This window comes from Molossus molossus, unplaced genomic scaffold (assembly GCF_014108415.1).
Source record: "Molossus molossus isolate mMolMol1 unplaced genomic scaffold, mMolMol1.p scaffold_m16_p_4, whole genome shotgun sequence".
In the NCBI taxonomy this organism is placed as follows: Eukaryota; Metazoa; Chordata; class Mammalia; order Chiroptera; family Molossidae; genus Molossus; species Molossus molossus.
In genome coordinates this window covers 39,131,035-39,203,123 of record NW_023425377.1, presented here as the reverse complement: position 1 = coordinate 39,203,123, position 72,089 = coordinate 39,131,035, and the positions used below count along the sequence as shown (strand labels likewise).

Here is a 72,089-nt window from a genome sequence, read left to right as displayed (position 1 = left end):
GACACAACAAGTGGTTGCCTCCCGCACGACCCCAATCAGGGCCGGGGATGAATTGCAACCAAGGTATATGCCCTTGATTGGAATTGAACCCGTGACTCATTGGTCCGTTGGCCAATGCTCTAACCGCCGAGCCAAACCATCCAGGACTTGCTTTTTTCTTTAAATAATTTTTTCTTTATTGATTTTAGAGAGAGCGGAAGGAAGAGGGAGAGAGAGATAGAAACATCAATGAGAGAGAACATCTATTGGCCACTTCCTGCGTGCCCCCCACTGGGGATTGGGCCCACAACCTGGGTATGTGCCCTGACTGGGAATTGAACCGGCGACCTCTTGGTTCATGGGTCAATGCTCAACAAGTGAGCTACACCGGCCAGGCTCTTTTGCTTTTTTTTTTTTATCCTCACCCGAGGACATTTTTCGATATTTTGTTCAGATAGAATGGGAGGGAGAGAGAGAGAGAGAGAAACATCGACGTGAAAGCGACACATCGAGTGGTTGCCACCCACACGACCCAACCAGGGCCGGGGACAAACTGCAACCAAGGTACGTGCCCTTAGCGGGAACCGAACCCAGGTCTCTCCGGACCGCAGGCCGACTCTCTAACCGCTGAGCCAAACCGGCCAGGGCTTTTGCTTTTTTAATGTATGTAATGCTTAATGTTTTAACTTTTGGCTGAGAGGTAGAGGCTAGAGGAGTTGACTGGTTTTAGACCCAAGGCAAGAAAGCATGACGTACTCAGTAGAGTGGAAAGAGCAGTGTTTTTCTATTGACACCCTTGTAGAGACAGTTGCCTAGTAGTTAAGCTGGAGAAGCAGCTAGAAGGGTCACAGTGAAATTTATCCTCATTGGCAGCGAGGAGGTCGCCTGGCAAGCTGTCCTAGGATCAGAGGAAGGGGTGAGAGTCCACGTTTTCTCCTCTGGCCCGTCTCTGGGAGTCTATGATTTTGGAGTTCTTTGTTCTTTTTCATGGCTTCTAGAAAGCCACAAATAAAATTGGGCTCTTATAAAGTTATTTCCCCCAAATTGCGTCTTGTTTTCCTAGTTCCCCAGATGGATATTGCATACTGTCTTGCTTTAGAGTAAGGATATTTATTTTTGCGAACTGTTTAGACGTGATCTTAAGCAACACTTCATTTATTTACACATTTGCATGTTTTTGCCCCTTCTGGATGAAAAATCAAGTGTTTGCCTGAGAGCAGAACATCTCACAGGAGGCGGTTCCTGGGGTGGCGGGGTCTGCACGGGCTGGACATATGTGAGCTTTCAGCTCATCTGTCCTCTCTGTGCTTCTTTTTCACGTGTGATCATCAGACATGGTGGCTCTGGGGTGCAAAGCTCCGTCTGCCTGCTTCCTCTGTGCTCACGTTCAGCAGGAACCCATGGGCTCAGACTGGGAGTCACCGGCCAGGCTTAGAAGAAGGTCTGGTAATGCAGGCAGATCAAGCCTGTGTCAGGTGGAGAGTTGTGGGAGGAAGACAGTGTTCAAGATCATGCTAACACTGCACTGTGTGCATGAAGGGCACCAATGGGGGATTTAAGGGTGAGAAGGCTGATGAGGGTTGCTAGGCAACCTTTCGACTGGGTCTGGAGGTAACATAATCTCTGGAGCAGCCTGGTGGGAGGGCCTTCTAAGGACAAGCTGAACTTCAGAAATGGCATCTTCTGCGCCTGCACCCACCTGGGCTGCCTCTGCATGGGGGCAGGACAGGAAAGCAGAGCCATGCTGTATAAGCCGCCTGGGTAACTGATGCATCCATGGCTTCTTTATTTGTTATGCTCTCTTTTTCTTATGTATTTATTTGTACCCCACCTTGTACAAAAGAGGATCTGAGGTAGTGTCAGAAATGCAGATGCTACAACAGCATAGACAGTAAAGGAAGAAACGGGGGCAAAGGGAAAAGAGAGGTAAGAAAACAGGGGTGTGGCCAGTTATTCAGCAAGTATTTATTGAGCTTCAACCATGTGCCTGGATCTGTGGATAGAGCAGTGAACCAAACAGCCGTGGTTCCTGTTTCCCTGGAGCTTACAGTCTAATAGGAGATGTATAAAAAGAAAGAAAAAAAAATGGCCACCGGTTAATTGCTTTTATTGGATGTAGGCTGCAAATGAGCCTCTAAGCCTCCTAGTGGCTAAAGCAAGAGGGGAACACAATTATAAGGGGCTGGGTGTTTTCTCAGTGTTTTGTGGATAATTATTACTAGAGCAACAGTAATGAGTTTTATTATTGTGTCCTATGTGCCGACCATGGCACAGGGCCCTTCCACCCCTGTGCTGGTACCCCCTCTGGCCACTCCCCCACCCACTTCACTGCCAGCCTCCTTGCTGGGTTCAGAGAGTTAGACAGATGTCCTGATTGGTTGCCCACAAGTGAAGGGTTTGAGCACCTTGGGCCCAGTAAGGTCCAGAGCCCTTCCCAGCACCCTCCCAATCCATGTCTTAGGCCAGACTGTCACCTCCCCTTAGATTGCCATTTATGTCCATTGTTATCACTGTCCTCTGTCCTTACCTACTTAGGGCCTTCCGTAGTTTTTAATGTGGTCTTTACTGACAGCATCTTATTTGATTCTCTCAGCTACACTTGTGAGTTCGCCAAGATTTTAGCCATTTTACAACAAAAGGAAACAGAGGCACAGGAGGGCTAAGCAATTTGTCTGACATCCCACAGCTTCATGACTCCATTTCAATCCCTATCTTTGGCTTCCTTGGATTTGGTAGTCCTCATCATGCTTTCTGTAGCAGGAGCCCAGCTTGCTAATAGACCTTGTAGGAGCCTAATTCTTCAGCCCTGGCATCTCTGTGAGAAGCAGGCAGAACTTTATTACCCCCTTCTATCAGCAGGTCAGGGTCATCCCTTCATTCCATGGAAGTGCGGGGTTGACAAACACTGGCATCTGGGAATCTATCCTCCCAAAGCAGCCCTTTTGTTTGTCTATTCATTCATTCCTTCTTTCCTTCATTCATTCATCCAACAAATATTTCTTGAGCATGCTGGGTACTGTGTGTTAGCTATCCACCATCCTTGACCTTGAGGCACTCAAAGTTTGAGGGAGAAGGATCCGTGCATGTGAGATGAGAGTCTAGAGTGAGAAAGGTAAATGAGTTAGAGTGCTAATCATCATCAGCAGAAATAAAAACACAAAAAGGCTGAACTGGTCAAGTTTACAACCATTTCATATATCCTGGTCCCAGGATTTTCCTTATCCTGAGCAACCTCTAATAAACTCACTCTATCTGGCCAAAGTCCATCTTAAAATGCAAGGATTCAGAAGGCAATACACCCTGTACAAGTTAGCTATACGGAAGCAAGAAGGGCCTCACCTCCCTTGTTCATGGAAGCATGCTTCTATTAATGCAATCTTAATTTGTAGCAGCCTAGTGGTATAAGGGAGGCCCTAGAGCAGGTAAGCCTGTAATACCAGCCTCTTGTACAACTGATGCCTTCCCAAGTGCTTGGACCACGGGGCCCACTTCTTCCTGAGGAATGCTGAGGGAATCTTAAGAGCATGAGGACAACTGCCTTGTGTATGCCCCATTAATGAATGCCTCCCATTCTCAGGTTACATAAGCAGTGCTCTTGGATGGATTTCAATGTTTTGATCTCTCTTTTAAAGAAAGCAACCACAGCTATTCCAATTATGAATTTTGAAATACCCTTTGCAGCCATTGGGGTGGGGGATGATTAGGCCATTGTGTTATCATTCCATGCATCTCTCAGAGATAGAGACCTGCATAAGTAAAACCATATTTCTACTTTCCAAGATCCAGGCTACCAATCCCAGGCACTGTCAGGCAGGCTCAGGAAGCAGCACATGGGGAACATTCTTAGACTTGGTAAGTGGCTGGCCCCACTGATAGAGGAGATTAAGGTGCTTTTGATCTCTTCGCCCCTAATGGCAATGCCTCTAGTTTTTAAAGTGACTTGGGAAAGTCTTCCTTTGAACAGCCAAGAGATTGCTTCAAGAAGAGCGAGCCCTATTCTAGACAGCATGTCTGGGAAGTTATGTTGCTGAATTGTAAATGTAGTTACATGAATTTTCCCTTTCACTTCCTTAAGATCCTGGGTTTGGCCTTCAGATCCATTAGTTGATGATCCGGGAGTCAGGCTGTTTGTGGAGGTCTCCGGCACCTCAGGGGCTCTCTGTGTGCAGTCAGATCTCTCTGCATTTTCCCCAAGAACTTATCTGCAGGCTAGTCCTGCTTTGGGGCGCTGCTCTGCTTCCACACTCCGTAATCTCCATCCGGTCTTGGCACTCAGCCCATTATGCTGGTTGGGTGGACTGTAGGGAGGCTCCTCCTGAAGGCAGTGGGATGATGTAAGGGCATTGTGGTGAGATGAAGTCTGCGAGCAGTACTACCTTGCGGAAGATTCATGTAGAAAGTGTGTGTGTGTTGCTTTGGTCCTGGATGCAAGGAGAGCTATATGAATTAGTCAGCACTCAGATGTTAGGTCATCCATGAAAGAAAATTTAGTTTAAGTAAACATTTATTTCCTTACTCACTCCTTTATGACATGGAGGTGAAGATTATAGGTCTAGAATCTAGATTGCTTGGGTTCAAGTCCTGGTTTTCCCAGTTATTAGCTGTGTGGCCTAGGGCAAGTTATTTCATTTCTCTGAGCATGAATTTTCTCATCTGGAAAACCGTATCCAGTTCATTGAGTTGTGCTAAATGAAACCATGCATATATAAAACACTACCTGTTTCACCTCTATGCACCTAACAAATGTTTGTTGTTGTGATTACTATAATAATATTCATTTCTTCACTGATTATGCACAGATTTATTTCCTAATTACTGTTCATAGCTCTATGTGCAAGGAGTGATAGAACCAAGGGAGAAGGGTAAAATTTAATTTCAATAAAAAAAAAATGTGTTTTTTTTTTATTGATTTTAGAGAGAGAGAAAAGGACAGAGAGATAGAAACATTGATGAGCAAGAACATCGATTGGCCACCTCCTGCATGCCCCCCACTGGGGATTGGGCTCACAACCCAGGCATGTGCCCCTGACTGGGAATTGAACCAGCGACCTCTTGGTGCATGGGTCAATGCTCAACCACTGAGCCACACCAACTGGGCTAATTTCAATTTTATTAGAAAAAAATAAATGCACAAAAGTAAAATTGTTTCTAAAAGCATGTAAATATATACCAAAAGAGAGAGGTTGTTTTTAATATTCATATTTAATAAGAACTTTCACTTAGATGTAAAGAGCTGCTAGAGAATGATGCTTAATAATAAGAATAAGTCAAAGGGGCAAAATTGGTGGAGGAGAAAAACAAATAACAAAGAAACCAAAGCCAGATAGTTTACAAAATCATGCATTTTTAAGTTTGTCAGAGAGCTGAGAATACAAGAGAACCTAATGAATTAAATTTCAGTGATAGCTCCTTTAAGGAGAGATGAGACACATGATTGTTTCACCTTGGGCAGAGTGGCAGGAAGAAGAGGTAGCTATTGTAGAAGCAGGTAAGAAGAAAACAGCTGAAATTGTAATGCACTTTTAAGAGTCAAGTATGGGCTAGCATAACAGTTTAGAATTCTTGGAAGTCCAAGACACAAGATTGCTCACTTTTGCCCATGGGCCTCCACCAAGAGCTCACAAGAGAGACTGGGGACAGGGCAGGAGAATAGAGAACTCTCTGTGTATAAGTATGCAGAAGCTGTCTGAGTCTGTAGTTAATGCAGGAAAATCAGTAAAAACCCTCCCATGCTCCTGACCTTTCCAGTGTAAGAGGCAATGATTATCTGCCACTGGAGGAGGGTAAAAGTGCTGAGAGAGCCCCACCTCTGAGGCAGAGGTACACAAGGCCTTCCTAGCACTGAAGATAGAGTAGAAGAACCAGGAGAAACCCTCTTGTGCTGAGAAGCTCTCTTGGACATTGAATAGCAAAGAGTTAGCGGTCATCTGCTGCTGGACAAGGGCCAGAAATCTGTCCAAACTCTGGATTCTGTACTGAGAATGAGACAGTGGTCATCTGCTACTGGGGGGAATGCAGGAGAGCTGAGAGTGATTCTCTCGGAGGCACAGGTATGTAGAGCTGCCTACGTAAATGCTCCTGAATATTGGGCTTTGCAATGAGCACCAGGCAGCAGTGTAACACTGGAAGGGGAGCAATCTGCTGAGAGAGCCCTCTTCTGTAGTGCAGAGTCCTCTGCAGTAACAAAGTTCAAGCCCAGTTCAAGTACAGACTAGATTCTAACTTAATTTCCCACATCAACAGTCTGATAGAAAAAGGGAATTCTCAATTTTCGGGAGTATTGAATATGTACTATATTTTGTACATAATGTGTGGCATTCAATATAAACTCCTGATACATACATGCTCCAAACAGTGATATAACCAATTATCAAAAGATAAAATAATCAATAGAACCAAATCAAAGTTGGCTCCGATACTGGAATTATCAGACAGGAATTGTAAACCCACTATGATGAATATGTTAAAGAATCTAGTGGAAGAGGTGGGCAACATGTATGAACAGATAGAGAAATTCAGCAGAATATGGAAACTATAAAAAAAGATCTTAATGGAAATACTAGAAATGGAAAACAGGATGTGATGCACAAAAAAATCTGTTAATGGACTTATCCAGAGATTGGACACAACCAGGGAAAGAATCAATAAACTTAAAGACATGTCATTAGTAATTATCCAAACTGAGTCCTGGCCAGTTTGGCTTAGCAGTTGAGCATCAGCCGATAGACCAGAGAGTCCCGGGTTTGGTTCCTGCTAGGGGCACATACCAAAAAAAAAAAAGAAATTATCCAAACTGAAAAAGAAAAGAGAATAAATAGTAAAAAAATGAAAAAGATCATCTGAGATCTGTGGGACACACCAAAAGTTCTAACACACATGTAATTGGAGTCCTATAAGAAAATGAGAGAGAAAGGGGCAGGAAAATATTTGAAGAGATAGGGACCAAACATTTTCTAAAATGAATAAAAGCAAAACAAACAAAACTAACCCCAAGTTCAAGAAGCCTGGAGAACCACAAATAGGGTCACCATCAAATTGCTGAAAACAAAGTGTAAACACACACACACACACACACACACACACACACAAACACAACTTGAAAGCATCCAGAGAGAAAAAAATTACACAAAGGAACAAATGATAATGACAATTGACTTCTCATCTGAAAGAATAGTGATCAGAAGACAATAGAATGTCATCTTTAGAGTCCTGAAAGGAAAAACAAACAAACAAAAAATCCCTGTCAACCTAGAAATTTTTAGCCAGTGAAAATATACTTTCAAAATAAAACAAAACAAAACATTTTTAGGCTGATAAAAGCTGAAAGAATCAATCTCCATGAGAGAAGGAAATGCTATAGATTGAAGAAAAGTTTCATATGGAAACCTCCTAGAGGAAGGACTTGTATTGATGAAGAACACATGAAAGAATGAGTAGCTCTATAAGTAAAAAGCCTTTAAACCTCTTTAAAGATAATTGGTCATTTAAAGTAAAAATAATAACAAAGGAATGGGGGTTTATTGTCTTTTAGGACTAAAACCGATGGCAACAAGAACACAAAGAATGGGAAATGTATTGTCATTAAGTTCTTAAATTGTTCATGAGGTAAAAAAATATTTTGAAAGTTAACTGTGATGAATTAAAGGTAAAAACATGTAATTTTTAGAGAAATTGCTAAAAAAATTACAAATGTGCATGTCTAAAATGTCAATAAGGAAATAAAATGAAATGCTAAAAATATTTGTTTAATCCTAAAAATTCAGGATAGGACTAACTGAAAAACAAAAGGCATGAGGACAAATAACCCAAATTGGGTATGTTTAAAATCAAAATATAAAAATAATTGAATTAAATGTAAATGGATCAGCCTTCCAATTAAAAAGCAGAGATTGTCAGACTGAATAAAAATGTAAGACACAACTATATGTGGTTTACAGTAAATACACTTGAAACTTAAAGTCACAAACAGGTTGAAAGGAAAAGGTTGGGAAAATATACCATGCAAACACTATGCATAAGAAAACAGGTGAAGCTATACTGATATCAGAATGAGTGGACTTCAAGATGATAAAAGGGACATTTTATAATAACATTAAAGGTTAATTAATCAAGAAGGCACAAAAATCTAAAATTTGTACCTAATAACAAAGCTTAAAAATACATGAAGCAAAAAATCAACAGAACTGAAGCTGAATCATAGCTGCAGAATTTAAGGCCCTTTTCTCAGTAACTGATTAATTGAAAGACTAGTGAGTATATGGAAGATTTGAACAACACTTCTGATAACCTGATGTAATTGATATTTACAGAACACTCAATAAAAGCAAAATGTATATAACCTCAAGTGCACATGGAGCACTCCTCAACATGGACCATAAACTGGACCATAAATGATTTGAAATAAATTTCTTCAGCTTTCTAAGGATTTAATTTCTAAGTATGTTCTCTGAACAAAATACAATGAATATGGAACTCAGTGACAATAAGATATCTACAAAATTTCTCAAGTATTTGGAAATTAAACAACACATAACTAAACTCATGAGTCAAAGAGGAAATCACAAGGGAAATTAGAAAATAGTTTAAATTATAACAAAAACATGATAAAATATGTGGGATTTTAAATTTTAAAACAAAGTATATAAATCTAAATGCTTATATAAGAAAGGTAGAAAGTCAATGATCTTTATTTCCACTTTAAGAAGCCCAAAGAGATGAGCTAATTAACCAAAAACAAAACTCTAGCCTCTGATAGTTTTTTTTCCCTGGTGATGTTTCTCTCTCTCTCTCTCTCTCTCTCTCTCTCTCTCTCTCTTCCTCCTCCTCTCCTTCCCACTCTATCTAAAGATAAATGCAAATACACACACACACACACACACACACACACACACACACACATATGGTCTCCTCGGGTGAGGATAAAAATAATATTAACACATCAAATCAACAATATATAGAAAAGGGTAGAGTTTATCCCAGTAAAGTTGATATATTATTAAAAAGACAATATATTTCACCCCATTATTAAAGAAAGTTATATTTCCATAGATGCAGAAAAAGCAATGGACAAATTTTAACATCCGTTCATGATAAAAACTCAACAAACTAAGAAGAGAAGGGAGCCTACTCAACCTGACAAATAGCATCCACAAGAAACCTACAGATAACATGCTTGTTGGTAACTGATTGCTTTCCTTCAGAGATTGGAGAAAAAGTGAGGATGTCTCTTTCACACCTTTTGTTCAACATTTTACTGAAAGTCTTAGACAAGGCAATAATATAAGAAAAAGAAATAAAGGACATATAGATTGGAAAGGAAGAAGTAATGTTGTCTTTACTTACAGGTGACAATTTTGTATAAAGCAAATCCTAAGGAGTTTTTTAAAAAAGAGCAGAAATAATTTACTTTGCAGTGCTAGAGGATATACCAAAGTTATGATTCCATACACTAGCAATGAACAATCAACAATGAAACATTTTAAATAATAGTATAATATAAAAATTAAATACTTAGGGCCCTGGCCAGTGTTGTTCAGTGGTTAGAGTGTCACCTGCACACCAAAGTGTTGTAGGTTCAAGTTTCGGTCAAGGGCATGCACCTGGGTTGTAGGTTTGACCCTGGCTCCAGTCTGGAGTGTGGAAGGCAAACAATTGATATGTGTCTCTCACATCAATGTTTCTCTCTCTAGGTCTCTCCCGCTCCATCCCTTCCACCGTCTCTAAAAAGCAATGGGAAAAAATATCGTTGGGTGAGGATTAATAACAACAACAATTTTAAAAAATTAAATACTTAAGGATAAATTTATGGAAGATGTGTAAGACTGAAACTATAAAACATTGCTGACAGAAATATCAGAAGATCTAAAGAAACTAAAAGATATACCACATTTATGGGTCGGAAGACTCAATATTATTAAAGTATCAATTCTCCCAAATTGATCAATCTTGTTTGAAAGCCCAGCAAACCTTTTTTCTTTGACAAAATGATTTTAAAATTTATATGTAAAGTCAAAAGGCTTAGAATAACCAAACCAATATTGAATAGTAGAACAAATTTAGGAGACTTACCCTATTACAAGAGTGACTACTAGCTACAGTGGCCAAGATAGTGTGATATTGATGAAAGGATGGATAAATAGATAAATGGAATAGAATAGAGTCTATCCATAGACCCACAACCACATAATACAATTATCTTGACCAGAGAGTCAAAGAAATTAAATAAGGAAAAAAATCTCTTCAACAAATGGTATGGAAACAATTGGATATCTATTTTTTTGGGGAAAAAACCTTGGCTCCTACCTCTAACCATATATAAAAATCAATTCAGTATGGGTCATCAACCTAAATATAAAATCTAAAGAAATGAAATTACTAAAAAAAAAACACCCCAAAAATAGAATATTTTTTTCAACCTTAGAGGTAGGCAAAGATTTCTTAGGTCACAGAGAGCAAGGGCCAAACAAAACTTGATAAATTGGATTTTATTAAAATTAAAAGTTATGCTCATCAAAAGAGACTTAAGAAAATGAATAGGCTGAGACATGTGTTAACCTATTGCTGACACATGTCTGACAAGGGACTTGCATCAAGAACATACAAGATCTCCTACAACTCAATAATAAAAAGACAACCCAATTAAAAATGGGCAAAACAACCAAGTAGAAACTTCACTAAAGAAAATATACAAATGGCCAGTAAACAAGTCTCTAGACATCAGGGAAATGCAAATTAAAATTACAGTGTGTTACTACTAGTTATCCATTAGAAGTTATTATCTAGAAGAGTTCAAATGAAAACACTGACAGTGTGACATGTGGGAGAGGTTGTGGAGGAACTGGAACTCTCCAGCGTTGCTGGTGAAAATGGTATAACCACTTTGGGAAACTGGTAGTTTCTTAAAAAGTTAAAAATACATTTACCTTCTAACTCAGCAATTCCACTCTTAGGTGTTTACCTGAGAGAAATGTAAATATATTTTCACAAAAACTCTTGCATGAGCATGTTCATAGCAGCCTGATTCATAAAATTCTGAAACTAGAGAGCAGTTCAAGTGTCCATCAGTGAAGAATGAATGGGTAGACACTGTGCTATAGTCACACAGCAGAATACCAAGCATGTAAAAAAATGAATCACTAATACACACAGTATCATAGATAAATCTCACAATATGATGAGTGAATGAAGCTAGATGCAAAAATGTGTACACCATGTGGTCCATTTATAAGAAATTCTAGAGTAGGAAAAACTAACCTACTGGAAAAACTAATCTGATAGACATCAGGTCAGTGGTTGATTCTGGGGGTGGAAAATTGAGAAGAGTGTTGGGAACTTTCTGGGTGAAAGAAATGTTGTCTTCATATGTATTCATCAAACTGAACAAACACTTAAGACCTGAGCATTTCACTTTATGTAAATTATACCCTAATAAAAAAAAATGTGGAATAAAAAAATCATTTCTTTCACTGGACTTCAGATCACAGTTGACAAATATGAAGATACTATATTTAAAATACCCAGTGATGTAACTATTATATTATGATGGGAAAATGCTATGATAAAACTAATGGAAACCTAATTTCAATTATTTAATAAGAGCTACATACTTTAAACCTGTTCTCCAGCAATATCTATTCTAAACCCCAATCTGCCCATTCAGGCTAACCTTTGGGGGAGTGCAGGGGGGCAGTTGAGAGCCGGCCCCTGCCTGCCTCCTGGTGCATGGGCAGAGTGTCCACAGGTCTGAGCACCGGTGGTATCTGGTTTTTATCTGCTTCTGAAGCTGGAGTTTATGAAACACTGTGCACCAGACTTCAAAAGCTGGAGAGTCATCTTGGTTATCTCTTCAAGGAACCCAGTTTATCCCTCTCTCCCAATCTGTGACATCAAAGACTCAGTTTCATTGCAAAATTGTCTGGTACAATGGTGTCCGGCTGGCTCCCCTTGGGAAGGGTTTGGGAATGGTGATGACTCAGAACCTCTCTGAGGAGCATCTCACCCACCGCTCTCCTCCACGTGCCTCAGCCAGCGGGCCTGGCTCCCATGGGCAGGAGGCCCAGAGGCCTCGCCGACGGGGCAGGGGGCTCTGCCGAGACATGGAGCTAAGCCCCCCAGCCTGCCTGTGGGAACAACCTCTCAGCACAGCCTGGGAGAGGGGAAGGGTTTATTTGCTGGCTTGCTCACTCTTAAACATTTTTGGGTCACCGTTAATAGTTTTCATTGACTGAGGAGTAAAACTGTGAACTGAGAGAAAACTGACTAGGGAGGGTCAGCTTTGCTTCTGGTCTTTCTTTTTCTATCCTTTCATCTGAGGGCGTTTCTCTACCGGGTTCTTAGCCCGAGAGTCTGTTTCTGCTTGTTCTGCGTCCCTGGTTTTCCTTGCAGAGTCGATTTTGTTTTCCTGAAATAATGGAAATATTAATTTGTATATAGGTTTTTAAAACTAAGGACGTTTGTTGAATTGATTTGGAGACAAAGCTGGGATGAAAGGCAGCTTCCCCGCTCCCTCCTCTCACCCTGGTATTAATCTTGGAAGTTAAAAATCTGGGTTGTTGCTTCCTGTGCCAGCAACGCCCTTCTCACTAAATCATGCCAAAGATGCAAAGTTTCTGTTCCGTTCGGACTCTGGCATTATGCTCACAGAGGTAAATGAAGACCCTGGCTTTGTAAATCTTTTTTGTTTTTCCACTTTTGTTTTTAAATGTAGCTAGACCCAAAGTTTATGTCCATTTAGCTGACCTTTCAATAGTAAGAGCTGTTTTATAAGGGAGCAGAAGTGAAAGTTATCAGCAAGGCTGGGTAATGTAAAGTATTTATGAATGAACGTGCAAAAGCCATTCTGGGGGTGTAAAATGTGGGGCTGTACTCAGGCAGAACTGCTTGTGACTTGAGCCTTCTTTTCAGTAAAGCATAATTCATGCTGCTGTTAGTCCTTAAAACAGGAAATAATATACCCATTTAACTTAATCACAATTTATATTACATGTGCATATTTCTAAACAAATGTTGTAGATGGAGAGTTTGGTAGCAATAATATTTATGAATTACACTTTTAGTTAGTAAAGGAAATGTGTGACCTCTTACATTTGGTTTGACATTTGAATTTGGTGTTCAGTGTATTTGACAGGAGTGATGGATTCTCATTAGCTCAATGTATAAACAGGAAATGCTTCCTCGGTGAACAGTTATTAATGTGGGACATCCCTGAATTTGAATTTTTAGTTGCTGTTTCTGGCACAGACTGAAACTTATATAATTTCTCTCTTAAAAAACAAAGTTAAATGCTGGGTTTTAGTTTTCTAGTAAACCTGAGCAACATGAACACCACGCTCTGAAAAAGAGACAGTGGTTGATGATCTGGGTGGCAAGAGAGGCTGCAGAGACAGGGCCCAGGCGCGAGGAGCAGGCGGGCTGCTCGCGGCCCGCACATGGGTTTTGCTTGCCTTAATTTCTAAATAAGATAACCTCTAGGAGTTAGAACATGACGTGGGGGCAGATTGGAGTAAGCTCATACTTAACCTTTAGCCATTCCAGGATTAAAGCACTGTGTACAAAATGGAAATTTTAGCACGTTGACACCATGGCTTAAGGCAGCAATTTCATTGTGAGTTTTCAGCATTAACTGGGTACAGTGCTGTGGTAGCAGAACCAGGAGCTGGAGGGAAGGGTTCGGGAAAGCTGGGGAGAGGCATCTGATGCCCGATGGGAGGGAGGGGAACGCCAGCCGGTGGGCCCGGCCTGGGCTCTGCCCTTCGGAGTAATACTGAGAATCCAATTAGAAGTCAGTTAGAAATCCGGAAACTGAAGCTGGCGGGCCCCTAATCTGAATTTCGGGTCTTCAGAGGGGGAAAGTAGCATTTTTATTGCTGGAGGTCAGAGTTTAAATTTAGTTTATATCAGATTACCAAAATATGCTTTTGGTAAGGTTAGATTCTCAGGCTCGGAGAGAGTCGGACTGTAAAGAAAGCAAACAGGGAGAGAGATAATCCCATTACAGATGAACTCTTCACTGGAACCTCAAGCATTTGGGAACCATAACAACACCACTCAGCTGGGAGATAAAGCTGAGCAGGGAGCGGGGAGGACCCTCTTTGCCATGCGCCTTCCCATCCACCCTGGCCAGCCCCACCCCTGCTTTATCTTACAGCTCTTTGATGAATGACTTTTTAATTAGTTTTTTTTTTCCTACTTCCCCTGCTAAAATGTAAACCCTAAGAGGGTAGGGATTTTTGCTCATTGTATTCACGGCTATATTCTTACCATGTAGATCACAGCCTGGTTGATAAAAAGCCCTCAGTAAAGAGTTCTTGAATGAATGAAGGACTGAGCAGAAAGCAAATATTTTTTTCAATTTTATTGAATGTATTGGGGTTACATTGCTTGAAAAGATTATATAAGTTTTAAGTGTACAGTTCTTTCGTACATCATCTGTATTCTGCATTGTGTGTTCACCACCCAGACAAAAACTCAGACACAAAAGTAAAGACTTTGAAAACCAAAAATTTTGAAATGAAGGTAAGGAGCCAGCCCCTTTGGGTTCTGGGAGAAGCAGTGATTGCACCAGAAGGAGAAAGGGGTCATCATTCCTGTGGGTTCTGAAGGGAGGCCACAGTCCCAGAGTGGGGGTGGCCAGCTCTGAGTCCACGAGGGCAGGAGCCCACCTGCCCTGGTGCCGAGGGCCTTGCGTGGGCTGAATGCCAAGTGGATGTTCAATGGCCAGGTATTGAGCTGGATAGAATTAATAAGGGGTTGGATTGAAGGAGCCCTCAGTTGTGTGTCTGGGAGATTATGTCTGTCCTTTCCCCACTCTCTGAGGTGGAGCAGGACCAGGTGAACACCTCCAGTTGCAGACTGGAAACAGGTGAGGGCCGTGATTCTCCTGGGAGGTCACATGAGCTACCCCGCGCAGGCCTGCATCTCCCTGGAGCTGAGAGAAGGGACTGGCAGCGAGGGAGGCGCCTCTTCAGAGCTGGCTTTGCTATTCCTGCGCAGTCTAGGAGCACAAGCCCTACCAAGATGGTCCCGGACTTGAAACAAAGAAGTGTCACCATTTTGACTAAGGACGTGCTGTCATTAAACCACCCTTGCTCCTTATTCCTCCTTTAGAAACCACATGAAACAGACCAATTACTTATGTCAGCAATGAAAGTGATGAAAAGAATTTGCAAACCGTCCTCTTCCTTATTCAAATACTCTTGAGAATATTGGCGTGAGTTCCTATTTTCTATTGGTTTCTTGTAACCCTCAGATCCCAACTAATACCACTTGGCAGTATGATGGCTCTGCCAGACACTGAGATGGACAGTCAGGGCTGCTGCAGCAGAGACCAGTTCTGTGAACCAACATTCACTGGACATTTACACACTGAGCTCCACTCTGCCCAGGCTCTGGTCAAAGAAGCATGAGCCAGACGGACCTGGTCCCTGACCTCGAGCAGCTTAGGGACCAGCCGGGAAGAGTGTCTGACTGCAGGCTTCTGAGTTGACCTGGGGTGGGCTGACCCAAGGTGGGGGTGACTATGGGACCTGACCTGGGCCCCGCATGAAGGCTGCTCTCTGACCCCCGCGGTGAGCCTCCCTCGCAGGCCTGTGCTCCCTGCTGGGGCTCCCAGACGTTTGAGAGCCCACCTTGGGCTCAACCCTCGGGGCAGAGAGCAGTCCGGCTGTGAGTCGTTCTCCAGTGAACCAGTCCCCGAAGGGAAACTGAAAGTGGTCCTTTTGAAGGCAGTGTTCAGACCTTCCGAGGAGCAGGCGATGCATCAGGCAGAGCTCAGGAGCGTTACTGAGCCCCTACACTGTGCCAGCCCCCTTCCCAGACCCAGGCCTCTCATTTCCAGACCCAGGTGCAACCAGGGGCCTTTGGTTCATGCTGGAGCTACCTCCTGCATTTCCCATTCTCCATTCATCCCACTCCTTCCCTTCTCAAAGCCTTGGGAGCCTGCATCATGAAAGCCTCCCTGACCACCCGGTTCCTTCCGTCTCTGAATCCCTGTGGAGTTTTCAGTTGTCCTCTGAGGGCTGAGTGTACGTTGTCTCCCGACCTGGCCCTGACCCAGTGCAGGGGCGGTGGCGCTTCGCCGGCCGCTCCGTGGCATCCGCTCGGGGCTCCGCAACGCTTCCCCAGCCTTGGCGTTCCGCCGCCACTCCCTCCCTTAGCGAACTTCGCTGCGCAGTGATCAGAAGCTTCTCTACTGAAAAATGTTATAAGCCTAATGTATGTTGGCTGTAAAAGGACCCCACCCAAATAATACAGAGGCATATAAAAAAAGTTAATAGATTGTGGTCCCCCTTTTAATCCTGTTCCCCCGAGGTTATCAGTGTTAACAAGATAGAGTAATTTCATCTACATCTCTCTCCACACACAAGCTTAAATTAAAATGTATATACATAGGTTGGGATTTTACCTTTTCTTCTTTTTTTTTTTTTAAAGTAGAAATTGGTTCATACTAAACACAGTATGCTACATCTTAACATTGCTTTTCAATTAACACCACATCATGGTATTGCATTCTGCAGTAAATTGGCTGAAAAGGGCCTCCCCTATCAGTAAGGGGCATAGGCAAATTCGAACCTTCTGACATGCATGAATAACTTTTAAAATGTTAAGTGGTATAAAGGAGAAATAAAGAAAAGGAGACTCATTAATAATGCTACAGATGTTAAAGGAGAATGCATTATAATTTATGAGTAATTAAAATGAAAAAAGGCAAAAAGGCCTGGGCTGGGCAGCGCAGTTGGTTAGAGCGTTGTCCTGCTGATGCGCCAAAATTGCAGGTTGGATCTCCACTCGGGGCACACACAAGAATCAACCAATGAATGCACCAGTAGGTGGAACAACAAATCGATGTCTCTTTCTCTTCCTCTCTCTTTCTCTCCTTTCCTCTTAAAAAAACACAAAAACAAACAAAAAAAACCAATAAAAAAGAAAAAAATTAAAAAAATCCATCTTGGCCATTTTCTATGTTAATAAATATAAGTTATTTATTCTTTCCCCTCCCCCCCCATAGCTGCATAATTTATATCCAATGGCATAGAACACAATTGATTTAATACTTTAACTGGTAGACATTCATTTTGATTTTAGTGTTTTTGCAACAAACATTGCTGCAATAAACATTCTTATAGGTATGACCTGTAGGACATATTTCTAGAAGTGAGATGGCAGGCATTTTCAGTTTGAATAGATGCCGCCGCATGTCCTTTCCGGAGACTGCAGCAGTCCATCATCCCCTGGCCATGAATGGGCGCTTCTGTTTCCCCACGCACGTTCCAGCACTGGGGGTTACTGTTTTAATTTTGTCAATCTGGTGGGTCAGATTTGTTGTTTTAATTTGTATTTCCCTGACGACTAGCAAAGTTGCATCATTGTTTGCTAGCAACTTACATTTCTTTCTCTTTAAATTGCCTTTTCATATCCTTGGCCCCTCTCTCTGCTGTTTTGTTTGTTTGTTTGTTTTGTATTCTCTTTTTCTTATTAATTTGTAGGAGTCCTTTATTAAGACAGACTATCAACCCTTTGCCATATGTGTTGCAAATTCTTTCTCCCATCTATTCTTTTAATTTTGTCTATGACAAAATCTGGCTACCTAAAAATGTAAAACTTTGTGTTGCCACCATAGTAAAACCTCTCTTTCTTTACGGCTTCTGGTTTTTATGACTTACTTGAGAAGACCTGCCCATACTACATTTACATCCTTGTCCTACATTTTCTTCTAATATTTTTAATAGTTTTTAAAATTAGAATCTTTGCCCTGGCCAGTTTGGCTCAGCGGTTAGAGCGTCGGCCTGCGGTCCTGAGAGACCCGGGTTCGGTTCCCGCTAAGGGCGCGTACCTCGGTTGCAGTTTGTCCCCGGCCCTGGTCGGTAGTGCGGGTGGCAGCCACTCGATGTGTCCCTTTCACATTGATGTTTCTCTCTCTCTCTGTTCCTCTCTCTCCCTCCCACTCTACCTGAACAAAAAATGGAAAAATGTCCTCGGGTGAGGATTAAAAAATAAATAAATAAATAAATAAATAAATAAATAAATAAATAAAATTTGAATCTTTAATCCATCAGGAAGCCACCTATGTATATGATGTGCAGAGGGGTCTAGCATTTTAAATAAATGATGTTGGGCTAACGGACTATCCATAAATGAGAAAAAACAAAACATCCTTCTCACTGCCTATACCTGGTGTCATATGTGGAGTTATTCTACCCTTGTGATACATTTGGTTCCCAGGCTTTGCTTTCAAAACTTTACTTTCGGGATGAAAGACAGCACCCATTGTCCCAACAGCATACAAGGAGCCAACATGAGCACTGGTTTGCTGCCCAGGTAAATCTCTCTGCTCGACATTTAGCTGTCAGCAGGGAAAGGAGGGGGTTTGGATTACATACTCTCAAACTCAGGCCTATGCAACCTCTCAAAGCAGCAAATATCCCTTCTTTTGGCTGGAAGAAAAAAAACCAAATTTTGAATTATGACAACCCCAAGTGGTGTCTTAAATCACCTGGCTTCTTACATGCTGGTGACAACAGGGCCCCGGTGTAAGAGGTCCTGGTCAGAGGCACCCTTGTCCTTGGGAGGCTGGGAGGCGGTGTCTGTCTGGCTTTCTTTTCAGTATCTACTCCCGTGCTGAGATTTTCTTTAGCCCAAGTTTCAGCCTGGAGCAAATTTTTTATGGCTGTGAGCTAATCCCCTAGCAAACCCTGGTTTATATAGAAACGCTGACACGGTGCTGGCTCTGGTGATTCAGCTGGGGAGACGGCTATTTACGGCTCCCTGATGCCAACAGGGGTAATTCTCATTTAATAGTTTCAGTTTCTGTTGGGACAGGGACCCCACTTTTTCTCCCCAGTGGGGTGGTGGAACTTTTTGCCCCAAGACCTGAGCGACTAGGCAGCTGCCTGTGGGGAGGGCCTGCCTTGGAAGCAGCTTGAACTGCAGTAAGTTACAACCAAGGGGGGCTTTTCATCCTGGGATTGCAAGAGCCTTAGAAACAAATAAATATTTTCATCTCCTATTTTGTCTCTGGGCAGTGGGCCCAAAAAGCGTCTTGATGAAACTTGGGAGAAAAGCTGAGGATGACTTAATTCCTTTTCCCTCTTCCCCTTTCTGCACTTATTTTTTGGTATTGAGTGAGGGTCTGGAGCAAAGGTCCTGAGCAGCCACTGTTCATGGGTGTGAGCCAGGCAGAGGTGGACTCCAGGGCCTCGGGGGTGAGGCGGTGGGTGTGCCTGACCCTCCTGAGGCCACTCTGGCCTGTGCCCAGTGTGGCAGCCTCCAGACAGGGGGCTGCTGGGAGGTGGCCAACACTTGGTTTGGCTGCTTTTCCACCATCAGCAGGTAGAAATCTTGGGTTTTAATTTGAACTGTTGGAAGAGCTAGGAAGCACTTTGTTGTTCCTCTCAACTGTCTCCTCTACTTGAGAGTCAGACCAAAAATATTGTGGTAAACTATTTATAACATAAAATTGATCATTTTAACCTTTTTGAGATGCAGAGTTTGGTGGGCATTAAGTAAATTTATGTTGTTGTGCAACCACCACCAGTGACCAACTCCATCTCTCTCTCCATCTTCCCAAACCGAAACTCGGAACCGCTGAACTCTGTTCCCTCCAGTCTGATTCTTGTCACTACAGGGTGAGGGTGTTCGGAGCCGGCACTCTGCTGGGTCTAGGGTGGTGGTGGGGAGTTGGGAGTGGAGCTGACAGATGCTATGTAGTCTGGTCCCTGTCCTTGCTCCTGTCCCAGTGCCATCCAGCAGATTCGGTTCTCACTGCTACCCAGGCCCTATCGGAATGGCTCCTGTGCCCAAGAAGCCACATCTCTGTATATGAGGGGGCTCTCTTCCCCATGTCAGGCCTGTCCCAGTGACATCTGGAGGATTAGTCAGGCACATCTCATTATCCCTACTCGTCAGAAATGACACTGAGAGCAACATGTTATCAAGTGGTCGAGCTGGGACTTGGACTGGGGCTGCCTGGCTCCAGAGCTCGTGCCCTTACCCAATTCTGCGTGTTTATTGATAAGCTCTGGGGTTCCTGGAATAACCCCCGGCCCGACAGGGTCATCTCAGGAGCACCAAACATTGCTCTTAACTCAGCAAGGCATTCAGATCGGCCCCACCTAATTTGTGGCCTTTGAAGTCAGTGATGTCAGAAGTGGGGCAGCCTTGTCTTTTACCAGCTTTTATGGGGCCTGTCTTGGATGGAAGCACTTAGAGATGGCAGGCAGATAAAGGATGGGCTGGGCTGACCCTGATAAGGTGGCCCAGGGCCGGGGAGACACGGAGGCCGCCAGGGCTTGGTCTCTGCATGCGAGTAAGTGCGATTTCTGGCAGAGCCGAGAAGCTGTGAAGACAGGCTGGCGGCCGTGGGATTTAGTGGTTTAGCTTTGTTGAAATCCTCAACTTCAAGGACTTCCCCTGGTGACTGAATTTTGTCAGGCTAATTAAGAGCGAGCTTGGCCTGGTCCTGCCGCCAGCCAAGGAAGAGAAGAAAGAGAGAAAAAGTGGGCGAGGGCTGCCCAGATGGCTGGGGAGGAAGGGTCTGGTGTCACCCTTAATGGATAAGGGTTCACCTGTGGCCAATGAGACAGATGGTGAGGAAGATGGTGGAGGTAGGGCCAGTTCCACCATTCATAGCTCCTCTTCCTGCGGTCCCCTTTCTCCAAGGCCCCACAAGGCCAGGGAACCCACCTGTGGCTGGGGGTAGTGGGGGACTAAAGCCTGGGAGCGCTTGGGCATCCTTGGATGGGATTTGGGGTTCATCCATCATCTCATCCCCACAGATGAGTGTGGCTGGAGACGAGAACTTGGGACATGTGTTGTGCAGGACTGCGAGCCCGGACTGCGTGGGCAGGTGCCCCTCAGTGCTCTCTGAGGGCCATCCATCAGGTAACACCTGCCCAGGGCCTGCCCACAGCACGGCTTTAGGAAATAGGGTGGGTCTTATTAACTAGTTTAATTGTCCTAGACCCCTGTGGTGGGAGGGGGCTACTATTATTATCCCTATTCTACAGGTGAGGAAACCTAGGCTCAGAGAGGTTGAGTAACTTGTCCAACGTTACCCAGAATGTATTTGAACCATGTCTGACTCCAGAGCCTAAGCTCTTAGCACACTGTTGACCAGCAATTTTACACAGAAGTTATGTCACCGGCTATGTTCTTGTAATTGCATATGAATGTGAAATGATCTAAATAAACCTCAGTATATTTTATTTATACATTATGAATTTAAATGAAACTTTGTACATATCTGCTACATATTATATTTTATACATATTATATATTTTAGTAATTTTTTTGGTATGGTATACTGTATAGCAACCACCTTTTGAAACACATACTTTACATGTTCTAGTTGGACTTTTTTTTTATACCAGTGAGTATCCTTTCTAAAACGTGGTCTTTTAGTTGCCCTGAAAGCCTAAAAGGTGAATGAACGTAAGGAGCTCTTTTAGAAGGACCAGAAGTGTTAGGCTCTGAGCTGCACTCATTTGAACCAGCAGATATCCATTCCCCAGCTACTTCAAGAATATAGCACGGTGTGCTGTTTTTTGAACTTCGAACCTCAGGGCAAAGAGTCACAAATTCAATAATCCTGTATTACCTTGAGTTTCAGAAATTTAAATAGCTAATGCAAGTGCAAACATGAGTTAACTCGTGAGTGGTCAGCAACATTTGGGCATGGGAACATGAGTTAACTCGTGAGCGGTCAACAGTGTGTTAGGCACAGGTTCTAGAGCTGGTAGAAATGCCTGCCTACCAATTCTAGAAATGCCTGTCCTCAGGTGGAAAGAGACAGGCCTGGACCTGGCTCACCCGTGGCCTGACTTCCGTTCCATCAGCGTTTGAGGCTGTCTGGACACAAGCTGGGTCCCTCAGCCAGACATGTGACAGGAAGGAGAGGACTTAAAGGTGCTCACTGGGCCCTCTGGGGGACAGCTCTCTTCTAATCTGGAGGGGCCTCAAGAAACCCATTGCACACATGGACAACAGTGTGGTGATTGCAGCGAGGGGTGGGGAGTAGAAGATGGCATAGGGGGGATAAATGGTGATGGGGAGAAAAAAAAGAAAACCCATTGCCCACCGCACAGTGCTGGGTGCTGGGAGCAGAACAGAAGAATTCGTTCTCGAAGGCAGGGGCCACAGGGAGGATCTGCTCACACCCTACTTCCTGCCATGCAAACAGAAGAGGGGCAGAGGCAGAGCCCACTGACCAGTCTGGAGGGAGGGAGAGCTGGGAGCCCTTGCCCGGGAAGACGGTTGAAAGCTGGGTTTGGGAGGCTGAGCTGGATTTGGAAGACAGCCCTGACTACGGAGCCTTGCTATTGGACAGAAGAGCCCAGTGGTCTGTTGAAGTTTAAAACCCTTGCTCTGCTGTTTATGACCTTGAATGACTTAACTTCTGTCTGCCTTCTCTCATCTATGGGGGTAATAACGGCATATGGTTTTTTTGAAGACCAGATGAGTCAATGCAGGTAGAAAGCCAGGACTAGACTCAATACACTCTGAGGTGACTGCACGGGCCCTGGGCTGCTGTTCTTCTCCAAGCTGAGAAATATCAGCAGCCACAGCCTTGGGGCAGAGGCGAGTGACCAGGCCACCCTTGTCTCCCTGGCCTAACTTCCTAGCCTCCTCCTCTTTCACGTGGTTTTCCCAGTGTGACATGTCAAGTGCTGTCAAAAGAACATTGCTGGTGAGCCTCCAACTTGATTAAGAGTTGAAGCTTGTAGGGAACGCCACCCCAAGCAGTGGATGGCTTACTTTATTCAACACACATTCTTAGATTGGTCTTTGTCTGCCCCACGTAAGGCACTGAGCTAGGCTCTGGGAGAACAAGCCAGCCATGGTCCTTGCCCTCAAGAAACTCATGGTCAAGTGAGAAGACATGCATTCATGCATTCACTCAGCTGCCGCTCACTGAGTGCTTGCTTTGTGCCAGGGGCCTTTCTGAGAACCTAGCAGAGAGCAAGGCAGTCAGCTCCTGCCCACATGCTAGAGTGGTGGTTTGCATTTCCAGGATGGCATCAAGATGCATTTGGTTTGGAGTGACCAGCTTGACCCTTAGTCCCTACTCTGTGCCAGGCCCTGGGAACCACGTGGTAGATGGTATGGCAGAGTAGTTAATGGCTGGGTCTCTGGGGTCAGACAGCCTGGGTTTAGTATCTTAGCTCTGCTCTTTACTGGCTGTGAGACCCTAGGCAAGTGACTTTACCTCTCTAAACCTGTTCTTTGTCTGTAAAATGGAGATAAGAATAATACCTTAGTATCATTAGTATCATTAACCTCACAAGTTATGGTGGGGACAAAATGAGATGATGTATGAGAAGCACTCAGTTTGACACACTAACAGTCCTTACGAAATGCCCCCCTGCTAGGATCACTGTCGTTACTGCTCTCTCCCTGCTTTTAGGTGCTCACATGAGACCCTGGGAGGACTCTCACAGGGATTTCCTTAAAGGTCTTGGAAGCCTGAATAGGGAAGGAGACTTATTGTTTATTACCCTGCCTTTATGTATTGTCTGAATTTTTTATTATTTGCATAAATTACTTTTATAACCATAAAGAAAAACAGTCAAACCATTGAAGCTACTCATTTGTAGTTAAAACATTTGTATTTAAAAAGAGGAATTCCTGAGCGATTCCAAAATGGTGGTGGAGTGAATGGAAGCTACACAGACCGTCTCCCAACACCAAACTGGAATTACAACTAAAATAAAGACAAATTGTTGGGAAAAAGCAACAGAAAAGCAGCTTTCGAGGATCATTAACCAGGGACACTGACTCAGTCCTGGTAAGATTGTGGGGTACAAGAGGGGGGCTGGGAGCCCACAGATAGCAGTGGTCTTAGCTGTGAGCAGCGCCCTCGGGTTAAAGTCCCAAGTGGCTCCACAGCCCAGAGCCGGGACAGATGCTAAAATAGCCACAGCCACTCACCCTGGGCTCCGGCAGTGGGAGGGCAAACTGGACTGGAACCATGTGGGGACATTCGGGATTTGGTGGGTACTCAGAGCTTTTGCTGAGTTTCAGCCATGCAGGACGGTGGCCATCTTACTCATTCCCAGGGCTCTGGGGAGATTAAAACCTACCCAGGTGGGCCACTGAAATGCAAATTGAGGCTCATTAACAACCAGCATCTGCCCCACCCTTGGAAAATCCCCTTACGCTGAGCACCTGAGGGAGTTTTTCATTCAACTGAGTAGCCAAGGCTCTTCAAGTAACTGCTACTGATGGCCTCCAGGCAAAAAGCTAGAGGATAACTGAACCATTTGTGGGTGAGCAACTCTAACCAGGAAAGTAAGACTTGACAGTGGTGTTTAATGTGGGTCCTCCATTGCTCATCCAAACCCAGGAGAGGGAGCCACAAACAGCAGAACACCAAAACCTACAGGGAAAATCTGGCAGGCTCCAAAGCCCACTGTGATAGCCAAAATGGTAAAACAAAGAAACAAAAGGCAAATGAATGAGCGAGAGACCTCTACCAAAGATGAGATAAATGTGGAGCAGTTAAACAAGTTAACAGAGCTAGAATTCAGAGCCATGATCTTGAGCAAGCTCAACAGCATGTGTAAGGACATCAACACCATGATTAAAGACATAAAAATGTTGAAAATTAACCAATTGGAAATTAAAAACCACCAAGAGGAAATGAAGAATGACATATCAGAAATAAAGAACACATTGGAAGGTCTAAACAACAAAGTAGAGGACACTGAGGACCGAATCAGTGAATTAAAAGACAGGGTAGAAAAAATCAACCAATCAGAAAACCAAAAGTAAAAAACAATTAAAAAACAGGAAGACAGCTTAAGAGAACTGTGGGACAGCTGGAAACGTAACAACATTCGCATCATAGGAGTCCCCGAAGAAGAAGAAAATGAGCAAGGGTTAGAGAATATATTTGAAGAAATAGTGACAGAAAACTTCCCTAATTTGGTGAAGGAAGAAGGCATTCAAGTTCAAGAAGCACAGAGAGCCCCAAGTAAGAAGAACCCAAACAGGCCCACACCAAGACACATAGTAATTAAAACACCAAAAATTAAAGACAAAAAGAGAATCCTAGAAGCAACAAGAGATAAGTAACAGATTACCTACAAAGAAACCCCCATAAGGCTCTCAGCTGACTTCTCAACAGAAACACTACAGGCCAGAAGGGAGTGGCATGAAGTAATCAAGGTCTTGAAAAACAAGGATCTGAATCCAAGACTACTCTACCCAGTAAGGCTATCATTCAAACTAGGTCAAATAAAGAGCTTTCCAGACAAAAAAGGCTAAGGGAATACATTATCACCAAACCAGCACTGCAAGAAATGTTAAAAGGACTGCTATAATTAATAGAAGAAATAGAAAGAAAAATATAACCAAACTAAACAAAAATGGCAATAAATAAGTACATATCAATAATCACCTTAAATGTAAATGGACTGAATGCTCTGATAAAAAGACACAGAGTAGCTGATTGGATAAGAAAGCTTGACTCATCTATATGTTGTTTACAAGAGACCCACCTTACAACAAAAGACTCATATAGATAGAAAGTGAAGGTATGGAAAAAATCTTCCAAGCAAACAGAAAGGAAAAAAAAGCTGGGATAGCAATACTCATATCTGATAAAATAGATTTCAAAATGAAGGCCATAACTAGAGACAAAGAAGGCCACTACATAATATTGAAAGGATCTATCCAACAGGAAGATATAACCTTAATAAACATATATGCACCCAGTATACGAGCACCAAAATATATTAAAAATGTTCTGGAGGACTTCAAAGGAGAAATTGACAGCAATACAATTATAGCAGGGGACTTCAACACCTCGCTGACATCACTGGATAGATCCTCTAGACAAAAAATTAGCAAGGAAACAGAGACTCTAAATGAAGCACTAGACCAAATGGATTTAATAGATATCTACAGAGAATTACACCCCAAAACTACAGAATACACATTCTTCTCAAGTGCACATGGGACATTCTCAAAGATAGACCACATGATAGGACACAAACTAAATCTCTACAAGTTCAAGAAGATTGAAATCATATCAAGCATCTTCTCAGATCACAGTGGTATGAAACTAGAAAACAATCGCAACAAGAATATGCAAAGACATTTGAACACATGGAGGCTAAATAGCATGTTATTAAACAATGAATGGATTACCAAGGACATCAAGGAAGAAATTAAAAACTTCCTGGAAAGCAATGAAAATGAACACAGAACGACACAAAATCTATGGGAAGCAGCGAAAGCAGTTCTGAGAGGGAAGTTCATAGCACTACAGGCCTAAATCAAGAAACAAGAAAAATTTTGAATAGACTATCTAACCTCACAACTCAAAGAACTAGAAAACAAACAAAAAGAAAACCCCAGAGCAAGTAGAAGGGAGGAAACAGTAAAGATCAGAAAAGAAATAAATGACATAGAGACCAAAAAATTCAAAGGATCAATGAAACAAAGAGCTGGTTTTTCAAAAAGATAAACAAGATTGATGGACCCTTAGCTAGACTCACCAAGAAACAAAGAGAGAGAACTCAAATATGCAAAATCAGAAATGAAAGAGGAGAATTAACAGCTGACACCACAGAAATAGAAAAGATGGTTAACAACTACTCTGAACAACTATATGGCAACAAATTCGACAATCTGAGCGAAATGGACAAATTTCTAGAAACACATAGTCTCCCAAAACTGGACTGGGAAGAGATAGAAAATTTGAACAGACCAGTAACAACTAAGGAAATTGAAGATGTAATTCCAAAACCAGAAAAAGACACTACAAAGAAAGAAAACTACAGACCAATAATCCTGATGAACATAGACACCAACATTCTGAACAAAATACTAGCAAATCAAATCTAGCAGTACATCAAAAAAAATTATTTACCTTGACCAAGTGGGATTCATCCCAGGGATGCAAGGCTGGTACAATATTTGCAAATCAATAAATGTCACACACCACATAAATAAAATAAAGAATAAAAACCACATGATCATATCAATAGATGCCGAAAAAGCCTTCGACAAAATCCAGCATCTATTTCTGCTAAAAACGCTCAGCAATGTGGGGAGATCATATCTTGACATAATAAAGGCCATATATGAAAGACCTACAGCCAACATCATACTCAATGGGCAGAAACTAAAAGCTTCTGTTCCCTTAAGAACAGGAACAAGACAGGGATGCCCACTTTTGCCTCTCTTATTTAACATAGTACTGGAAGTCTTAGCCACAGCAATCAGACATGAAGAAAAAATAAAAGGGATCCAAATTGGAAAGGAGGATGTAAAACTGTCATTATTTGCAGATGGCATGATATTATGCATAGAAAACCCTAAAGACTCCATCAAAAATCTACTAGATTTAATAAATGAGTTTGGCAAAGCAGCAGGATACAAAATTAATGTCAAGTAATCAATGGCATTCTTATACACCAATGATGAACTCACAGAAAGAGAACTAAAAAAACAATCCCATTTACCATCGCAGCAAAAAAAATAAGATACCTAGGAATAAACTTAACCAATGAAGTAAAGGACCTCTTCACAGAAAACCACAGGTCATTGAAAAAAGAAATAGAGGAGGATATAAAAAGTGGAAGCACATAGCTTGTTCATGGACTGGAAGAATTGACATCATTAAAATGTCCATACTACTCAAAGCAATCTATAGATTCAATGCACTCCCCATCAAAATACCAACGAAATATTTCACAGAACTAGAACAAATACTTCAAAAGTTCATATGGAACCAAAAAAGACCCCAAATAGCCACAGCAATTTTGAAAAAGAAGGACAAAGTAGGTGTGATCACAGTACCAAATATCAGATCATACTACAAAGCTACTGTAATCAAAACAGCCTGGTACTGGCACAAGAACAGGCATATAGACCAGTGGAACAGAGCAGAGAACCCAGAAATGGATCTAAGACATTATGCTGAATTAATATTTGACAAAGGAAGCAAGAGCATACAGTGGAGTAAGAAAGCCTCTTTAATAAATGGTGTTGGGAAAATTGGACAGCTACATGCAAAAAAATGAAACTAGACCATCAACTTACACCATACACAAAAAATAAACTCAAAATGGATAAAAGACTTAAATGTGACCCGTGAGTCCATAAAAATTCTAGAAGAAAATTTAGGCAACAAAATTTCAGACATCATATGCAGCAGAATTTTCACTGATACATCACCTAAGGCAGCAGAAACAAAGGAGAAAATGAACACATGGGACTACATCAAACTAAAAAGCTTCTGCACAGCCAAAGAAACAACAATCAAAATGGAAAGGCAACCCACTGTGTGGGAGAGCATCATTGCCAATGATATATCAGATGAGGGGTTAATTTCCAAAATATATAGAGTACTCATACAACTCAACAAAAGGAAGACAAAGAACCCAATTAAAAAATGGGCAGAGGAGCTGAATAGACACCTTACCAAATAGGACTTACAAATGGCCAAGAGACATATGAAGAAATGCTCAACGTCACTAATCATCAGAGAGATGCAAATTAAAACAACAATGAGGTATCACTTTATACCTGTCAGAATGGCCGCCATCAACAAATCATCAAACAATAAGTGTTGGCGAGGGTGTGGAAAAAAGGGTACTCTAGTACACTGCTGGTGGGAATGCAGACTGGTGCAGCCACTGTGGAAAACAATATGGTGTTACCTCAAAAAATTAAAAATTGAACTTCCATTTGACCCAGTGATCCCACTGCTGGGAATATACCCTAAGAAGCCTGAAACACCAATCAGGAACAAACACCCTATGTTCACAGCAGCACTATTTACAATAGCTAAGATCTGGAAACAGCCGAAGTGTTCATCAGTAGACGAATGGATACAAAAGCTGTGGTACATATACACAATGGAGTACTATGCAATTGTAAGAAAGAAAGATCTCTTATCCTTTGAGACGACATGGAGGGACCTGGAAAGTATTATCCTAAGTGAAACAAGCCAAGCAGAAAAAGACAAATACCACATGATCTCACTTATTTGTGGAATATAATCATGATAACAGTCTGAGGAATAGGGTAGACCCAGAGACATGGAAGTGGAGTACAGACTGACAACCCCAGAAGAGGGGATGGTGGGGGGCGGGAAAAGATAAACCACAGAACTTATATGCATGTACGCATAACCAATGGACATGGGCAACAAAGCCGGTGATGGGGTGGGGGGGGATGGGGAGGAGGGTGTCAATGGGGTAAAAAAGCAGAAACATCTGTAACAAAAAAAAAAAAGGAATTCCTGTTCTAAGTTGTGTGTGTGTGTGTGTGTGTTTGGACTGATTGGACTTATAAGTGTCTTCCTTCTGAAATCCCACTATCTAAGAAATGGCCTCCAGACATGGTTCCTTATTTTGATAGTTTAAGCATAAACCAGGGTCCTATCATGCTTTGATCCAGGAGAAGCGGAAGGCCAGGGATTGGATCTGAGCTAGCTGGGGGGCCAGGGACCCCTGTCCTTCCTGAGTGCTTGAAGAATAGGCGGTGTGGTGCTGTGTCTTTATTGCCCCTGTAGAATCAGGGTACAGAAGCTCACAGGGCGAGGCCTGAGATTGTCAGTGCACCTTTAGAAGCAACCTCACTCACCTAGTGCTAGTTGGCAGGTGCTCTCCAGGAGAGACCACATAGTCAGGGGGTCCTGAGGGAGGTGTGACAAAGAGGAATCCTCCAAATGGGTGAGTATAGCTGCATATTTCCTGTGAGAGCCACCAAGAAATCTTTATAGTGTATGGAATTTGGGGCACAATCTGTCCCATGTCTGCCCCTGAGTCCTTCGTAGCTACAGGGGCTCTGCCAGGAGCAAGCAGCACGAGCAGCTGACCCTTGTCTCTCATAATTGGGCCTCTCTCATTCCCTCTCACCCTTTTCTCTTCCTTTCTTCACCTCCTCCTTGTTTCCACTTAGAGTTTTTATTGGTTTTTGTCTTAAATTTTATTTTAATATAAAAATTATATTTGCATAGTTTGACGAGTCATATAGTTCTAGGAGGCTTGCTGCAAATCCATACACACACACACACGAGCACACACACACACGTACACACACACGTACACACACACACACTCCTGGACTTCTGCCCTGCCTCATTTTCTACTTCCTTTAAAAAAAAAATGTAATCTTTATTGTTGAGTGTATTACAGAGGTCCCTTCTTTTTTCCCCCATTAATAGCCTCCACCCTGCTCCCTCCCCCACCCCAGGCCTTCACCACACTAGGAATCTATCGTGTGGGTATATTCATAAGTGAATATACTATTGTCTGTGTCCATGGGTTAGGCATATATGCATATATGTTCTTTGGTTAATTTTTTCCTGTCCCTTCTGCCCCCTTCCCTCTGAGATTCATCAGTCTGTTCCCTATTTCCATGTCTCTGGATCTTTTTTGTTTGTCATTTTATTTTGTTCATTAGATTCCACATTAAAGTGAGATCATGTGATACTCGTATTTCTCTAACTGGCTTATTTCATTTAGCATAATAATCTCCAGATCCCTCCATTCTGTCTCAAAAGTTAAGAGATCCTTCTTTTTTTTTTTTATAGCTGCATAGTATTCCATTGTGTATATGTACCACAGCTTTATTATCCACTCATCTACTGATGGGCACTTGGGCTATTTCCAGATCTTAGCTATTGTAAATAGTGCTGCTATGAAAATAGGGGTGCCTATGTTCTTTCTGATTGGTGTTTCAGGATTCTTAGGAGAGGCAACTACTTTTAGTAATTTAACTGATTCCTTTGATATTTACCCGTGTATCTCTCAATAAACTGCTTACATTTTTTCATTTTTGGAATTGTCTATTGACTTCTTTCTGTGGTAGAAGAGGATTTAACTCTTTTAGTAACTACCTACACTTCCCATCTTTTCAAAATGGTTATAGCATAAATTTTATTAGATTAATATTCCGTGATTACATTATTTTGTCCCTGGAAACACCATTCACATCTGAGTTGTGATAACTTGTACTTTACAGCCAACATTTTCTCTTTCACATTAATTTTTTTGCCCTCTCTCCATTTAAAAAAAATATGCCATTGATTCAATACCAAACTCTCCCCCGGTTGAATAAAATTAATCTCAAAGTTGTTTTCACAGAATTTAGTCTATTAACATCTTCTTGAGAAAATATCTCCTGGAATCTTCTAAACTGTGTTGGGTGCTTTCTACAGCTTTTGTTTGGGGTTTCTTTACTAACATCTTTGAGTCCCTTGGTTTTCTTTTCTGCTGGATCTTCTGTTTCCTGGATTCCATATCCCCCTGTTTCTTAAAAATGTGGAGCACATTTTTCCCATTAATTTACAAAGAAGTATGCTGGGTTTTTTGTTTTGTTTTGTTTTGTTTTTTTGAGACCTTTAATGTCTGAAAATGTATTTATTTCATCCTTATGCTTGATTGGCTGGGTATAGAATTCTAGATTGGAATTAATTTTTTTCTCAGAACTTTGATGGCCTAGTGCCATTGTCTTCAAGCTTCCAGCATTGCTAAGATGGCCATTATATGAAATCTCTCTCTCTCCCTCCCTCTCCCCCTCCCTCTCTCTCTCTACTGTAGGAGCTTTTCCTTGTCCCTGTTTTGAAATTTCATAATGCAGTTCCTAGTGTGATATATTTCTACTCATTGTGCAGAGCATTTAGTGAGTCTTTTCCATTTGAAACTTATGCTCTTCTATTCTGGATATTACTTGTGAAAGTTTCCTTGCTTATTTTCTCTCTTGTATCCTCTCCATCCCTTTTATGTTCTACCTTCCACCTCATGGAACTCCTGTTATTCAGATGTTGGAGCTACTGAACTGTTTCCCCAATATTCTTATTTTTCATCTTTTTGTCTTCTCTCTACTTTCTAAGCCATTTCTTTATCTTTGAAGTTTTTATACATTTTCACTGTGTTACAATTTAAAATTTTTTTCCCAGAGCTCTTCCCCACCCCAAGCATTCCTTTGTAAAATAGCATGTTATTCTTTTTTTATATATATAATACCTTCTCTGAGAATCTTCTAGTTTTACTAAAGTTTTCTCCTCCTCCCCTGGTTGTTTTGTTCTCTGTATTTAGAGAGAACAAAATTTAGATAATTTAGAAATTCAGATAATATCTAAAGTGCCTGGTGGTTCTTTTTTTTTTTTTGTATCAACAGTATGCATTTTATGACAATAGCATGTACAGATTGAGCACCCCAGGGCTCTCTTTATATCCTAAAAGAAACAAGCATTTACATTATTCATGGGTTGTACTGAATTTTTAAAAAAGGTCAGTTGTACACTCACCCCTTAGACAGGATAAACTGTCCTGGGGTGCGCAGCTTCAATACCATCATTAAAGTTGTTTGAAAAAGAAAGAGAGAATTAAAAAACAAAACATTTTTCTTGGGAGTGAAGTCTTTCATTTGCTGTTATAACTAGCAAATGCCATTCATGAACTCAAAAAATGGAAAGGAGTTCCTCACAAACACACTATTTGAGTAAGCTGATCAATACACTTACAATTTTTTAAATAAAGGTTATATAGTCTATGTAACTACTACTAGTACTAACTAGGCAGTGTCAACATTTCTTTGCTTGCTTTGTGATCATACCCCGTGGCATTCATCTTCTTTTCCTCTGCAGGCTTTAAACTCTGAAAAGAGCACATTAGTGTTTCATCTACGCTCATCATGGCATTTGTGTCATCAAACTCGCTGCAGTAATTGGGCACAGAAAACAGAGTGACCAGCTGCCTCTTCGCAAAAAATTCATATCCATATTCAACCACCTGATGGGCTCTACATGTAAGATCCAAATCATGCTTGTAGAGAAATTCTGCGACCACTTCCAAATGTGAAGGACACTCTTTCATTTTCACCCCAACCTAAGACATCTTTACCAGGGTCAGACAACAAAAGATCACAAAGAAGACCTTGATCTGGTACATCAGTTGGTCGCATAATTCAACGAATCTATGCCATAGATTGACGATCTGGTGGTAAACCTCCATGACAGCAAAATATTTTCTCATCTGCGATGGCTGCTGTTGGTAAACAGTTAAAGCAGTCTGGGAAAATTTTCCTTAGTTTAATGTTATATCTTCTTCTACATTCATCATAAAATTTAAAAATTCTATTGATTCTGGCACATTCATGGTTTCCTCTGAGAAGAAAAATATTCTTGGGATATTTGATTTTGTATGCCAGTAAGAGGCAGACCATCTCGGTGACTGCTCCCCCTGTCCACGTACTGCCCAGGAAACAGTTGCTTTCTGGTAGGAAACCACCATACTCAAAAAGTCGAAGCAAATCATAGTATTGCCCATGGATATCACCACATATTTTGAGTGGTGCTTCAAGCTCTAGTAGGATAGGCTGACTGAGAAAGATCTCTCAGGATTTTAAGCACAGTCCTCTGATTTCATTCTCGTGTAGCTGGACATTCTTACTAGCTGTAGTTGGTCCCTCTCACTTCCAGCAGCCACTGGACGTTGTTGTCAATGTTGAGTTTATCTATCTGCCTCTCCTTCCACCGCGACTCTCCCGCAGCGGCTTCCCCCCGGGCTCACGCCTCCTTTCCCACAACAAGAGCACAGAGGCGGTGGTGGCAGCGGCGGTGGATAACCCCAGCCGCCCCACCCCTGCTTCCTCCTCTGTCCCCGCTGGAACCACGAGCTGCCTCGTGGCTCTTGACAGCTCACGATTAAGAGTAGAGGTAGTTCAGCCCTGGCCGGTTTGGCTCAGCGGTTGGAGCGCCGGCCTGCGGTCCGGAGAGACCCGGGTTCGGTTCCCGCTAAGGGCGCGTACCTCGGTTGCAGTTTGTCCCCGGCCCTGGTCGGTTGTGCGGGTGGCAGCCACTTGATGTGTCCCTTTCACATCGATGTTTCCCTCTCTCTCTCTTCCTCTCTCTCCTCCCACTCTGTGCAAAAAATGGAAAAATGTCCTCGGATGAGGATTAAAAAAAAAAAAGAGTAGAGGTAGCTCAAAGGCTGACTTGAAAGCTCTGTGTGCTTGGGTGGGACTGTTTGTTTAAAATAGGACTTTCATGTAGCAGAATCTAGCTGGGCTATTTTCAAAGGGAATCCTCAGTGGTAGGTGTCTTTTGAGCCTTTCTCTTGCACTAATTAGATTGCTCAGAGAAATGGTCTCCAGTCTTCTGCCTGGACATTATATGTCTGGCTACCAGCATTCTGGGAGCTTAAGAGGGAAAATAAAACCTTCCATCTTCTTCTTTAGTACCATGTGTATTACTCAGTATGTGTTTGCACAAGCTGTCATAACAAGATACCACAGGCTTGGTGGCTTAAACAACAAAAATTAATTTTCTCATTATCGTGGAGGCTGGACGTCCAAGACCAAGGTACCCGCAGGGTCGGCTCCTGGCGAGGCCTCTCTTCACGGCTTTCAGAAGGCCGCCTTCTTCCGATGGCCTCACGTAGCCTTTGCTCTGCGTGCACACAGAGAGAACAGCTATCCCTCTAGCTCTTCTTTTAAAGACATCAATCCTATTGCATCAGGTCCCCAAACTTATGACCTCATTTAACCTTAGTTACCTCCTTAAAGGCTATATTTCTAAATATAGTCACAGAGGGGGCTAGGGCTTTAATGTGTGAATTTGAGGTGGAACAATTCAGTTCATAACAGTATGTGAAATATCACTTAATATTCTGTTTTCATTCTGAGACTTCCACTTTCAACTGTGCTCGGTGATTCAAAACTCTTTCCTCCTTCCCAGAAAATAGTCTTTGTGTCTTCAGCCGCAGCGGCGAAGAGGCTGTCACCTGGCTACCTGGAATGAGGATGGGTATCTGAAGGTTTTGCATTTTATTAAACAGACTATAAATCAATCTTCCTCTTTTTAAATGCACATTCACCCCCAAGTCCAGAAGAAATGTGCCGCCAATTCCTGACCAGCTTGCTGCTTTTGGTTTTCATTACCGGGCACGTCGGACTAGGATTCTCAGATCTGCTGTGTCGGTTAGCACTTGTCCAGCTTCCACAATGTCCTTGCTCTGTAGTATCTTCTGTTCCCTTTGTCCATGAGGATTATAATATAAAGACATCTTTTTGTTGTTAGCTGTGTGGGGTTTTTGGAGGGAGTAGAGGTAAATGTATGTTTGTAGAATTCTCCATCCTTACTTGGATGCCAAATGTCTTCTTCCCGTGGAAGCCTCTGCTGAGAGCTTTGATTCCAGGCTCACTTCTCCCTGAATCTGATGTTTTCACAAAATGTCTGCATTGCATCCAAATATGTTTGATTCTGATGCATTAATTGGTTTTTGAGGACTAACAGTCTGACATAACCTGACCAAAGGGTAGGGAGCGCGTTCTGAGCTTATCACAAATATGCAAAGCTTTTAAATAAACTCAGAGAGTGATTTGCGTTTTGAGTTTAACAAAGCCTCCACATTTTCCTGAACACTGTTTCCTGACATTTTAAAACATGATATATTTCCAGGAGAACCTAATCCATATGTTTCTTATTTTTTTTTGTTGCTTTTAATGCATCATAATATTGCTTCATAAAGCACTGTTTAAGTCAGTATTCTTTATTAGCTTTTTTCTTAAGTAAGCCTTTTCCTTAGCTTTTATTTAGAACCATATTTTTTCAAAACTTCTCAACCACAAAGTTGAACTAAACCCCCAAATATCTGAGTTTCATTTGAAATTTTGACTTTTGTTGAGTTCTAATTGGGGCAAGCCTAGGTTTTCTAAAGGATTGTGGATTCTATGTTTCCCAGTGGAGCGTACCCACACTCGGAACCCACTTCACAAAGCATCTCACCCCACGGTGCTCCGGGCCCAAACAAAAGCACATACCTGCCGCGTGCCCCTCGCTCTAGTCTACTATGCCTCTGGGTGGACAGGAGTACAAGGGATACGTCCCAGCCTTGGGGAGTTCACAGTCTAGTTAGGGAGAGGAGGAAAGAAGGAAAGAGTCTATCATTTCTTCACTACCAACTGTGTGCCAGGTGATGAACTAGTCACTTTGCCATTATTGTCCTATTAACCTAAGGATGAACATGTATTTTACCTAAACTTAATCCTCATAATAAGCCTTCAGGATATATATATATAATTATTGTCCTCATTTATGCAATAGGGTATGAGGCTTGAAAAGTAACTTAATTTACCCAAGATTGCAGAGCTAGTAGATGGTAGAGAGGCTTGTTCAGAATGCAGGCAGGGTTCCAAGATACGAACAGCAGGAAAAGGATCAGGTACCTGGCATGGAGTGAGTATTCAGTGATGACTGGAGTTAAAGTGATGGGGCCAGTGATGCATACTGCGAGATTGGGAAGAGATTTGTGAGAGCTGCCACCATTAGGGAAGATGTCCAGAGGAGGCTGTTACCCCAAGTCTGTCTCAGTCGGCACCTCGGTCACTGTCATCTCTTACCTGGAGACCTGCTAGATCCTGCCAGCCATGCTCCCCACTTTCTTTCTAGTCCCCACACAGCAGCTTGCATGATTGTTTAAACTTGAGGTACAATTTACCTACAGTGAAATGCGCACAACTTGAGTGTGTAATCTGATGAATCTGACAAATGTATATACCTGTGTGACCACAATCAATACGTAGAACATTTTCATCACCTCAGAGAGTTCCCCTATGTCTTCTTGTGGTCAATCCTCACCTTTAATAGGCAATTTTTCTTATTACTATAACCAGAGATTAGTTTTCTATGTTCTTGAGTTTTATGTAAATGAAATTACACAGTGTATGCTCATTTGTGTCTGGTTTTTTATGCTCACTGTGTTTTAAGATTCATCCATACTGTTGTGTGCATTAGGAGTTCACTTTTGAAATTATTTCTATTGTATAAAAATACCACTATTGTTCGTCCGGTGTGGCTCAGTGGTTGAGCATCGACCCATGCACCAAAAGGTCGCTGGTTCAATTCCCAGTCAGGACACATGCCCAGATTGTGGGCCAGATTCCCAGTGGGGAGCATGCAGGAGGCATGATGTTCTCTCTCATCAATGTTTCTATCTCTCTCTCCCTCCCACTTCCTCTCTCTCTGAAAAATCAATAAAGGAAAAAAAATACCACTGTGTATTGATTTTCTCATTGAAAGAGATTGGGTTATTACAGTTTGGGGCTATCATGAATGAAGCTGATACAAACAAGAGGTTTTCTGGACATGTATTTTTATTCTTTTGGGTAAGTACCTAAGAGAGGAGCTGCTGGTCATAAACAGATATTTTTGTCAAAATTTTCCAAAGTTGTTTTTACCATTTTACATGTCCACCAGTAATATATAGAGGTTCTTTTTGTTCCTCTTCCACTAAACAGTCTATCAGGTAAAAATGAAAAAGTCTGAGAATACCCAGTGTTGGAGAGGCAGAGTAGGTGGAATGACTAGATAGAGCTATGGGGAAAATAAAGCATAGCCTATTATTCACTTCAAGTTAATATTTGTATATGATGTGATGTAGGAGTCAAAATTTATTTTTCCCCATATCAATATCCAGTTGTTCTAGCATTATATATATATATATATATTTTTTAATCTAGCACTGTCTTTAAAATTTTTCAGTTACGGTTTATATCCAACACAATCCTGCATTAGTTTCAGATGTATAGCAAAGTGGCCAGAAAGTCATATACTTTACATAGTGGTCCCCCTGATGCCTTAAATACCCACCTGGCCACATACATAGTTATCACAATATTATTAACTGTGTTCCCTATGCTGTAATCTATATCTCTGGGACAGTTCTATAACTACCAATTTATACTGCTAATTCTTTTACATTTTCACCCCGCTCCCCTACCCACCCTCTCCTCTGACATAGCTCTGTTTTTTGTTTTTGTTTTGTAATTGTTGATTCCATTACAGATACCCCCTCCTTCCCCCACTCCCTGCTTTGCCTCTCTCCACCCAGCACCTCCCCAGGCCTTCCCCATATCATTGTCTGCGTCAGTGGGCTATGCATATGTGCATATATATTCTTAGGCTGATCTCTTCCCGCCCTCCCCCGCCTCCTCCCCTCTGAGATCTGTCAGTCTGTTTCATTTATCTACACCTCTGGCCCTATTTCGTTCATCACTTTATTTTGTTCTTTAGATTCCACATATAGGTGAGATCATGTGGTATTTGTCTTTCTCTGACTGGCTTATTTTTCTTAGTAGCATAATCACCAGGTCCCTCCATGCTATCTCAAAGGGTAAGAGAGTTCCTTCTTTTTTTCAGTCACATTGAACATTTTCATTATTTACATTGTATTCCATTGTGTACATGTACCACAGCTTTTTTTATCCACTTATCCACTGATGGACACTTGGGCTGTTTCCAGATCTTAGCTATTGTAAATACTGCTGCTATGAACATGGGGGTACATATATTCTTCCTGACTGGTGTTTCAGGATCCGTAAGATATATTCCCAGAAGTAGGATCACTGGGTTAAAAGGCCTTAGCACTGTTTTTTAAAAAGATGTTTCTTTCTCAGTTAAACTGTCTTGGCTCTTTTGTCAAAAATCACATATGTGAGAGTCTATTTCTAGGTCATCCATTCTATTCCACTGGTGATCTTTATGCCAACACTACACTAACACTATGCTGTCATGATTATTATAGCTGTATAACAAGTCTTAAAATCTGATAGTGGAGTCTTCCAAATTTGTTCTTTGTTATGATTGTTTTGCCTATTTTAGTTCCTTTGAATTTCCAAATACCTTTTTATTTTTTAATTATTTATTTATTTTTATTTTTTTATCCTCACCCAAGGACATTTTTTTATTTTTTTGTTCAGATAGAGCGGGAGGGAGAGAGAGAGAGAAACATTGACGTGAAAGGGACACATCGAGTGGCTGCCACCCGCACAACCCAACCAGGACCGGGGACAAACTGCAACCGAGGTACGTACCCTTAGCGGGAACCAAACCTGGGTCTCTCTGGACCGCAGGCTGACGCTCTAACTGCTGAGCAAAACTGGCCAGGGCCAAATACCTTTTTAAAATCAGCTTGCCAATATCTATAAAAGAGCTTGTGGGGATTTTGATTGGGATGGTGTTGAATTTAGAAAACAATTTGAGGAAAATTGACACCTTAACTCCATTGAGTCTTCCAATCCATTAACATGGTATAGCTCTTTATTTATTTAAGACCTATACCATTTATTTCTTTATCTTCTCTCCTGTCTCATAGTCTTCAGTGTAGTGATCTTACAAAACTTTTATTAATTTATTCCTAAATATTTTTTGTTTTATGACTCTATTGCAAGTGGTATTGTGTTTTAAATACTATTTTTAATTACTTGATACAAGGTTATAGCAATGTGATTGATTTTTGCATTTTGACTTTTATTCTGTGGCTTTGCAAAATTTCTCTCTTAGTTCTAGTAGTGTGGGGACATATTCCTTACAGTTTACTATACAAGCAGTCATATCAGGAGAGAGTTTTATTTCTTTCTTACTGATCTTTGTGCCCTATAAATTAATTTGTTTGCTTATTCACTTATTTATTTAGCTTTTATACACTGAAAAGATCTCCAGTATAGTGTTGAGTGGAATTAGTGAGTGCATATCCTTTCCTTGTTCTCAGCCTTAGGACTAAAAGATTTCAACATTTCACCGTTAAACATAATATTCATACCATTAGCTGTCATTTTTTTATAGGTGCCCTTTGTTCTAGGCAGTCTCTAAGATGGCCCCCAAATTTCCCACCTTTTTTTGTTCACACCCCTGTGCAAACTCCTCTTATTGTGTGTTGGCTGGGCTTTATTGACTTGCTTCTAACAAATAGAATGCAGCAGAAGTGATGAAATGTCACTTTACAGTTAAGGTCATAACAAGACTGTGTTACCATCTTTGGACTTACTCTCCCTTGCTAGTTTGCTCTGAGGAAACCCAGGTGCCATGCTGTGAGCTGCCCTATGGAAAGGCCTATACGGAAAAGGACTGAGGGAGGTCTCTAGCCAACAATTAGTGCATAATTGAGGTTCTCTGTCCAACAGCCCATGAAGAACTCAATTCTGTCAACAGCCATGTGAGTGGACTTAGACGTATATTTTTTGCCAGTTACGTACGTGTTCTAAGAAGACCGAAGGCCTAGTTGACAGCCTGACTGTGACTTCATGAGAGACCTTGAAACAGAGACACTCAATTAAGCCACACCCAGATTCCTGACCCCAGACACTGAGATGATGTTTGTTGTTCTCTGTCATTCTTGGTTTACTGAGAATTTTTACCATGAGTTGGCACCTGATTTTGTCAAATGCATGTTTTGTACCACTTGAGGTGATTATATCCTTTATTCTGTTAATATGGTGAATCACATTGATTTTTTCAAATAAGTCCCATATGGTCATAATGTGTTATCCTTTTTATATATTGTTGGATCCAATTTATTAATATTTTCTTAAGGATTTTTGCATCTGTGTATGAGGGACATTGGTCTGTTTTCTTTTATTAGTGAGACATAATTCATATACCATAAAATTCACCATTTAAAAACTAATACACAATTCAGTGGATTTTATTATATTCACAAGGTGTGTAGCCATCACTACTGTCTGATTCCATGACATTTTTATCAGCCCCAAAAGAAACCCTGCTACCCATTAGCAGTCAATCCTCATTCTTCCCTTCCCCTAGCCTCTGGCAACTACTAATCTACTTTCTGTCTCTATGAATTTGCATATTCTATATAGTTTCTACAAATAGAATAACACAATATATGGCCTTTTGTGTCTGGCTTCTTTTATTTAGGTTATCATTTTTAGGATTCATTCATGTTGTAGCATGAAACAGCACTTCACAGTACTTTATTCCTTTTTATGGCTGAATAATATTCCATGGTTTGGATATGTCACATTTTACTTATCCATTCATCATTTGTGGCTATTTGTATTGTTGTCACTTTTGACTATGAATATTTGAGTACAAGTTTTGATGTGGAGATATAGATCTTCATTATTTGTTTTTATTGATTTTAGAGAGAGAGGAAGGGAGAGGGAGAAAGACATGTACTGGTTGCCTTCCACACATGCCGCAACCAAGGACTAAACCAAAACCTGGGCATGCGCCCTAACTGGGAATCAAACCAGCGACTTTTTAGTGCATGGGAGAATGCTCAACAACTAGCCACACCAGTCAGGGCTATACATTTATTTTCTTATTGACTTTTTTGTTTTTTAGCGGGGGGGAGCGGGGAGACTTATCAGTTGCCTTCTATACATGCCCCAAACTGGGGATCAAACCCACAACCTAGGTCTGTGCCCTGACTGGGAATTGAACCCACAACATTTTGGTTTATTGGTCGATGCTCCAACCAACCAGGATGATGCTGCCATCAACTGAGCCACCTGGCCAGGGCTGGACATATACTTTTAATATTCCTAGGGATATACCAAGGAGGGAATTTCAGGGTAATATGGTAAGTCTAGGTTTAACTTTTTGAAAAACTGCCAAGTTATTTTCCACAGTGGTTATATAATTTTAAATTTCAACCAGAAATTTCCACCAGAGTTCAAGTTTCTCCACATCTTCACCAACACTTCTTAGTGAAGTCTTTCTTATTATTGCCAACCTAGTGAGTATAGCATCTTATTGTGGTTTTGATGGGTGATGTTGAGCATCTTTTCACATACTTATTGCTATTTGAATATTTTCTTTAGAGAACTCTCTCTCTCCTCAGCTCCGTTGCCTAGTTTGTTTGTTCGTTTTTTTTTATCCTCACCCAAGGAAATTTTTCCATTTTTTGTTCAGATAGAGTTGGAGGGAGGGAGAGAGAGAGAGAGAGAAACATCAACGTGAAAGGGACACATCAAGTGGCTGCCACCCACACAACCCAACCAGGGCCAAGGACAAACTGCAACAGAGGTACATGCCCTTAGCGGGAACCGAACCCGGGTCTCTCTGGACTGTAGGCCGATGCTCTAACTGCTGAGCCAAAATGGCCTGGGCTGGGTTTTTTTTTGAGTTATTTGTCTTTTTGTTATTGAGTTGTCATAGTTTTAAAAATATATATTCTAGATTAAAATCCCTTAACAGATATATTGGAAAAATTTCCTCCTATTTTTTGGGTCGTCTTTTTACTTTCTTTTTTTTTTTTTTTTTTTTTAGTCCTCACCCGAGGACATTTTTTGATATTTTGTTCAGGTAGAGTGGGAGGGAGAGAGAGGAACAGAGAGAGAGAGAGAAACATCGACGTGAAAGGGACACATCGAGTGGCTGCCACCCACACGACCCAACCAGGGCCGGGGACAAACCGCAACCAAGGTACGTGCCCTTAGCGGGAACCGAACCCGGGTCTCTCCGGACCGCAGACCGATGCTCTAACCGCTGAGCCAAACTGGCCAGGGCTCTTTTTACTTTCTTAATGGTGTCCTTGGAAGCATAAAAGTTTTTAATTTTCAAGATGTCTAGTTTGTCTGTTTTGCTCTTTTGTTTCTGTTGGAGTCATATCTAAGAAACCATTGCCTAATTCAAGGTCATAAAGATTTATGCCTAAGTTTTCCTCTAAGGACTTTACAATTTTTGCTTTTACATTTTTGATCCATTTAAAGTTATTATTTTTTTAAATCCTCATGGACATTTATCCATGATCTTCAGATAGAGTGGAAGGGAGGGAGAGAGGGAGGGAGAGAGAGAGAGAGAAACATTGATGTGAGAGAGAGACACCAATTAGTTGTCTACCGCACAACCCTGACCAGGGCCTGGGATCGAACTGCAACCATGATGCATACCCTTGACTGGAATCAAACCTGTGACCCTTTGATCCGTGGGCCAATGCTCCAACCCCTGAGCCAAACTAAAGTTAATTTAGCCAGGGCTAAAGTTAACTTTTATTGGGAGTGTTTAGTAGGGATCCAAAGCCATTTTTTTGCCTGTTGGTATCCTGTTGTGTTAGCATCATCTGTTTAAAAGCTACTCTTTCTTCCATTGAATTGTCTTGACACCTCTTGTCAATAATCATTTGGCCATACATATAGAGGCTTTTTTATATGGACTGTCAGTTCTGTTCCATATGTCTATCCTTATGCCAGCATGACACTTTTTTGATTTAATGTAGCTTTTTAGAAAGCTTTGAAATTGGGAGTATGAATCTTCCAACTTTGTTTTTTCTTTTCAAGATTGTTTTGGCTATTCTCAGTTCCTAACATTTCCACAAGAATTTTAGGACTAGGTTGTACATTTCTGGGGGTGAAAAAAGCACTTGGAATTTTGATAGGGACTGTGTTGACTCTATAGATTAATTTAGAGGGTATTGCTATATAAACAATATTAAATATTTTGGTTCATGAACATGGGATATTGATTTAGCTCTTCTCTAAATTTCTTTCAATGATATTTTCTAGTTTGTAGTGTTCTTATATTGACTTTGTATATTTTTTTATATCAGGGTGGTAATGCTGATTTCAAAAAATTACTTGGAAATCATTCCTTCCTTTCTTATGTTCTAAAAGACTAACACAGGATTAATATTATTTTTTCTTAAAATTTGTTTTTCTTTATTTCTTTTAGAGAGAGAGGAAGGGAAAGAGAGATAGAAACATTGATGAAAGAGAACATCGATTGACCACCAACTGCACGCCTCTCACTGGGGATCGAGCCCACAACCTGGGCATGTGCCCTGACTGGGAATCGAACCAGCGACCTCTCGGTGCCTAGGTCAATGCTAAGCCACACCAACCAGGCGATATTATTTTTTTCTTTAAGTGTTTGTTAGAATTCATGAGTAAAACCATTTGGGCTGAAATGTTTGGAATATTTAAGATTATGAATTCAATGTTTTTAAAGAATATAAAGTATACATCAAAAGTCAATTTTACTGTATGTTAATTTAAAAATAAAATTAAAATATAGGGCTTTTCAGACTTTTTAACTTATTTTCTAGCCTGTTATTTTGATTGTCAAGTTTTTTGGCCCATAATTGTTTGTAATATTTTCTTAGTCTAATTTTAATATCTATTAGATCTGTAGTAGTGACTAGTGTTGATAATCTGTGTCTTTTCTTTACAAGTCTAATTAGTTTAATTTAGATTATTCACTTTGGATTTTTTTTTTTTTTAATCCTCATCCGAGGACATTTCTCCATTTTTTGTACGGACAGAGTGGGAGGGAGAGAGAGGAAGAGAGAGAGAGGGGGAAACATCGATGTGAAAGGGCCACATCGAGTGGCTGCCACCCGCACGACCAACCAGGGCCGGGGACAAACTGCAACCGAGGTACATGCCCTTAGCGGGAACCGAACCCGGGTCTCTCCGGACCGCAGGCCGATGCTCCAACCGCTGGGCCAAACTGGCCAGGGCTTCACTTTGGATTTTATTAATTTTCTTCTATTGCTTATTCATTTTCTATTTCATTGATTTTTGCTCTTATACGTATTCTCTTTCTTTTAATTCTTTTGGATTTACTTTGCTCTTATTTTTTTAGTTTACAAAGGTAGAAGTTTTGATTTTGATTTTAGACCTTTTTTAAAAATATAAGATTTGAAGCTATAAATTTCCCTTTAAGCATGACTTTAGCACTATTACATAGCTTTCGATATGATGTATTTTTATTTTCATTAAATTCAAAATATTCACAAATTTCATGTATTTTGAGGTTTTGTTATTTGGTGCATTCATATTTAGGATTATGTGTTTTTAATGAATTGACCCCTTTGTCATTATGAAACATCCCTGTTTATCTGGCATTCATTTTTTTTTTTTTAATTTGTTTTTCCTTTATTGATTTTACAAAGAGAGGAAGTGAGAGGGAGAGAGAGATAGAAACATCAATGAGAGAGAACATCAATTGGCTGCCTCCTGCATGCCCCTCTGGGCATGTGCCCTGACCAGGAATCGAACGAGTGACCTCTTGGTGCATGGGTCGATGCTCAACCACTGAGCCACACTGGTCGGACTGGCATTAATTCTCCTAAAGTCTACTTTGTCTTTTGTTAATACAGACATCACAGCTTTCTCATGACTAGAGTTTGTCATGATATACCTTTTTACAAACTTTTACTTTTAGTATATCTGTGTGTCATTTTAAAGTCGGTTTCATATAGAGATTATATAGTTGTGTTTTGTTATTTTATCTATATTCAGAGTCTTCATTTCTTTTCTTAATTCACTAAATATTTATTAGATACATTTATTAAGAGATAAACTTATTTCAGGGATTTACTACAAAAAAAGAAGAAACAGACAAACAAATATTCTTGGACTAAGTAAATTCCGGGATTTACTACCTTGTAAAAAGTATATTTAGTCTTGGGCATATTTTCAAGATATTTGCAATGTCAAGATAAAACCTTCGAACATTTGTTTCAACCATATCCAGATTCATATACTTACTGAGGTGAAACAGGAGAGTGACTGTCTTCAACAAATTCTCAGTGAATATGGTGGCAATAATCATCTCAAAGCACTTATGTAGTGAAGGTCTGAGAAGAACTTACTGTGACACAAATTGACTTTCAGAAATCTTCCAACTTTTTATGGCATCATGAACTAAAACCTGGGATGTGGCAGAAGGGAGGAACTGTATTAACATAAATTCAGGGAACTTCGGCAATTTAGTGGACAAGTCTGACTCTGTTTCAGCCATACATTTTAAATATTCTCTTTTAAAAAAATCTTTATTGTCAAAAGTAGTACAGTTATCTCCCCCTTTTACCCCCACTGACCCGCTCCCACCCCCTTCGTGATTTCCGGGAACTATTGTCTGTGTCCATTGGTTGTACATATATGCATATAAGTTCTTGGTTTATCTCTTCCCAACCTCCCTACCCCCTTCCATCTGAGATTTGTCAGTCTGTTTCCTACTTCCATGTCTCTGGATCTATTTTGATTGACAGCTTATTTTGTTCAGAATATTCCATAAATAAGTGAGATCATTTGGTACTTGTCTTTCTCTGACTGGTTTATTTTGCTCAGCATAATACTCTTCAGGTCCCTCTGTGTTGTTTCAAAGAATAAGAGATCTTTCTTTCTTACAGCTGCAAAGTGTTTATTGTGTATACTGTATGTACCAGATCTTAGCTATTGTAAATAGTGCTGCTGTGAACATGGGGGTGCATATATTCTTTCTGACTAGTGCTGCAGTTTTCTTAGGATATGTTCCTAGAAGTCGGATCACTGGGTCAAATGGCAGATTAATTTTTAATTTTTTGAGGTAACACCATATTGTTTTCCACAGTGGCTGCATCAGTCTGCATTCCCACCAGTAGTGTACTAGAGTCCTCTTTTCTCCACATCCTCGCCAGCGCTTGTTGCTTGAAGATTTGTTGATGGCAGTCACTCTGACAACTGTGAGGTGATACCTCATAGTTGTTCTCATTTGCATCTCTCTGATGGTTACTGACGTTGAACATTTTTTTTATATATCTCTTGGCCATTTGTATGTCCTGTTTGGAGAAGTGTCTATTCAGGTCCTCTGAGCATTTTTTAATTGGATTGTTTGTCTTCCTTTTGTTAAGTTGTATGAGTATTCTATATTTTGGAAATTAACCCCGTATCTGATATATCATTGGCAAATATGTTTTCCCAGAGAGTGGGTTCCCTTTTCATTTTGATGCTGGTTTCTTTTGCCATGCAGAAGCTTTTTAATTTGATGTAGTCTCATGTATTAATTTTTCCTTTTGTTTCTCTTGCCCTAGGTAATGTATCAGTGTGAATTCTGCTACGTATAATGACTGAGATTTTACTGCCCACATTTTCTACTAGGATTTTTATGGTTTCATGACTTACATTTAAGTCTTTTATCCATTTTTACTTTATTCTTGGGTATGGTATAAGTTGGTGGTCTAGTTTACTTTTTTTTTTTTTTTTGCATCTACCTGTCCAATTTTCTGAACACTATTTATTGAAGAGACTGTCTTTTCTCCATTGTATGCTCTTGTCTCCTTTGTCAAATATTAATTACACATAATGTCTTGCATCAATTTCTCTGTTCTGTTCCATTGATCTCTATGCCTGTTCTTGTGCCAGTACCAAGCTGTTTTGGTTACGATGGCTTTGTAATATAACTTGATATCCAGTATTGTGATCCTTCCAACTTTGTTCTTCTTTTTCAAGATTGCTGTTGCTATTCAGGATCTTTTTTGGTTCCATATGAACTTTTGGAGTATTGTTCTAGATCTGTGAAACATGCCATTGGTACTTCAATAGGGATGGCATTGAATCTGTAGATTGCTTTGGGTAGTAAAGACATTTTAATGATGTTGAGTCTTCCTATCCATGAACATGGTATATGCTTCTACTTTTTAATATCTTCTTCTAGTTCTTTTTTCAATGTCCAGTAGTTTTCTGAGAATAGGTCTTTTACCTCCTTGATTAACATTAACATCCTAGGTGTCATATTTTTTTTTTGCAATGGTAAATGGGATTATTATTTAGTTTCGCTTTCTGAGTGTTCATCATTGGTGTATAAGAATGCTATCAATTTCTAGATGTTAATTTTGTATTCTGCTACTTTGCCAAATTCTTTTGTTAAATCTAGTAGATGTTTGATGGAATCTTTAGGGTTTTCTATGTACAATATCATGTCATCTGTGAATAATACAGTTTTCCTTCCTCCTTTCCAATTTGAATGCCTTTTATTTTTTCTTCTTGTCTTATCACTGTGACTAATATTTCCAGTACTATGTTGAATAAGAGTGGTGACATCCCTGTCTTGTTCCTGTTCTTAAGGGAAATGCTTTTAGTATGATGCTGGCTATAGGTTTGTCATATATGGTCTTTATTATGTTGAGATATGACCCCTCTATTTCCACTTGGTTGAGTGTTTTTATCAGAAATGGGTGCTGGATTTTGTCAAATGCTTTTTCAGCATCTATTGATATGATCATATGATTTTTATCTTTCATTTTGTTTATGTGGTGTATCACATTATTGATTTGCAAATATTGTACCAGCCTTGCATCCCTGGAATGAATCCCACTTGGTTGTGGTGAATAATTTTTTTAATATATTGCTGGATCTGATTTGCTAATATTTGTTGACAATTTTGGCATCTATGATCATCAGGGATATTAGCCCGTAGTTGTCTTTCTTTGTAGTGCCTTTATCTGGTTTTGGAATTAGGATTATGCTGGCCTAATAAAAAAGAGCTTGGAAGTCTTCCTTCCTCTTGAATTTTTTAATAGTTTGAGGAGAATAGGTGTTAGTTCTTTAAATGTTTAGTAAAACTCCCCTGCGAAGCTGTCTGGACCTGGGCTTCTATTTGCTGGGAGTTTATTGATTTCATGTTCAATTTCCTTAGTTGTTATTGGTCTCTTCAAGTTTTCTGTCTCTTCCTGGTTCAGTTTTTAGAGACTGTGTAATTCTAGAAAATTTTCTATTTCACCCAGGTTTCCAATTTGTTGGTGTATAATTAATTGTTCATAGTATTTTCTTACAGTACTTTGTATTTCTGTGGTGTCAATTGTTAACTTCTTTTTTGTTTCTGATTTGTTTGTTTGGGACCTCTCTCTTTGTTTCTTGTTGAGTCTGGCTAAAGTTTCATCAGTCTGGTTTATCTTTTTAAAGAACTAACTCTTGGTTTAATTGATCTTTTGAATTTTTTTTTTTTTTTTTAGTCTCTATGTCTTTTATTTCTGCTCTAACCTTTTTAATTTCTTTTCTTCTACTTACTCTGGGAAAGTCTCTATCTCTTAATTAAACTATTAGAATTAAATTTAATATGATTGTAGATGTGGTTGGGCTGGGTTTAAGTGTACAATTTTGCTATTTTTTTTTCTGTGTGTTTTGCTGTCTCTATGCCTTTTAAAAAGCATTGTTTATTGCCTTTCTGAAGTAATTGAGTTTTTTAATGATTCTACTTTATCTCCACTCATGGATTATTAGGTATACCTTCAATTTACTGTGGTTTTCATATTTAGTGGTTGCTTTACGTTTTAAAATATGCACTTTAATTTGTCTTAGTCTATCTTGAAATAAGTGTATGTCACTTTATTTACCACATAAGAACTTTATAGCAGTATAGTTCCATTAACTCTCTCCTATCCCCTGTGCTATTTTAAAATTGCATTTTACTTTTACATATGTTATAACTTCCAAATGCCTCTTTTTTTTTCTTTTTTGCATTAAACAGTCAAATCTCTTTTAAAGAAATTTTTACTTCTTATTTTGAGACTTACTGAAAAGTTGCAAAACTAGTGTAGAGAGATCCTGTGTACCTTCACCCAGCCTTCCTTAATGTTAACTAACATCTTGCATAAACATAATACAATTATTAAAACGAAAAAATTAATATAGTGCTCTTAACTAAAGTAGACTTTATTCAGATTTCACTAGTATTTCTCTTAATGTCTTTTTTCTGTTCAAGGAGCCGATCCTCATTCCCATATTGCACTTAACGGTCATGTCTCCTTAGTTCCCACCAGTCTGGAACATCTTTACTTGTCTTTCATGGTCTTGATACCTTTGAAGAGTTAATTATTTTGTACATTGCCCCTCAGTTTGGACCTAATGTTTTTTTATGATTAGATTGAGGTTGTGCATTTTTTACAAAGGTACCTCCAAAATGATGTTCCCTTCTCAATGATCCCATCAGGGGTACATGATGTTGGTAAGTCTTATTACTGGTAGAGTTAACATTAATCACCTAGTTCAGGCAACGTCTGCCATGATTCTCCACTGAAAGTTATTATTTTTCTCTAATAAACACCTTGAAAGAAGTACCTTGAGACTATGCAAATGTCCTATTTCTCCTCAAACTTCCTTCTGATAGGTTTAGTATCCATCAATGATTCATCTTGTCTGAAACAATTACTGTGCTCTTCTAATGGTGATTTTCCATTCCCCTATTCCTTCTGCTTGTATTAATTGAAATTCTTCTGTAAGGAAGACCTGTTCTTTTATCTCTCTATCTCTCTATCTCTCTATCATCACTATTCATCCATCCATCCATCCATCCATTCATCCATCCAACCAGTCAGTATTGACCCATATATATTAATTTTATGCTGTAAGATATTATGTTGTTCATTTTGTTGCTCAGATTGTTTCAGCTTTGGCCACTGGGAACTCAGAGGTTGGTTCCTGTGCCCTTTTCACATGTCCTCATCCTTGTTTGAGCACTACTTTACTTCCTGGCACCCAAGAAGCTCTCAGTTTCTCTTGTATTCTCTCTTCCCCAGCTTTGGAATTAACCACTTAACCAAGGATCCCTGGTTGTAGTGGTGGTGGTTTTATGTTTAATGAAAGAATGATATTTAGAAGATAAGATCTGGGCAGTCAATGTCCTCATTGCTACTGGGATGTCATTGTTTCTAGGTTCTATTAATGCACAGGACTTAGATATATATGTATGTAGGCTAACTCATGTGTACACTCATTTATATTTATTTTTTTTATATTTATCTGTGTCCATTAATATGTTTTAAAAACTATTAGTTCATACTGATACCTCTAATTCAAACCCAATACCACAATGTTCATTTTGGCCTTCTCCATTTGCTTATCTGTAACTGCTTTTTCAGCTTGTTGGAAACCTAGTTTTCACTATTTACAATATATCTATTTACTTAACTCTAATATATATGTATATGGTAGCTTCAAAATTGCTAACCCATTCCTCTGCTGGAAGCAAATTTAGTAACTACAGTATGGTATTTGGGAACAGTTCTTTTCAGTTTTACAATATCTAGTCACAATATGGTTTTTGAAAGTTACTTAGGTTAATGCTTTTCTTCCCCTTCCCCTTCAGTGTGTGTCTGCTATTCATCTGTACCACACTTAGGTTCATTTGTTAATGGTTTGTGTTCTATCTTGGCTTCTCACCACATCCTGGCTGATTTATTCTATGTAAATTTACAAGCAGTAAAAATTTGCTGTTTGTAGTATTCAGTTTTAAGAATTTTGACAAAGGCATAGAATCATGTCCTGACTACCACAGTCATGACACAGACTGGTTCTACCTGCCCCCCGCCCCCAATTCTCCTGTGCTGTTCCTTTGTAACAGCCCCTTCCCTATATCCTGACTCTGGCACCCAGTGATATTTTGTTTGCTTGCCTTTTTCTAAATGTTATCAAAATTGAACCATGTAGCTTTTTATGGACTGGCTTCTTTCATTTAGTCAAATGCCTGTAAGATCCATCCATGTTGTATGAATCAGTGAGTTCCTTTTTCTTGCTGAGCAGTGTTCCCTTTTATGGTTGTACTATTGGAATGGTGTTTATCCATTCACTGGTTAAAAGGCATCTGGATTGTATTCAGCTTTGGATGATTATGAGTAAAGATGTTATATAAATGTACAGGTTTCTGTGTGAATATAAGTTTTCATTTCTCTTAGGCAAATACCTAGGACAGGGATTGCCTGGTTTTATGACAGCTATATGCTTAACTTTATCAGATACATATCTGTATCATGTTACATTTCCACCAGCAATGTATGTGAGTTCTGATTGCTTTGCACTCTTGCCAACAGTCAATATTGTCATTAGAAAAAAAATTTTAGGCATTCTCACAAGTGTGCAGTGATCTCCTGGTTTTAATTTGCATTTGTCCAGTGATTTGGATAATCTTTTCACATGCCTATTTGCCGTCTGTATATCTCTGGTGATGTGTCCAGAATTTTGCCCATTTTTAATTGGGTTGTTTGTTCTCTTGTTGAGTTTTGAGGGTAGTTTCTACATTCTGGAAACAAATTCTTTATTAGAAATGTAATCTGCAAATATTTTCTCCTAGTCCAGGGCTTGTCTTTTCATTCTTTTAGCCATGTACTTCACAGAGCAAAGAAAGCTTTTTTAACGTTGAAATGTCCAAATTTGTTAATTTTTGTTTTATGGGTCTTGCTTTTGGAGTAGCCAGAACATTCTTCGGAGAATTAACTTTTGAAGAATATTGAGCTTCCAACCATAAACATGGTGTATTTCTCTATTGACTTAAATTTCATTTCTTCCTTCAGTGATTTATGGTTTTTCATCTACAGATCCTGTACATATTTTGTTAGATTGACACCAAAGTCTTTCATTTTTGGTGCTATTGTAAATGGTACTGATATATTAATTCCAATTGTTCATTGCTAATATATAGCAATACAGTTGATTTTTTAATGCTGACCTTGAATCTTACAGCTTTATTAAACTTACTTAGTTGTAAGAGCCTTTATAGGTTTTTGTTTTAATTTTCTGTGCCGACAACCACGGCATTTGCTAATGGGGACAGTTTTATTTCTTCCTTCCCATTCCACACGCTTTTTGTCTCTTTTTGTTGAGTATTGCACTAGTGAGCACTTTCAGTATGTAACTGAATAGAAGTGGTAAGAGAGGATATCTTTTCCTGTTCCCAATCTTAAAAGAAAAACACTCGATCTTTCACTATTAAGTATGTTAATAGTGGTATGTTTTTATAGGTGGCCTTTATTAAGAAAATGTGCTGCTATTATTATAGTTTAATGAGAGTTTTTACCATGAGTGGATTTTGAGATTTGTCAAATGCTTTCTGCATGTATTGGGGTGATCACATGGCTTCATTTCTTTAGTCTGCTAATATAAGGCATTACACTAGTTGACTAAAATGTTGATTCAGCCTTGGATTCCTAAGATAAGTTGGAATTGTGTTGTGATGTATTATTCTTTTTATATATTGCTGAATATGCTAGTATATTTTGTTAAGGATTTTTGCATTTGTGTTCATCTGAGATACTTTTCTGTAGTTTCTTCCCTTGTAATATATTTATCTGGTTTGAGTATTAGGGCTATAGTAGCCTCATAAAATAAGTTGACAGGTATTGCATTTTTCTGTTTTCTGGATGAGATTGTGGGGAATTGGTATTATTTTTTCTTTAAATTGAACATTTGAGGAAGTGAAACTGCCTGGCCTGGAATTTTATTTGCTTAAAAATTTTTAACCTGAATTCAATTTCTGTAGTAGATAGAAGACTATTTGGGTTTTTCTCTATTTCCTGGATAAGTGTCTTTTAAGGACTTGGTCCATTTCGACTAGGGTATTTAATTTATAGAAACCGAGTTGTTTGTAGCATTTATTTATTACCTATAAATGTCAAGTCTCAACAGTGATATTCTCTCTTTCTCAATACTGGTATTTTGCATCTTCTCTTTTTCTTTTGATCAAGTGGCTAAATAAAAGTTGCTTTTTCAAGGAACTGACTTTTGAATTCACTGGATTTCTCTCTCTCTTTTTTTATTTTCAATCTCACTGATTTTTGGTCTTTACTATTTCCTTCCTCTGTTTGCTTTGCATTTAATTTTCTTTCTTTTTATAGTTTCTGAAAATAGAAGCTAAGGTGATTGATTTGAGAATTTTCTTTTCTAATATAAGACTGTAGTGTAAATTTCCTCTAGATACTGTTTTTGCTGCATCTATAAATTTTGTTATGTTTAACTTTCATATTCATTCAATTCAAAATATTTTCTAATTTTCCTTGAGACTTCCTCTGTAACCTATAGGCTATTTATAAAAGCATTGCTTCATTTCCAAGTATTTGGGGATATGTCCAGATCTCTTGAAAATAATTTTTATTGTACTGTTTCTGCGTGGCATGTTCTATAAATGCCAATTAGGTCACATTTGTTCATGATGTAGTTCAAGTTCACTATATTCCTGCTGATTTCCTGTCTACTGGTTCAGTCAAGTGCTGACTGAGATAAGAGTGTTAAACTATCTAATTATGAAGTCTCCAGTTATAATTGTAGATTTAGCTTTTGCTGCTTTCCATTTTTCACTTCTGTTAGATTTACTTCATTTTGGAGCTCTGTAGTTAGCTATATACATAGTTAGGATTACTATGTTTTCCTGATGAATTGACCCTTTAATCATTATGTAATATCCCTAGTAATTTTCCTTGTTGCAGAGTTTACTGTCTGGTAGTAATGCTGTTCCAAAAACTAAAACAGCCTGTTATTTTACCAGTAAAATGGGTTTATTCAGGAATCACAGAGAGTTGTTCAATTTATGACAAGCATGCTACAGCAAAAACTATAGGCAAAGTCCAACAAGCAGAAGAAAAGAATGTTACGTTATAGCGAAAAAGGAGGAAGTTGGGAGGGGTTGTCTTGAACAAAAGTCCATTGGAGGAGAGCGAGAGTTCAGCATGGTAATGGTTTCTCATTGGCTTAGTTGCTAGGCAAGGAAGGAAATCTTCCTTCCTCCTGCTGGAGTGGTAAGCTAGCACTGACTGCAAGGTATGTCTCTTGGTGTTGAGGTCCATGATTGACCATTGTTCCTGTTGGGATCTGTCATTGACTTTGAGTGGTAGTAAATGAGGGTCCCCCTTCTGGCCTCCTACTCCATCTTATTATTATTTTTTTATTTATTTTTTCCTCACTCGAGAATATTTTTCCATTTTTTGTTCAGATGGAGTGGGGGGTGGGGGGAGAAACATCAACGTGAAAGGGACACATCGAGTGGCTGCCACCCGCACAACCCAACCAGGCCCAGGGACAAACTGCAACTGAGGTACGTGCCCTTAGCGGGAACCGAACCTGTGTCTCTCCGGGCCTCAGGCTGACGTTCTAACCGCTGAGCCAAACCAGCCAGGGCTCCTACTTCATTTTAAATGAGCTTTTCCTTTATTAATTTCCACATTCCTGTAACCACTCCAGCTTTTATTTCTTTTATCTTTTTTGTTGTTAATCCTTACCCAAGGATATTTTTTCATTGATTTTTAGATAGAGTGGAAGATAGGGAAAGAGGGAGAGAAAGAGAGAGTCAGGGAGAGAGGGAGAAAACGAACCATCAATGTGAGAAAGACACATTGATTGGTTGTCTCCACACAACCCCAACCAGGGCCGGGGATCAAATCTGCAACCCAGGTACATGCCCCTGACCAGGAATCAAACCCGTGACCTTTCAGTCCTCAGGTCAAAGCTCTAACTGGTCGGCCACACTGGCCAGGGCCAGCTTTCTTTGGATTGATATTTGTGTGGTATATCTTTTCTCATTCTTTTACTTTTAACCTATACATGTATTTATACTTAAAGTAGGTTTTTTCAGTGCAACAAACAGTTGAAAGTATTTTTTAAAACTTTAATCTCACCATCCGCCTTTTAACTAATGTATTTAGACCATTATATTTACTTATTAATATTCACATTTAGGTTGACCATTTTATTATTTTTCTGTTTGTCCCCTTTTTTTGGTTCCTCTGTACTTTGTTTCATGTCTTCTTTTGGAGTCATTGACTATTTTTTAGTATTCCATTTTCATTTATCTGTTGGATGTCTGATTATGCCTTTGTATGTTTTTTAGTGGTTGTTCTAGTGGTTGTTTATACTATACATACCTAACTTTTCAGTTTATTTAGAGTTAATATTTTACTACTACAAGTAAAATATAGAGGTGGTACAACCTAAAGGTATTACTAGCCTTCTTTTTTATGTTATAGTTGTCATAGGTGATATATAAATACATTAAGCCCTTCTCTCAGGGTTCTGTGGATTATCATATTTTCTTTCAAGAGTCATGTATATTTTTAAAAACTTAAAAGGAGCAAAATAAAAGAATTTATATTATATTTTTTTACCCTTTTGTTTCTCTTCCTTTATTCCTGAAAATCCAACTTTCCCTCTGGGATTAATTTCCTTTATCCTGGAAAGCCTCCTTGAGCATCTATTTTACAGCAGTTCTGCTGGTGACAAATTATCTTCAGTTGCTTTACTTGAGAATGCCGTTAGTTCGCTTTTGTTCCTGAAGGATATTCTTACTAGATATAAAATTCTGGGTTGTCATTAAATCTTTTATTTTTATTTTTTTGTCTTTGGTGTTTGGCAGTTTGATTTAGATATGTCTGAGTGTGGTGTTCTTTGCATTTACTCTGTTTTAGGTCCATTTAACTTTATTTTGAAAATTTATGCTTTTTACCAAATTTGCTAAGTTTGATGTCTTCAAATATTTTTTTTTTTTTTTCTGTGATGATCTTTCTTGTTCTCTCAGGGATCCCAAAGACATGAATGGCCTTTGGAAATTGATATACAGGTCTGTAAAGCTGTGTTCAGTTTTTCCTCAACAATTTTTTCTGTTTTTTAGTTTGGATGATTTCTATTAATCTGTGTTCAAGCTCACGGATATTTTTTTCTGTCATCTTTACCTTACTATGGAACCTATCCACTGGTTTTAAAATGTTCAAATGTTATATTTATCAGTTTTAAAATTTCCACTTGGTTCTATTTGTTTGCTGAGCATGTCTGTGTTTCCATTCATTTTAAGAATATTTATCTTTACCTCATGAGGATGATGACCTAGCTGCTTTAAAGACTGATCATTCTAACTAACATCTGATCCATTTTAGGACTGACAACTGTTGATTGTCTTTTCCTTGAAAATTGGTCAGATTTTCCTGGTTCTTGGGATGGTGAGTAGTTTTGTATTGTACCCAGCATTCTGTACATTAAGATGTGAAGCTCTGGGTCTTGTTAAAATATTCAATAGGATGTTGATTTTGTTTTAGCACCTGGTCAGGTTCCAATGATGAGTTCTGTCTCGCCTTCTGTGGGCAGCATTTCCTATGTTCTTTGAGTACGTTCTGCACATGTGCAGGGGGGAAGTGCACTTGGGGTGTGTGCTGGTTTATACGTGGAATTAAGGATCACCTCTCCTGATCTCTTCTCCATAGGATCTCCCCCACATTCTCCAGCACCGGGGCTCCCTTTCCTTGGTCCTCTGGCTGTACAGCTGGAGTTCTGTCAGCATTTTAGCTGCAGGCACTGTTGCACAGTTTTGGATGATTGGGTTCAAAGGAAAAAAAATCAAGTGGGTATAGAAAAGAGGAAAAATAATGCTCTTTGCACAATAGGACCACCCTTCCCCAAAGGGACAGGTTTCCTTCAGAGGTTGTAGGTGCCTGCGTCGCCACCACTGACACCATGCACTTCTCAGACGGCAGCTGGCCGTGGGGCGGGGCCAGGACACAAAAAGGAGGGTCAGAATGATGAGGACTCCTCCACAGTGTCTGGCTTTTAGGGGTCACCACATTGGCCCCAAAGAGGACATTTCTTGGAGTGTTTGCTTCCTGTAACCACCTTGAAGTTCCCCAATTTGATTCACCCTTGGGTTAAAGCCAAGAGATAAAGGGAGAAAAGACAAACCTATAACTCATGACCACCACACTGATTGCACTTGAAGTTTTGACTTCCCCAGCAATCCACCCGCTGCTGCCTGCTTTTGAGGGTCCTCGGGCAGCTGTCCTTCTACGTTCCGTGCAGCATCGTCAGCTGTGTTCAGTGGGATAGGCAGCCATCAACTTGCCCCATCGCAGTGGGAGCTCTGGGGATGTACCTTGGGGTGTCTGCATTTCCCAGCTTACGTGTGGGTCCTTCCACCTGCACAGTTCATGCAGACCCAGAAAACTCAGGTAACTGGAAGATTCCCCTTCTGTACAATAAGCAGTACATTATTCCTTCCAGATTCACACAAACTTGGTTCTCAGTCTTACTGGCAGCATGTTGCTTTGATCTTTGTTTGTTTTAGGGCATTAGAAATCAATTGGCATTGGTCTCATTGTTTTCTGGGGCTGACAGAGCCAGAAAGACTAAGTATAAATCTGGTCTCTGGCATTATTAGCTGTTTGGCATTGGAGTAGCTGCTTTACTTCTCTGAGCCTGAATTCATAAAGTGCCCGATGTTCAGGCTGTTCATTCATTTAAGAATTATTTATGTAGTATCTGCTATGTACCAGGCATTATTCTAGGCACTGGGTCTGTGGAATGAAAAAAGAGCAGGCAAAAATCTCTGTCTTTGTGCATCTTATATTCCACTGGTGAGTGGTGAACAATAAAATATGTAAGTGTGGGAATGAGATATAATTTATTACAAGCAAGACTAGTAAGCACTCAGAATGGGCACCTCTGGATGTGAAGCATCAAACGGCACATTTGTCCCTGTGCAGGGGCCAGCCAGCCTTTCTGAGGATCAGTCATGAGAATTAAAATGAGTCCCAGTTAGACTGGACTTCAAACAAGTCTTGGCTTTACTTCTCTGACAATCCTGTTATGTGTGTCCCTCCTGTCTCAAGCCCAGGAATGGACGGGCTCCAGTACTAGCCCAGGCAGAGCAGTTCTGTGTGAGAGATGAGGCTTTGCCTAGGAAGACGGGCCTGGAATGAAATCAGAGACCACTGGAGGCAATGAGTTTTTATTTATTCTTTAATCTCAAGACTGAAAGGTTCGGGGTGGTGGGGGTGGGAAGAGATAAACCACAGAACTTATATGCATGCACGCATAACCAATGGACATGGACAACAAAGCCGGGGACGGGGCGGGGGAGATGGGGAGGAGGGTGTGAATGGGGTAAAAAAAGGAGAAACACCTGTAACAAAAATAAAATTAAAAAATAAAACTATGCAAAAAAAAGACTGAAAGGGTCACTCTTGCGGCCACTGTGGTGAAGAACAGACAACCTGTGTTACTGCTGTGTGTCCACCAGTTGTTTATACCCGTTCCTGTCCCTGATCTTGTTTAATGCTCACAATGTCCCTGCAATATTCCAGGAAGGAGAAGAGGAAGAGAGGGAAGAGGGAGAGAGAGGAGGAGGGAGAAGATGGGGATGGTGGTGTGACGAGGCTCACAGCTGACCTGTACGGGGTACTCACTATGGACTAAGCCCCGGACATGCAATGCCCCATTTAATAGATGAGCGGGACCGAGATCATTATCCTCATTTTATTGCAGAGAAGACTGAGGCCCAGAGTCAGTGGCTGGAATGGGCCTAGATCCCAGGCCTCGTCCAGCACTCTCTCCACTGTCCCCTGAGTTTGCCCAGAGGACAGGCAGAGGCAGGGTCCTGTTAGTCATGTGACTCCAGCTGCCTCCCAGAGCACCCCCAGCCTCCCTCCCACCCTCTCCGCCTCCCAGCAAGACCCTCTGACACATATTTCCTGGGTGTCACCCTCACCCCCAGTGGGGGAACGTGGATCAGTGTGCCCATCACACTAGCTGGTTAACACCTGGGAAGTGTTAGGCTGGCATTTTGACATGGCTGAGTCAATGATGCCATTCAGAAGCATGACATGTTGACTTGGCCGTTTTGACATTGAGACATTTTGACACAGTCTAAAGAAAAAACATGTAAAATATGTTAAAAAAATAAAATATGTTAAAATTTCCGCTTACAATGTTTGTTTTATTACCTAATGTTGTAAATAGTTGATGTCCTTGACTAAACTCCTGTCCCCAGAAATGAGGTTCTAAAATGGGGAGGCTCTGGGTTGGGATTGGGGTAGGAGTGAGGAGGATGCGACTAAAGCAATATATAGATGATGTATCATAGAATTATATACTTGAAACCTATATACTCTTGTTAACCACTGTCACCCCAATAAATTTAAAACAGTATTTCTTGATGACAGGCAGTTGTGAAGACGTGGCTGTGTTCTTTATGAATGCCACATCAGAACACCTCACATCCTCAGGACAGGCCACTTTCCACTGCGCATCCAAAAGGCAGGCCTGGGGGTCTAGGCACCAGAGGGAAGCAAGGCCAGAGTGGTCCCTGACTCACCAGGAAGCAGGGCTCCAGATGATCACTTGCTTTATCCCTCTTGCCCCATCTGTCCTTGCTCCCGTCATCCTTGTTCCATGACCTCTGCCACCCCTTCCTCCCTGGGCTTTCCCGTAAGGGCACCTGGATGTGGTGTGTGGACACGGATACTGTGCTCTTTTTCCAGCTGCTTCTGTGGTGTGTCAAGGTTCTGCTTGCTCGTTTTTGGCTTTCTTGGTGTGTGAGCTGCATTGGTAAAAGCAGGAGCTCAAATTAAGAGGCCATCTCGAATCCCGGCTTTATTAATGGAAGATGGTGTCTACTGAGAACACGAGCTCTCAGGGCAGGTGGACAAGGGGTTGCCTGGCCTCTACCATTTACTCATTTGATCAGGTTGACTTCTCTGAACCTCTGTTCTATGACTGAATTGCCCCCAACCCTGGCCTCCAAATTCATATGTTGAAGCCCTTACCTTCAATCTGATAATATTTGGGGGTGGGGTCTTTGGGAGATAACTAGGTTTAGATGAGGTCATGAGGGTGGGGCCCTCATGATTGGATTAGTGCCCTTCTAAGAAGAGACAGCAGAGAGCTTTCTCTCTCTTTTTCCTCTCTACCCACCTCTCTCCCAAACCCCCAGTGAGTCGAGAAGAGAGTTCTCACCAGAACCCCAACTATTCTAGCCTCTTGATCTTGGACTTTCTAGCCTCTAGAACTATAAGAAAGTTAATTTCTGTTGTTTAAGCCACACAACCTATGGTATTTTGTTATGGCAGCCTAAGAAGACTGACACTTGGTTTCTTCATCTGTAAAATGGAGGTTATCCTAGACTTTAAAGAATTTGAAGTAATTGTGTATGTGACTAGTAGCTTGCATATAGGAGGCATTTTTTTTGTTAATATCATCACAATCATCATTATGATCATTACAAACAACAATTTTAGGGACTGAGATGTTCCACTGAAGTGAATTATCAAAATAATACAAGTTTACTTTCTTAGGCAACAAACTCTAAGACAAAACATATTTCTAGACCAAATAATACATATCACATCTTTCCTGCTATCTTAAATAGTATCATGAAGATAATATTCATAGTGCATAACAGTAGTAAGAGTATGGTTTTATGAATGTTTTGTTTAATGTATTTATACATAAAATGTATGAATATAGTGAAGTATGTGGTAAAATGTATTTCTAATGATATATGATGTTGATCATCTTCTCACATGCTTATTTGCCACCTGTATCTTCATTGGTGAGGTGTTTGCTCAGATCTTTTGCCAATCTTTTTCTTCAAACTGTGTTCCACTTTGTTTTTAACAAGTCATTAACATTTTTATTCAGTCTGTGTGCCACTATAGTGGTCACTGCATTTTTATAGCTTTAACATTTCTCCACATTTTAATATTGTTAAAATTTGTCTTTAAAAAATTAAATTTAGGAGTTTCAACCAGGACCAATACTGCATACATGTTACTTCAATGGGGAGAATTTTTAATCTTGAAATAATTTTTTTTTAAATTATTTTATTAAGGTGGGGGAAGATATTCTTTTTTTCCAGTAACATATGTCATCATGTACGTTTAAGCTGTACAGCTTGATGGTCTGATTGACATATACTGTCAAACAATTGTCATAGTAGATTTAATTAACACCCATCATCTCATATAAAAACAAAAACAAAAACAATAAAAAATTGCCCATGTGATGAGAACTCTTAGAATATGCTGTCTTAACAACTTTCCTGTATACCATTCAGCAGTATAGCTCTGGTCATCATATTGTACATTACATTTGCAGTGCGTATTTATCTCACAACTGGAAGTTTGTGTCATTTGACCACCTTCCTTCAATTCTCCCTCCTTCTACCCTCACCTCTGGTGACCACAAATCTGATCTCTTATGCTATGAGTTTGGGAGTGTGTGTGTGTGTGTGTGTGTGTGTGTATTTTAGATTCCACATATAAGTGAAATCATATGGCACTTGTCTTTCTCTGTCTGACTTATTTCACTCAGCATAATGTCTTTAAGGTCCATCCATGTTGTTGCAAATTATAGGATTTTCTCATCTTTTATGGGAGAATAATTATCTATCTAGATATCTATAGATATATCTATAGACATATTTCTATCTATTAATCAATCAATCAATCAATCAATCAATCAAATAATGTCTTTGTCTATTTATCCATCGATGGACACTTAGGCTGCTTCTTGGTTATTGTATTTAATGCTGCTATGAACATGGAGGTGCAGATATCTTTTTGAGTTAGTGTTTTCATTTCCTTTGGAGATGTCCCCAGAAGTGGAATTGCTGGGTCATATGCTAGTTCTGTTTTTGTTTTTTTTGAGGAACCTCCATACTTTTTTCCATGGTGGCTATACTAATTTACAATCCCACCATCTGTGCACACAATGCTGTGAGTACACTTTACACAAGAACAGATATAAATGGATGGTAAGTGCATGGCTATATGTTCAACATCTTTATCTAGCAGGGAAATTCAATGAGGTAACTGATCTGCTAGGATGGATAGAAGTTTACTGATTGAAAATGCCAAGAGTTGGCAAGGATATGGAGTAACTGGAATGCTCCTGCATTCTCTGTATGGGGAGGCAAAATTATGGAGCCACTCTGAAAAAGAATTGAGTTGTGTTTTACAAAGTTAAACATAAGCTGACCAGATAGCCCAGTAATAACTCCTTGTTATTTATCCAAGAATAATGAAAAATGTGGTAAAAACAAATAAACAAACAAACAAACAAAATACCTTATACATGAACATTCTTAGAGTTATTCATAATAGCCCCAAACTGGAAACAATCTAATGATCCTCTGAGTAAACAAATTGTAGCATATCCATACTATGGAATATCACTCGGTAATCAAAAGGAACAAAATATGTACATACACATCAAAATGCATGTACCTAGAAAAACATGAAACTAAGTGAAAAGACTGCATACTGCATGGTCCCATTTGCATGCAATCCCAGGAAGGGCCACACTGGACTTGTGAAAAGCAGATCCTTGGTGGCTGAGACCAAGGTGCAGGGGAGGGAGCGTGCACCGGAGCCCAAGGCATTTGCTTTTGGGGATAGAATGTTCTATATCTTGATTGTGGTGGTGATTACATGACTGTATATAATTACCGAAGTTAGTCACATTATGTCCTTCACATCGGTGAGTGTCACTGACTGTAATTTATACCTCAATAAATCTGCAGAATAAGAAAGTATTTTAAATACAACAAAAGTTGACATTTCTTTTGTATTGAATTTATGGGGGTGGCATTGGTTAATAAAATTACATAGGTTTCAGGTGCACAATTTTATAATACATCACCTGTATATTATCGTATGTGTGCTCACCACCCCAAGTCTCCTTTCATCACCGTTTATCCCCCCTTTATTCTCTTTTGCCTCCCCCAGCCCCCTTTCCTTCTGGCCATCACTATATTGTTGTCTGTGTCTATGAATTTTTTTGTCCTTAATCCCTTCACCTTCTTCACCCCGTCCCCTCAAACCCCTTCCCCCTGACAGCTGTCAGTCTGTACTATGAGTCTGTAGCAATTTTGTTTGTTAGTTAATTTTGTTCATTAGGTTCCACATGTAAGTAAAATTATATCGTACTTGTCTTTCATTTCTAAGTGCTAGTAAAGACATGGAGTAACTACAACTCTCATATATTGTTGAAGTATAAAATTGTACAGCCTCCCTGGGAAATGGGGTGGCAGATGTAACCGTATTCCACTCCTAAGTGCTTACTCAAGAGAAATGGAAATGTGTGTCCACAAAAAGACTTTTATATGCATATTAATAATAATTTCATTTGTAAGAGCACCAAACTAGAAAGAACACAAACGCTCATCAGTAAGTGAATGGATATACAAACTGTGGTATGTTCTTACAATGAAATACTGCTCAGCAATGAGAAATAGCAAACTACTGACCTATGCAGCGTCATGAAAGAATCTGAAAAGCATTATGCTGAGTACAAGAAGAGTGTATCTTACACGGTTCCATTTGCATGATGTTTTAGAACAAGCAAAACTGTAGTGATGGTGATTGAAATCACATTCATCATCGGCTGGAGGTGAGGAAAATTGACTGCGAAGAGGTATGAGGGCGCTTTTGGGGTGATGGAAATACTCGAGCTCTCGACTGCAGGGGTGGCTATGTATACATACATAATCAAAATTCAACAACTCGTATACTCAAAATGGAGGCATTTTATGTTATATAAATTGTGCTTCAATAACGTTGAAAAAAAGATGCCAACCAAGACTTTCGTCTGACAGGAAGTTTCACCAAGTTCCTAAAATCAGTGCCGAATTTTGATATTCTGGTGAAGATTCCCCAACCTGATTTTAGGTGTTCTGGGTTAAAAACAGAGGAACACATTTAAAATTTCTCCTTTTTTTAAAGGTGTAGCTGGAAGGTAAAGTCACACTCATGAGGCCTTTGTATGACTACTATTTTGACATGAACTTGTACCTCTCTGGGGACTCTTTAATGTGGTGGGTCCTGTACTGATGGTGATTCTGGGACAGGGAGCTGCATGTTGAGTTTTAAGTGCTCATCTTGCTCTCTGCAAAGGCAAGGTTGTCCCTCCGACTCCTGGAACTATGGTTAGAGGCTAGCTTTTCATCCAGGGCCACTAAGTCCCTTGTTTATTAGTCCATGTCTATAGCACACACAAGGAATTTGAGGCCATTTAGATAATTTCTATGGAAAAACAATTCCTTGTTATTTCAATGATCTAGTGACAGTCATTTAAAAAAAATTTGTTTTAGCCCTGGCCAGTTTGGCTCAGTGGTTAGAGCTTTGGCCTGCGGTCCAGAGAGACCCGGGTTCGGTTCCCGCTAAGGGCATGTACCTCGGTTGCAGTTTGTCCCCGGCCCTGGTTGGTCGTGCGGGTGGCAGCCACTCGATGTGTCCCTTTCACATTGATGTTTCTCTCTCCCTCTCTCTTCCTCTCTCTTCCTCCCACTCTATCTGAACAAAAAATGGAAAAATGTCCTCGGGTGAGGATTAAAAAAAAAAAAAAATTTGTTTTGCTTTATCCAGGTAACTGGTCCTCTGGCCCACTTTGGGGGTGGCGGTGTCGAGGTACTGTATTCCAAAGTGGAAGCTGTTATTGGGGTAGGGGACAGATGTGGATGGAGTGCCAGCAGGGTGCCAGGCACGGGGCTCAGTACTTCATGGGCATCCACTTAACTTACCTTCTCAGTGGTCATGTCAGGCAGCTGCCGTAATCTCTCTCTCTCACCTGTGGCTGAGAGTCCGCTTGGGCAAGCGATGTGGCGTTTAAATTGTGAAATTGATTCAAACCTGGGGGCTTACTGACCTCTAAACCCATGATTTTTCTGCTACATGTCACTACAAAAAATAATTATGATCCAAAGATGGCCAAGGAGACGGAACCGCTTTGGTCAGGTTGGAAATGCCATCTTGGCGGCATTGCCCACAGCGAACTGCCTGCGTTCTCGTGGCATGTGAGAGCCTGAGGACCGTGGGCAGCGGCGGGCGGCCACCTCCTCCCCATCAGCAACCGTCAGCAGGACTTGCCCTGGAGTCCCTGCGAACCTGGCCTGGGCCCCCTAATTTTGCAGAATGCTTGCCTCCCAACCTCTCAGCCCACCTGGAAGATGCTACGAGTTTCTTGTGAAAAAACCAACTGGAAGTTCTCGGTTTCGAGAGCTTGTGTTATTCCTCTTCTATCAAGAGCACTTTACACTGACTGGATTCCTCCCTTTGTGCGCACGTTCAGCCCTACGCACCGGAACCCCGCCAGAGCCACGAGTATTAGGAACACGTTTGTCTTTCACTCTATTCCTGCTGTCCCAGTGACGGTAACAGGGAGACAAAACCAGGCAGGTGTGTAATTCTGCATGATCACCTTGGTTTCGTGGGCCCCCCGTGGGCAGGGTGCGCTGGACTGAGTGGTGCCTGTTGCTGAGCAGAAGTGTGTTTGTGCGTGTCTGAGGCTGGGGAAGGTTCATGGCCAGGTCACCGCTGCGGCATTCTTCTCTGGGCCGGGGCTGCGGGGCCCCAGTGGGAGAAGCCCAGGCGCGCAGGTTTTGGGAGGCAGAGCTGCAGCTGCTGAGTTTGGTTTCCCTTTGGTCCCAGGGATTTAGATAAAAGGGCTGCTTTGATTGATTTGGGAGATGGGGGAAGGATCGGAGCTCTAGAAGTCTGCCTTTGCCTTTTTGTTTTTCTGAGCAAACATTTATTGAGCAATTATTTTGTGCCAGGCATCGCGCTAAGTGCTTCCCATGCATTACTGAGTTGGATCCGCGTGACGGCCATTTGACGGAGGCTGCGGCTAAGGCTGGGAAAGCGTAAGAAACCTGCCCAAGGTCACACAGCTTGTAAGTGGTAAAGCACGTGGGTCCCGGCGCCCTCTCTCACCTGGACTATTGCAGCCTCACTGCTCCTCTCTGCCCTGCACCCTACTGCTTCGTCAGCCACTCTGCCACCACAGTGGTCTCTTTAGAACCCCTCCCTGCTCTGTGGTTGTCCACGGCTCCCCCTTTCTCACAGTGCAAGGGTCATGCTGTGATCTGACTGCACTTACCTTCCTGCAAGTCCCACTGAGCTGGGCCCTCTCCGCCTGGGCTCCCCCCTCCCCCTCTCACACCTTGCTGTCCCCCGGAACACCTGGGCCCAGGACTCCTGCCTGTCTCTCACAGCAGCTCTCACAGGCCCTCCTGCCCATCACAGCTGCTCTGCCAGCTGCTGGTCCCTGGCGTGGCCATATGCGGTTCCAGAGGGCAGGGGTGTATCTTGTTTGTCTTCCCACCCTGCTGCCTGCACAGAAACTGGCTTGTATGGAAAAACCTGCCTTTTTGTCTCTTTGTCCTTGGCACCCAAAGTGCGTCATGGTGTCAGGACCCACACAGCGACACAGTGAGAGGACAGGTGAGGGGACCACTGGGAGCGCAGGTGTTACCACGCCAACAGGAAACTGGAGGGGCAGGGATTATCCTACTTGAATCGCAGAGAAAGAAATGCATTGGATGCCATTTGTTAAAATGAATTAGGACCCAGCTGGGTATTCAGGTTGCACAAAACCTCAAAGAGGTATTATTGGGGGATCAGCGCTACCCACTCTAGTTAATGAGCTAGTACTGCTTCCGTGGGAACCTTTCACTGAGTCCTAAGGTGAAATCTCCCTGGGCCTCAGTTTCCTCGCCTGTGGTGCGAGGCCCTGGCATAGTAGCTTTCCGGCTGCACCGGGGTGGTGTCCAGGGCAGAGACACTCCCTCCCCTGGAGGCAGTGATGAGGGGCTGCCTGAGTGTGCATCGTTTTGGGATCCTTGGCCTCAACAGTCACTCTCTGGACAGGACAGAGCCCGGCTGCCAGGCGGTTATGTTTTATTACAGGTTACATCAACTCTGAGTGTTTGTTAATAAGAGTTTCTGGGTGGGGGGCAAGTCTTTTTCCATGCCTGACCTACATGCAGGTCACAGATGAGTTCATTTTAATCCTAACATCCCTCAGAGCAGGGCAGAGGTGGATGTTGGTATTCTCATTTGTAAAATGCAGTTGACGTGGCTCAGACAGGGCAGGTGACTGTCCCAAGGTCACATTGGTGAGTGGCAGAGGGAGGGTGGAAATTCCTGCCCTAGCTTCTCTGCCAGCAGGCCTTGCTCTGGCCACGCGGGGCAGACTCAGGAGTCTTACGAGTGTGCGTCAGGGCACAATGGGCTGTGGCTCGGCCACCTGCCCTCTCGCCCCGGCCCTCCCGGTGCACACAGGTCTCCGAATGCACCAGGCACATTTCTCACCCACTCCTTGGTGAGGACCTGCAGTTTGTGGTCGGGATGGGCCTTCTGTTCTTGACCTGATGGCCCATGTGTGACCGGGTGTGACTGGTGGCCCTGCCCTCTCTGTGTCACACTTACTCTCGAAGGCCCTTGGTGGAGGCAGCTCAGGGCAGCATTGCTTTGTGTACAGTTATTTCCCAAGCATGATGGTTCAGTAAAAACAAAAGAGCATGACTCCTTCGGTGATGACACTGGCTCACAGGTGCAGGCTGCTACTTACAGAGCCTGTCCATACCCATGGTTACACTGAAGAGCCCATCGGCCTGACCTCTTCACTGGAGGACAGTGGGAGGTCATCTGGAACAAGGACGGGCCTGTGGCTTGCCGACCATGCTGAGTGCCAAGAGGCAGGACTGGAGTGTGAGTAAGAGCTCGGGCCTCGAGCAGACAGCCCGGAGCTGATGGTCGAGCTCTGTCTCCCGTGGGAGCCTGAGTGAGGTGCGGGCTCAGTGCCTTTGGCTGTGAAACAGGGAAGGTGGTGGTGATGTGATCGACACAGTGTGGGGCACGTGAGCTCCAGCAGGGCCTCGGGGTCATGGAAAGCAGCCCGTGCGTGCTACAAGTGGCTGTGTGTTGCTATTCTGGTCCTGTAGACGTGGGTCGTCTCAGCCCCTCCGCCAGCAGGCTGGGAGGAGGCTGACTGGCCCGCTGACCCCAGAGGACAGGTTCCTCCACGAGCCCCTCTGCACAGCAGACACATGGAGATTGTGTGAAGGCCAGGCGTCCATTGTTCAATCAATCAGGCTAATCTGCCTGCACCTCGATAAGGGCAGAGATCGGGTTTCAGGGAGATTTTCCCGGGATTACTTCCAGTAGCCGCTCAGTCTAGACAGACCTCTCAGTTACAGGGGTGCAGACAGTGGCGAGGACTGGAGTGCCCGGCCACGAGGTGGCCCAGCGCCCTGCCTGAGGGGCCCTTCTCTCCCCTCCAGCCCCCGCCCTCTTCTTGCAGGGCAGTGGGTCAGGCCAGGGAAGATTCAGCTCAGTGGCCGGGGGCCCTGGTCAGTCAGGCGAGGGTCCTGAGCCTGTTGTGTGCCCAGGCAGGGCACGGAGGCACCACGATAAGATGAGTGGCCGGCATCTGTGGAGCACTCACAGCTCATCGTTATTTCACTCAGTTCCTGCAGAGACCTCATGAAGTAGCCAATCTTGTGCCCATTTTAGAGATGAGGACAGTTAGGCACCAGAAGGAGAAGCCCCACAGCTAGAAAATGGTGGACTGGGGCACGAGTCAAGTCCTGTTGAGAGTTACCCTGGACACGTCGGGAAGGACTGGTGGGGGAGAGAAGCTGTGTCCCAGTGCTGAGGGGACAGTCTACCTACTTGCCTCACTTCTGAGTTCCCAGTCTGACTTTGCTACTTCTTGCTCTGAGACCTGGGCAAGTCACTTTTGGATATCAGTTTTCTCATCTGTAAAATGGGTATGAGATCTATTCTACCAAATAGGGGTATTGTGTGAGTCACCTGAGAGAATGTGTATGAAATGGTTTTGGAAACTGTGAAGTGCTGTGCTAATGCTAGTCACAGAGTTGGCCACGAATAAATGGGTGGATGGGTGGATGGCTGGGTGGGTGGGTGGATGGGTGGATGGCTGGGTGGGTGGGTGGATGGGTGGATGGCTGGGTGGGTGGATGGGTGGATGCATCTGAATAACCCTTCTTCTAAGATAGAAGTGGTGAGTTTCGTTTGCTTGCCTTCTCCATCTCCTTAATGCCCCCTGCCCCTGGGAAATGTAGGGAGCAGCCCTGGAGGCCAGGGACTCTCAGTGGAAAGGTGGGGAACAGCTCAAGGCCACAAAGGACAGGGAGCTGCGGGTGTGGCCCCTCTTTCCAGTTTTCCTGGAAGATGAGTGGGAGACATGTCCTGCCCTCACTGGCATCCTTCAGCCATGCAGGTGCGACCCTCCCACTCAGGTATTGCTGAGCCAGAGCCTGAGGAAGTGTTCTTCGGGGCTGGAATGTAAACTTTCCATTTAATGGGTTAACTTTTCCCAGAGCAGCAACACCAAAATCCAAAACAGAATAAACAGTAATAACAACAGCAAAACTTACAAGTTCAGCCTGGCTGGTGTGGCTCAGTGTATTGTCAGACCATGGACTGAGAGATCCCGGTTCAGTTCCCAATCAGGGCACATGCCTGCGTTGTGGGCTCGATCCCCAGTAGGGGGCGTGCAGGAGGCAGCCGATCCATGTTTCTCTCTCACATCAATGTTTCTATCTCTCTGTCTAAGAACAACAACAACAAAAAATTAAAAAACAAAACAAAAACCCTACAAGTTCAGTGAGGCCCTCAGACATTGCTCTTCTGTACAAATGGCTTCTACCTCCAAGTGTTCTTTGCTTTGGGTACCTCAAATCAGAAAATGACCTTGTCCATGGACCTTGGAGGGCAAGGGTGCACAGAGATGGCCTCGGGTGGGCTGACATGCGTACCCCTTGCCCATCCTCTATGCTGCGTTCCCCACGTCAGAGTGTACAATGACCTAGGGAGCATAGTGAGGTAGGAATAGGAGGTCCTGTGGCCAGGGATACTGGGGAGAGACATCAGGAGTTTGTAGAGTTCTGAGTCTCAGTGACCTGAGTTGGAGCCTGGTTCCACCCTCTGCCAGCTGTGTGACTCAGGCAAGTCAGTTAACCCCTCCGAGGCTCTGCTTTCTCATTGTGAAATGGGGAAATAATAAGACAGGTCAGGAGGCCAGTGTGCAGGTTTGTCTGAGACCGCAGACATGAAAGGGCTGTGTGAGGAGGAAAACGGGCCTTCAAAAGAGTTTGCCCTTGGGAGGGGGCATAGGGAATTGTTGGCAGGGCTCTGGCAAGGCCTTCGCTGTGGGCTCTGGGGGTGTTGGACATGCCCTGTGTGATCAGCCGTGGGTGCCTCGACTCATTTGCATCTCTACAAATGCATTAACAGTGCCACTGGGCTCAGAAAAAATGCCAATTTAACTCTATAATGGAGTTTTAAGTCTCTACCAAGTCATGCATGGCGGCTGCCAGCAAGTGAGCAGGATTACAGTGAACTCAGCATGTGTTCATGGATGTTGACTGTGTTATCAGCATCTCTGGATGTGATGAACCCTAATCTCTTCCTCGGTCCCTGAGCAAACCACGTCAGTGGAAGGGAACTGGGAACATGCCGGTGGCTGGAAGCCAGGGGCATGCGTTGCAGCAAAGGAATTGTCACTGGCTCTCTGTAGAGCACTGAGCGAATCCCTTGGCAGCTCTGTGCCTCGATTTCCTTAGTCTGTCCAATGTGATGATTCCTGTTCTGTCTACTCACTGTGCTGTTTTGAAGACCACGTGAAACTATATACTGAAAAGATGTTTAAATGTATATACTCTGGTACAAATGTATAGAGTTATTGATAGAAGAATGTGGTGGTATATAGGTGTATGGCAACCTACACCTAAATGGGTGTAAATTTGTAAATTTTTATACCTCAATTTTAGGTTTCTGAGATCTATCAGTGACTTGGAAAGTATGCCAACCAAGGCAAGTGTTTACATTTCTAGGAACCCATACTCTGTGTTATTTGTAATTAATTGCACATCTTTCTATCTTTTTAAATAGAGCAGACAACACTGAACCTTTTCTCGTTGACTTGGCCATTACAAACATTATCAGTAAGGATAGGGTTAGAGGCCGAGCACCGACTGCGTTGGCGGGGCTCTGGCGAGGCCTTCGCTGTGGCCTCTGGGGGTGTTGGACATGCCTTGTGTGATCAGCCTGGGTGTTGTCTTACGTGACCCTCATCGCACACCTAGGAGACACCGTTTTACAGGAAGGACACTGAAGCTCAGAAGAGTGAGGCCACGAGCCCCAAATCATGCAGCTGATAGGAAGTGCGGTAGAGGTTTGAGCCCCTGGAATCCACTGTCCTCTAGTATTGCCAATAAGTCAATTAAACTTATTTGACCTCTTCTTCTGCCTCTCCCACTTTTAAGGACCCTTGTGAGTGTACTGGGCCTTCTCAGATAATCCAAGATAATCTTGCATTCTTAACATAAGCTGGTTAGCAACCTTAATTCCATCTGCAACCTTAATTCCCCTTTGCCATGTAGCATAGCATATTCATAGGTTCTGGGGATTTAGGAGAAGGACATAATGTAAAATAATCCAGGATAATCTTGCTTTCTTAAAGTCAGCTGATTAGCAAGTTGGACATGTTTTGTAGCCATTATTCTGCTTACCACACTACCCAGAATAAATTATGTGTCCGCACAAAGACCTGTACATGAATGTTCATATCAGCATTGTAGATCATAGCCCCAAACCTGCAACAATCCAAATGTCCAAAGTATGTTATATTCTTTAATGGAATACTGTGCAATAATTAAAAGGAAGGAACTATTGATACATGTCACAGCATGGATTAACTTCCAAAACATTATGCTAAGTGACATAAATCAGAGACAAAAGATAGGTTATTTAATTCCCTTTATATGAAATTTCCAAAAAGAGGCAAATCTACAGACAGGAGAATGGGGATTGGCTACAAATGGACACTGGGAAGTTGTTGGTATGATGGAAATGTTTCAAAACTGAATTGTGGTGATGGCTACACAATTCTATAAATTTACTAAAAAAATCGTTGAATTGTACACTTAAAGTGTTTTAATTTTATGTAAGTGATTTATAACTCGCTAAAACTATTTGAAGGAAAGAGAAGCAGTCACACAGCTGCCTAGAAGAGGTGGGAGGCCACGGGAGAAAGGTGGCTGAGTGTGGCAGCCACGTGAATCTGAGAATTGGGTTACACGTGGGAACTGAGCAGATAAGTACATATATTGAGGATAATGGAGGCTGGTTTTCTCATGATCAGAGAAGGAGTGACAGATAAGAAAAGGGGAAAACTAGACTGAACCCAGTGTTGTTGGACTGGAATTAGAGATATTGGTGTAAACTCATGGGTTTCCATAGAGATAAATATAGAAATTAGCATAT

The 72,089-nt window shown here is 41.4% G+C and overlaps 1 pseudogene; it reads right to left on the bottom strand.

Annotated features, from left to right (window-relative positions):
• Positions 1-32,518: 32,518 nt before the first annotated feature.
• On the bottom strand, positions 32,519-54,050 carry LOC118643742 (annotated as a pseudogene).
• Positions 54,051-72,089: the final 18,039 nt, after the last annotated feature.